Source organism: Drosophila willistoni, unplaced genomic scaffold (genome assembly GCF_018902025.1).
Source record: "Drosophila willistoni isolate 14030-0811.24 unplaced genomic scaffold, UCI_dwil_1.1 Seg616, whole genome shotgun sequence".
Classification (NCBI taxonomy): Eukaryota; Metazoa; Arthropoda; class Insecta; order Diptera; family Drosophilidae; genus Drosophila; species Drosophila willistoni.
This window is the reverse complement of record NW_025814536.1, coordinates 8,061-80,149: the sequence shown is the minus strand read 5'-3', so window position 1 is coordinate 80,149 and position 72,089 is coordinate 8,061. Positions and strand designations below refer to the sequence as shown.

General features: G+C 38.0%; 2 protein-coding genes, 1 long non-coding RNA gene and 4 pseudogenes across 3 annotated transcripts; 2 read left to right on the top strand and 5 right to left on the bottom strand.

Annotated features, from left to right (window-relative positions):
- The first annotated feature begins 32,454 nt into the window (after nt 1–32,454).
- LOC26528961 (MAP/microtubule affinity-regulating kinase 3) lies at nt 32,455–33,685 on the top strand. Its single transcript, XM_015176358.3, has 3 exons — nt 32,455–32,569; nt 32,630–32,748; nt 32,818–33,685. Exons 1-3 carry the CDS (start codon nt 32,475–32,477, stop codon nt 32,874–32,876), a joined length of 273 nt encoding a protein of 90 aa, XP_015031844.2. The 5' UTR covers nt 32,455–32,474; the 3' UTR covers nt 32,877–33,685.
- Nucleotides 33,686–45,690: 12,005 nt separating this feature from the next.
- On the bottom strand, nt 45,691–46,618 carry LOC124461742 (annotated as a pseudogene).
- A 761-nt stretch (nt 46,619–47,379) lies between these two features.
- LOC124461741 lies at nt 47,380–50,142 on the bottom strand (annotated as a pseudogene).
- A 1,380-nt stretch (nt 50,143–51,522) lies between these two features.
- On the bottom strand, nt 51,523–52,437 carry LOC124461743. Its single transcript, XR_006955241.1, has 3 exons — nt 52,315–52,437; nt 52,047–52,145; nt 51,523–51,665 (listed from the first exon to the last, which is right to left on the bottom strand). It is a non-coding gene; the product is annotated as an uncharacterized LOC124461743 (long non-coding RNA).
- Nucleotides 52,438–52,547: 110 nt separating this feature from the next.
- On the top strand, nt 52,548–54,482 carry LOC124461739 (annotated as a pseudogene).
- Nucleotides 54,483–55,236: 754 nt separating this feature from the next.
- Nucleotides 55,237–57,234, bottom strand: LOC6644916 (annotated as a pseudogene).
- Nucleotides 57,235–62,703: 5,469 nt separating this feature from the next.
- On the bottom strand, nt 62,704–63,146 carry LOC124461738. Its single transcript, XM_047013212.1, has 3 exons — nt 63,062–63,146; nt 62,865–62,999; nt 62,704–62,795 (listed from the first exon to the last, which is right to left on the bottom strand). The coding sequence occupies exons 2-3, from the start codon at nt 62,989–62,991 to the stop codon at nt 62,704–62,706; spliced, it is 219 nt and encodes a 72-aa protein (XP_046869168.1). The 5' UTR covers nt 62,992–62,999; nt 63,062–63,146.
- Nucleotides 63,147–72,089: the final 8,943 nt, after the last annotated feature.

Below are 72,089 nucleotides of genomic sequence, written 5' to 3'. Positions count from 1 at the left end.
ATAGCAGATACCGAAAACGAAGAATTGGAAAAGGCCTTAATAGATAATGCTGCTTGTTTCGCGCAGAAAACCAACGAATTAGGTAATTGCTCAATATCGAAAAACCATACCGAACACCGTTTGCGCTCAGACCTATTGTTACGAATATCATATCTGAGCTACTGGAAAACGATATAATTCGTCCTTCGGATTCGCCGTACGCTTCAGGAATCGTCATCGTAGATAAAAAGAATGGAGAACATCGTCTTTGCGTCGACTATCGTCGACTTAACAGTATTACGGTCAAAATTCCATTTCCTATGCCAAACATGGAAGAGCAATTGCTCAATTAGCTGGAAACGTCTATTTTACGCAACTTGATCTACGTATGGGATACCATCAAATCGAGATAAGTGAATCGTCCAAACAGTCACGGCGTTTGTTACAGCTGACGGGCATTACGAATACAACAGAATGCCTTTTGGACTCATTAACGCTCCGGCAGTCTTTCAGTCGGTAATGAACCAAATCATAAAACGTATGGAACCAGACAGTGGCTTAACCCTACGATACGACAAATGCAAGTTTCTGAATAAAACCTGGCGAATGTAAAGTAAGCGCAATTAAAAATTTGAAAGTACCTACAAACGCAAGAGAAGTAAGAAGATTCCTTGGTCTCACAGGTTTCTTCAGAAAATTTATTGAAAATTATTCATTAATATCACGTCCTTTAACAGAACTGCTACGCAAAACGGAGGCGAATACATTTAGTTGGGGAGAAGCCCAGCAACATGCATTTATCGAACTAATCGAAAAACTATGTAGCGAACCTGTTCTCACTCTATACGATTTTTCGGCTAAACACGAAGTACACACCGATGCTTGTGCTTTAGGCCTAGCAGGAGTTTTACTGCAGTTACATAATGACAAAGATTGGCGTCCCGTTTGTTATTTTAGTCGACACTGTACCAACGCTGAGAGTAAATACCACAGTTACGCATTGGAAACGCTTGCAGTAGTAGAAACACTCCAAAGGTTCAGAGTCTACCTTTTGGGAAAATCATTCCGTCTGGTGACCGATGGCTCAGCTATTGCCAAGGTTAAAACGAATAAAGAACTCATTCCACAGGTGGCGCGCTGGTGGATCAAAATAATGGATTACGACTGTGAATTTATTCATCGAGATGGTAGCAAAATGGCGCATGTAGATGCGTTGAGCCGTGCTCCAAATTTACCCCCGGAAGGATCACTAGATGAATTTGTTAGAACCAAAATTTCAGAAATCGACGACTGGTTGTTAACAATCTAACTACAGGACAAAATACTTGCCGAAATAATCGCAGTACTGAAGGTGAATAGGGATTCCCGGAGACAAGGAATTCAAAATATGAACTGATTTTATTTACAAAAGTACGGAGTTTAACGGAGGTAACAATTGTTCTTAAGGAGATCTTATTCTAGTACGACTCACACCCACGCATTCGGGGGTTGAAAAATTATTATTATTTTAGGCACGGCGTCGGCCACTTGACATCCTGCCGTTGTGATCGTTTGGGTTAGTTTACAATTACAAGTGTTTTTCCCACAACGCGTGTGGCTGATTGTAATTCTAGTCATAATGCTAGGTTAGTTGTTTGTGCCAAAGTACAGTTGTATTATATTTTCTTTAGTGCATCTGATTTGGTGAAGCCGCTTCAGATGGACACGGTGTTTATTCTTAAACATTCTGCGCGGGGCCACCAAATGGGGCGAGTGGGATTTATTTGTATAGTATGTAATTAGTTTTTTATTTAAGCGACCTTTAAATTGTTAGAAAACCATGCTTTGCCTCCGCTCGCCTCTCCTTAAACTCGTTCGAACTCCGCTCGCCTCTCCGATCTGCTCCTGCGGCCACCTGGCACCATACTTTTCGTCTCTGAAATTATGTTGTTGCTCTTCTGCTAACGTGTTGCCTCTTTGCAAATATTTCATTGCTCTTCTGCTGTCCTTTGTTGGCTAATTGCAACTGTTTCATTGCTCTGCTGCTGATCTTTGTTGCCTACTTGCAACTACATACAGCGTTTGCAACGACATTAGTGTACATACACACTGCCGAAATTACTACAATTGCTCCACTAGCTAAACTGCCTTTAAATTCAGACGCACGCATTTTTTATTTATTAAGCAATAATATTTTCCTTTAATTTTATACTCTGTCTCTTACCACTGGTGGGGGAAAACAAGAGTTATTTATTTTGCTACCTTTAGCTGATCTTATTATAAGAATTCAGACTTTAAGGAGCTGATTGAATCATTTGCACATTCCTTTTTTGTACTGGCTCTGGGATATATAATTTTTCTTCCCTAGTTTTTAGTTTACCTCCAATGTGAGGTCCTGCCGGGGGCCATAAATGTATTTCTTGAGTTTTGTTCTTGAGTTTGTTTGGCATTGTATTTTTTTTATTTTGACATTTACCTTTCTTGTTCTCCCAACGTTGTTTAAAACCTGTGACATCTATTGTTGTTGCCACTACAGATTTATACTTTTTCGATTTGGTGCATCCCGAGACGATCCAACCAAATTGAATATTTTGGCCTAGTAGCCCATCAATTTTTGTAATTCCCCCTTTTAAGATTTGGGTATAAACGTTTACACCCATTATTATATCAACCTTACCAGGTTTATTAAACGAAGGATCAGCTAGCACGTAAGTTTGCCATTTTGACATATCCACGTTTGCTATCTTTAATGGAAGAGATTCCATTAACTTTGGCAACGCAATTGCCTCTACCTTAAGATGTCTTTTCCAGAAATTTCGCGTCTTTACATCTATTTTTACTTTATATTTTGATTTTTGGGCTTTTATTGAGGACACGCCACTTATTTCTGTATATTGTTTAATTTTAGGTAATTTTAATATTTGAGCGGCCTCTTCAGACAAAATGGTGCTCTGTGAACCACAATCAATAAGGGCTCTTAGAGTCTTATATCCCCCATTTACATTTTTTACTTGTATTACAGCTGTGGCCAACAGTGTTGGTTGTGCCGTTACACAAGTATTAATACTCTCCTGTTTTTCTTGAGAATGGAGTAAGGTATGGTGTCCTTTACTGCACAATGAACAGACCATTTCATTAGTGCACACTTTATTGCTTGAATGATTTAAACATTTTGTGCAAAGCTGTACTTTTTTGGCTGTTTCATACCTTTCCGTAGTGTCAATCCTTTAAACTTATAGCACCTATACGCTTTATGCCCGGCAACTTTGCAAATCGGACATTTAGCTTCGAATTCCGCATAATTTAAAAGAGTTTGTAGCGGTTTCTTCTCTTCTTTGTTCATGGCACTTAACGAGCAATATCTTTGCTCCAAGTATTCCATGACATCAGATAGCTTTTGAATTTCCCTTGTTTTTCTAATTTGGCTCTCATACAGTTGAGCGAATATTACGTAAACTTCATCGGACAAATTTGCTTTAATTTTAATTAAGTGTATTGACTCATTAATTATGCCAATCACTCCCTTTACACTTTTTGCGGATTCATTGTTGATCATCGGTAAATCAACGATCCGACTTAGTTGTTCGGAAAATACCCTCCGATTATTCTCGTACCGCTTGGTTAACAGTTCCCAAGCGGCACTATAATTGTCAGCTGAACCTGACAATAGATGAGCTACCATGCTCCTTGCTTCGCCCTTTAACGCGGATTTTAAGTAATTGAACTTAAGAGCCAGACTTAAATCCTCTCTTTTTTCAATTAATTCCGCAAATAGTTCCACAAACAGGTCCCATTCTCTAGGTTCTCCAGAAAATGTGGGTACCTGTATTTTTGGCAACACCGGTAGTTCGCCTCTCACGGTAACATTCTCAACTTTCAAATTTTTCTGATCGTTTATTTTCTCTTCTAATGCTACCAAGGTATTCTGAAGGTCGAACTCCAATTCTTCTATCACCTCTTTAAACGTTTCATTATCCCTGTATAGTTCATGTGTATAAGCTTGGCACACCTGTACCTTCCTGAACAAGAATTTTATTTTCTTAATATACATTTCGCCTGTTCTATTGTCTATCGTACGTAAATCTTTGCTCACCATCTCCAAATATTGCTGGAGATGACGAACCTTTTCTTCAAATTTTTCCTGGTTCTCAATACTGGAGGTCGCGTTTCCCCGTGACTCTCCGTTGCTGACCTCAACATTTTCTGACATTGTTGCATCTGCTTCAATGGTTTCAGAAACAACAGTGCTCGGCCTGCTGGACTCTCCTTTGGCTAGTAATTTGGCTGCCATATCTAAACCTTCCTCATACTTCCCATCTGTGAAATAGTACTGTTGAGTTACACCACTCTCTAGCATTTGACTATGGTAACTAATCCATAGCTTCTGTATCTCATTTACTTCGTTAATAATCTTGCTAGTAAACTTACTAGCATCTAACTCTTCTAGCTTTTTTAACCTTTTATGCAACTCGTGTTGCTTCGCTAATAGTTTTTCAGTTTTTGTGGGGAACATTTTTGTCTTATTCATATATTAGGATACCGGTATAAGTATATAAGTATATAAGTATATAATAATAAAATATTTATAACTATTTAAATTTATATCTTATCTGATGATCCTGTTGTAGACACCGTTCGCCACTGTTGTCCGCCAAGTAGAGTTGTCTGCCGCTGCGTAGCGATAGTTTGCTCGCCTTTTTGTTTTATCAGCTGCTGTTGTCCAGGGCCTATAGGCTCAGGCGGTACCGGTGCCGGTCATCGCACCAGACTTTCTTCTATTGGCAATGTATATTCTCCAGCGGCCTCTCCTTTGCAACTATCTTGTTGCTCTGCTGCTGTTGGTAGTTGGCAATTTGCAACTACATATAGTGTATATATACACTAGTACACTTTTTTCGATATTAGGGCTTCGAATACGCCACACACCAACTTTATATTTTTATATTTTTTTACCGCTGCCGGAATTATTGCAGTTGCTCGACTAGCCAAACTGCCTTTATATACTCGGTCTCACGCACTTTTTATTTATTAAGCAATATTTTGCTTTTATATTATACTCTGTCTGTTACCACTGGTGGGGGAAAACAAGAGTTTTTTTTATTTTGCTACCTTTAGCTGATCTTAGCATTTACACTTGCATAAGAATCCAGACTTTAAGGAGCTGATTCATTCTCTGAGTCTCTTACCACTGGTGGGGGAAAACTACAGAGTTCTTTTTTATCGAAGGACCAAACATGATCCATCCAGCTCGAAGGACCAAAATGAATAGGGATTCCCGGAGAGAAGTAAAATAACCCAATCTTCATTCCTTGAATTCAAAATATGAACTCATTTTATTAACTAAAGTACGGAGTTTATATAGGAAATCTTAGGCTCTAGGAGGTAACAATTGTTCTTAAGGAGATCTTATTCTAGTACGACTCACACCCACGCATTCGGGGGTTGAAAAATTATTATTATTTTAGGCACGGCGTCGGCCACTTGACATCCTGCCGTTGTGATCGTTTTGGGTTAGTTTACAATTACAAGTGTTTGTTCCCACAACATGTGTGGGTGATTGTATTTCTAGTCATATGCTAGGTTAGTTGTTTGTGACAAAGTACAGTTGTATTATATTTTCTTTAGTGCATCTGATTTGGTGAAGCCGCTTCAAATGGACACGATGTTTATTCTTAAAGATTCTGCGAGGGGCCACCAATGGGGCGATTGGGATTCTTTTATTTTTATTGAGTTGTCTTACAATTAAAAAAATTACAAATTATTATCATTAGTAAAATAATTATTATTAAAGAAGCAAGACCAGCTACATAATGGAAGTTGAACTCTAGCAGACCAATATTATGTTGCTTTAACGATTATAACTGACTTCCTGTTCTTTTGTATTCTGCCGTATGGTTTACTAAATTGGCTTCTACTGAATTTTATATTATATTTGGCAAATTACTAATATCGCCCAATGCTTAACAATTTCTGTTTCGGGATATCTACCCACTCCTGATGTGTATTACTGTCTTGACTTCTAGCCTTTTTATATGGTGAAAACTTTAAAGACCAACTACACCTGCTTTTCGGTTTAAACCAATGTGGCTTTTGCTCCACTGTTTTCATATTTCGGTAATACCTGAAATTTGAGCGGTTATTCTGTTCAAATGTTGTCCCTTTATTTTGGAATACCTCCCTTTTTCTAATACAGACTTAGACAATTTTTTAACGGAATCTTTTTTGACATTATTTTTTAAATTATCTTTATTTATTATTGCCATTTGCACATTCCTTTTTTGTACTGGCTCTGGGATATATAATTTTTCTTCCCTAGTTTTTAGTTTACCTCCAATGTGAGGTCCTGCCGGGGGCCATAAATGTATTTCTTGAGTTTTGTTCTTGAGTTTGTTTGGCATTGTATTTTTTTTATTTTGACATTTACCTTTCTTGTTCTCCCAACGTTGTTTAAAACCTGTGACATCTATTGTTGTTGCCACTACAGATTTATACTTTTTCGATTTGGTGCATCCCGAGACGATCCAACCAAATTGAATATTTTGGCCTAGTAGCCCATCAATTTTTGTAATTCCCCCTTTTAAAATTTGGGTATAAACGTTTACACCCATTATTATATCAACCTTACCAGGTTTATTAAACGAAGGATCAGCTAGCACGTAAGTTTGCCATTTTGACATATCCACGTTTGCTATCTTTAATGGAAGAGATTCCATTAACTTTGGCAACGCAATTGCCTCTACCTTAAGATGTCTTTTCCAGAAATTTCGCGTCTTTACATCTATTTTTACTTTATATTTTGATTTTTGGGCTTTTATTGAGGACACGCCACTTATTTCTGTATATTGTTTAATTTTAGGTAATTTTAATATTTGAGCGGCCTCTTCAGACAAAATGGTGCTCTGTGAACCACCATCAATAAGGGCTCTTAGAGTCTTATATCCCCCATTTACATTTTTTACTTGTATTACAGCTGTGGCCAACAGTGTTGGTTGTGCCGTTACACAAGTATTAATACTCTCCTGTTTTTCTTGAGAATGGAGTAAGGTATGGTGTCCTTTACTGCACAATGAACAGACCATTTCATTAGTGCACACTTTATTGCTTGAATGATTTAAACATTTTGTGCAAAGCTGTACTTTTTTGGCTGTTTCATACCTTTCCGTAGGTGTCAATCCTTTAAACTTATAGCACCTATACGCTTTATGCCCGGCAACTTTGCAAATCGGACATTTAGCTTCGAATTCCGCATAATTTAAAAGAGTTTGTAGCGGTTTCTTCTCTTCTTTGTTCATGGCACTTAACGAGCAATATCTTTGCTCCAAGTATTCCATGACATCAGATAGCTTTTGAATTTCCCTTGTTTTTCTAATTTGGCTCTCATACAGTTGAGCGAATATTACGTAAACTTCATCGGACAAATTTGCTTTAATTTTAATTAAGTGTATTGACTCATTAATTATGCCAATCACTCCCTTTACACTTTTTGCGGATTCATTGTTGATCATCGGTAAATCAACGATCCGCTTAGTTGTTCGGAAAATACCCTCCGATTATTCTCGTACCGCTTGGTTAACAGTTCCCAAGCGGCACTATAATTGTCAGCTGAACCTGACAATAGATGAGCTACCATGCTCCTTGCTTCGCCCTTTAACGCGGATTTTAAGTAATTGAACTTAAGAGCCAGACTTAAATCCTCTCTTTTTTCAATTAATTCCGCAAATAGTTCCACAAACAGGTCCCATTCTCTAGGTTCTCCAGAAAATGTGGGTACCTGTATTTTTGGCAACACCGGTAGTTCGCCTCTCACGGTAACATTCTCAACTTTCAAATTTTTCTGATCGTTTATTTTCTCTTCTAATGCTACCAAGGTATTCTGAAGGTCGAACTCCAATTCTTCTATCACCTCTTTAAACGTTTCATTATCCCTGTATAGTTCATGTGTATAAGCTTGGCACACCTGTACCTTCCTGAACAAGAATTTTATTTTCTTAATATACATTTCGCCTGTTCTATTGTCTATCGTACGTAAATCTTTGCTCACCATCTCCAAATATTGCTGGAGATGACGAACCTTTTCTTCAAATTTTTCCTGGTTCTCAATACTGGAGGTCGCGTTTCCCCGTGACTCTCCGTTGCTGACCTCAACATTTTCTGACATTGTTGCATCTGCTTCAATGGTTTCAGAAACAACAGTGCTCGTCCTGCTGGACTCTCCTTTGGCTAGTAATTTGGCTGCCATATCTAAACCTTCCTCATACTTCCCATCTGTGAAATAGTAGTGTTGAGTTACACCACTCTCTAGCATTTGACTATGGTAACTAATCCATAGCTTCTGTATCTCATTTACTTCGTTAATAATCTTGCTAGTAAACTTACTAGCATCTAACTCTTCTAGCTTTTTAACCTTTTATGCAACTCGTGTTGCTTCGCTAATAGTTTTTCAGTTTTTGTGGGGAACATTTTTGTCTTATTCATATATTAGGATACCGGTATAAGTATATAAGTATATAAGTATATAATAATAAAATATTTATAACTATTTAAATTTATATCTTATCTGATGATCCTGTTGTAGACACCGTTCGCCACTGTTGTCCGCCAAGTAGAGTTGTCTGCCGCTGCGTAGCGATAGTTTGCTCGCCTTTTTGTTTTATCAGCTGCTGTTGTCCAGGGCCTATAGGCTCAGGCGGTACCGGTGCCGGTCATCGCACCAGACTTTCTTCTATTGGCAATGTATATTCTCCAGCGGCCTCTCCTTTGCAACTATCTTGTTGCTCTGCTGCTGTTGGTAGTTGGCAATTTGCAACTACATATAGTGTATATATACACTAGTACACTTTTTTCGATATTAGGGCTTCGAATACGCCACACACCAACTTTATATTTTTATATTTTTTTACCGCTGCCGGAATTATTGCAGTTGCTCGACTAGCCAAACTGCCTTTATATACTCGGTCTCACGCACTTTTTATTTATTAAGCAATATTTTGCTTTTATATTATACTCTGTCTGTTACCACTGGTGGGGGAAAACAAGAGTTTTTTTTTATTTTGCTACCTTTAGCTGATCTTAGCATTTACACTTGCATAAGAATCCAGACTTTAAGGAGCTGATTCATTCTCTGAGTCTCTTACCACTGGTGGGGGAAAACTACAGAGTTCTTTTTTATCGAAGGACCAAACATGATCCATCCAGCTCGAAGGACCAAAATGAATAGGGATTCCCGGAGAGAAGTAAAATAACCCAATCTTCATTCCTTGAATTCAAAATATGAACTCATTTTATTAACTAAAGTACGGAGTTTATATAGGAAATCTTAGGCTCTAGGAGGTAACAATTGTTCTTAAGGAGATCTTATTCTAGTACGACTCACACCCACGCATTCGGGGGTTGAAAAATTATTATTATTTTAGGCACGGCGTCGGCCACTTGACATCCTGCCGTTGTGATCGTTTTGGGTTAGTTTACAATTACAAGTGTTTGTTCCCACAACATGTGTGGGTGATTGTATTTCTAGTCATATGCTAGGTTAGTTGTTTGTGACAAAGTACAGTTGTATTATATTTTCTTTAGTGCATCTGATTTGGTGAAGCCGCTTCAGATGGACACGATGTTTATTCTTAAACAGAAGGGAAAGCATCACAGTGATCAACTGAAGCAACTACGTATTGATTATGTCATCGAAAGTCATCGCTTTTATCGGAAAATGGAAAACACTATTCTCTTCGTTGTGCTAAAGGCAGTAAGATGGCGCATTATTAAAAGTTGCCATGAGTCTAAAGGTCGCATGCATTACAACGATGTTGAACCGGTTCCTTTTCGCCGACTTCACGCGGATCATTTGGGTCCTTTTATTCGAAGCAAACGAGGAAATACTCATATACGGGCTATATCTGATTCATTCAGTAAATTCCTAATCGTAAAAGCAGTTAAAAGTACAAAATCATTACCTGTTCTATCGACGCTAAACGAAGTTTCTAGTTACTTTGGCTTGCCAAACTTTATTATAACAGACCGTGGAACAGCGTTTACGTTAAAATTATTTGAAGATTACTGTAAGCAAAACCATATCCAACACGTTAAGAATGCTGTACGAACACCCCGTGCAAATGGTCAAGTGGAGCGCGCTAATCAAATAATTCTCAATTATATACGAACGATGAACGAAAATCCAAAGGATTGGGATCTGGCTCTTCATAACCTTCAATGGACCGTCAACTCGCAGAAAAACAGTACCACTGGATTCAGTCCAATTGATCTATTATTTAATTTCAACGCTATTGATGTCGTGCAGAACAATCTTACTGCAGCGATACACGCAGATCTGGATAAGCCATATTCCACCGAAACCGTCACCGAAATTCGAAGTCAAGCCGCAGCCAATATCGCATCAGAACGAGCTAAATGGAAGAAACGTTTTGACGCCAAACATGCTAACCCCTTTGTTTATTCCACAGGTGATCTTGTAGTAGTAGAAAACGAACCAGCCGCGACAGGTGAATCGCGTAAACTGGAACCACGATACCGAGGTCCTTATCAAGTGGCCAAAAGCCTTGGAAACGATCGTTATTTAATCAAAGATGTCCCCAGCATACAGGTTACAGGACGAAGATACTCGAATCGAGGGCGATCCGAATGCAGGATTGGCCGAGCTGTCACCAGACAGTTCATTAACATACTGATTCAGCCCTGGGCAAGCGACGTTATGCTCTACCCCTGGTGTTATCGATAAGTATAAAAAGAGTTGGTAACAAAACGTTGACGAGAAAGGGTGCGAACGAAGAAGCTCCTACGATCGGTGGTAACGAACGGCCACCACGAACGAATCCAACGGCATCGCTTTGCAAACGTCATTTTATTGTTAAGTCTCAATTAGTTAATAAACTTATATCAATTATCTACCTAAACGTACGAGTCTGGCATTTCTATTCTATTGTTCCTATAAGCCGCACTCCCCGCCGAAGCCTTCCTGACAGCTTCTCCATCTACAATCTTCTACTGGGTAATGTGATTTGCAACCGACATTCTCAGAAGTGGGTTTTAGGTGTGACACTTGGTATTGTTGTTAAAGGTTGTAAATTATTCTCAATCATCCAAATTGAGGCAGAAATTTTAGGTTGAAGCCCGAAATATGGTATTCATAGGGTATACATATATATGGTAAATGTGATGTGTGGAATTGTATTTTTTCGCATTTTCGCATTAATCGAATAAAAAATGAAATAAAATATTATAAAATTGTTCATATAACTATAAAATAAGATTAAGATTAAATATTTGTGTTCGTATTTTTATCATAGAAGTAATTAAATGAAACGTTGAATTGTTGAAATAGTTATGCATCGTTTTCAGAACTGAAGTTTTAAATACATAAAACATTCTGCAATGTTTTAGCTTAAACGAATCCAAACTGGTTTTTAGCCGGCTTTAAGTCAAGTAAAATTGTTAAAGATATGGTCTTGGAAAAGTCTGCCGACCACATTTATTTTTTTTCCTTTTAGTCTAAAAAAATCAACAAAAAATTTGTGGTCGATCGGATAATGTTTAATGGGCGCGGAACTCACCTAAAGTTTTCAGTGTGATGCGCCCATATAAGCATACATAGCACCATACAAATATCGCAAGAGTGAGCGAGACGGCATGCTATGCAATAAAATGTTAGTACCTTGCTAACACTATTGATGTTATTTTACAAAAAAAAAGAAAAATAGAATCAAATGTTTCTTAATTAATGGTTTTATCTTATCCACAAAAAGTAGAATCTTCAACCGGCAAAAATATTGCTGAGACAGTTTTTGACAGGCTAGTTAAATGGAATATAGTTGATCAAGTCAATGGCTTGTCCTATGAAACCACGGATGCAAATACAAGCAATTAGTCAGGAGCAGCAGTCCAATAATCTCACCGTACCGCCATATGTAAAAATATTGTCAAAATATACATTAAAGCATGGTTGAAGTGTAAAAAACGCTACTGAGGCTCCTTACCTTGATACCTTGCCGAAGACTCAATAGCTCTGGCGTTTTTTGATTCGAATGTCTCCTCCGAAGAAAAAATTCGTATGGTTAGCAGTCTTAACTCAAAGGAACCAAATGTTCAAATCAAAAATAGTAGACATAACTCTAATTTCGTAGACTTCCAAAAATACTTTATTTCTGACTTTGTGTCATCAAAAACAAAGGATTGTTTGAGAAAGCTAAGCTACCACAAACTGGTACTTGAACTGGATCCATCGAACTGAAAGCAAACATTTGAATTTGTGGACGGTTTGACATACTGCCGTGATCTTCTTGTGGTAAATGATATGGCCGAAGAGGAGTCAAATTTATGCAGGAATACATCAGAGTTCTCACAAACAACGAGGAAGAAAAACAATTATTGCTTCAAGTTGGTGAAGCTTTTTAAAAAAAATACCCCACTGTAAAAAAGTGATCTAGTCAGTCATAATAACACAAATTTAAGTTAAAACCAAATAATTAATTGTTTCTGTTGGAGGAGACGTCATTGTTAACTTAGATTTGTATATTAAAATTTCTTATATTATTTGTTTAAGATTATCGGAATTTCTACCACTGTATTTACATTAACATGTTCTAAAAGCTTTTGTTACATGGCTCATGAAGAGCTTCTAACTCATGAAAACGAAATATAAAGAAGACTTCTTTCTGGAATTCGAAGAGGAGAAGACTTAATTTTCCTCACTCCACTCCACATGCTATTGAGCATTGGAGTTTTGTACCATCTGCAACTGGCAGATCAAACATTGGCGACCGTGACAGGACCTTGCACTTCGCAAGTCCCAACATAAAAACTTAAAAACTATATAAATTCGTTCATTATGTTGCATTCATCGTTACATCATCTTGGACAGTCATCATTGGACTTTTCAGCGTACATCATCATCACATTCATCAGTGGACTTCTTCATCGTTAATAATCATCTTGGATAGTCGTCATCGGACTTCTTCATCATTGGCATTTGCAAGACATCATCGTGGACATTTACGTGGAGCCCTATCATAACCTAAGTCAACTTGAGTGTGTAAATTTACAGTATCTATTTCCACCCAAATTTTCACTCAATTACCACTCATTAGCGATCGTAAAGCTTTCACATGCTTTACACTCACATGTAAAACACTCGTAAGCTTTAACACGTGCTAAGTATTAAGCACAGCGGAGTAAGTACTCAAACTGTCATATAGAGAAAGGATCTACATATTAAAGCTCACTTATTAAGCTCTTGAGTGAAACTTAATGCATTTGAGTGTTTTTATTAAAACTAGAACTCGTTTAGCTCACGTTTAATTCATTTCTAACTTGCTACATTTCTTTCGTTAAGGGCCCAAAATGTCTCCACCAAATGAAACGCAGCTTCTACCTCTCAGACAACAACGGAATCAACTGCAATCTAGTATTCAAAGTTTAAGAGCTAGAATCGATCTTGAAAATGACCCTATTATATTAGATTGTCAGTCTCAAATTATTGAGTCGTACTTTAAACAAGCATTACAAGTTCTAACCAATATTGAAAAGCTAGATCCAGCAGACGCGAATCGGGCAGAGATAGAAAATCTTTTTATCGAAACAAAGGCAATCATATTACGGCGCATTGGCGCAAGTAAAAAGGAAAAACCAGAAGAACTTAGTTTCTTTAATTCATCGACTTATCATGGGGGACATCATAATCGGCTTCCATCCCTCAAATTACCTAAATTCGACGGCAAATATGGGGAATTCAAAAATTTATTACTTCATTTACAAATATGGTACATGAAGACAACTCATTGTCCAATGTTGACAAATTTAACTATCTAATAAGTTGTCTATCTGGCCAAGCTCTAAGCGTAGTCTCGCCATTTCAAGTATCAGACGAAAATTATCCCAAGGCCCTAGAGCGCCTCAACGAGCGATATGACAAGAAAGTTCTTATTTTCGTAGAACATATTTCAAGTTTATTTAACATTGCTAGCATGAAAAAGGCAGACGCTGTTACCCTACGTACAATTTTGGATACGGTTTCAGCTCTACGCGGATCATTGTTGTCTCTTGGGTCTGAAGCTGATGTATTAAACGCAGTATTTATTCACATTGTTATGTCAAAAATTGATCTTGAATCCAAACAAGCATACGATATGATAAATTGCCAGACTGGGCCGACTGTTATCAAATTCTCAGTCGACACTGTCAATATTTGGAAGGGTATCTGCGAAACCGACAAGAGGAAAGACCCGTCAGAGACAAAATTCATAGTACTTCAAAAGTATTTGTTGCAGCCCAAAGTAGATCCATTCAATGTCAGTCAACTGAGCATAGGTTAGCATTCTGTCCAGTTTTTAATTGCTACCTTTTATTGAGCGATTTAAGATTGTTAAAACAGCGTCACTTTGTTTAAATTGCCTCAATAAGGGTCATCCAGCCTCAAAGTGTCCTTCATTGAATAGATGTCGTCATTGTGGAGGTTTACATCACACAAACATGCATAAGGATTCAAACGTCCAGGGAAATTATCAACTAGATGGACCTTCTATCCATCATCAATCGCAACAAATCATTCATAATACACATGACGAAAGTAAAACATTTGCAACATCAATGTTGACTCGCCACGCTCGGCGGGGATTACTTCCAACAGCAATAGTTCTTATTCAAGACAACTTGGTGAGTTTCAGCTCGCAAGAGCATTACTTGATTCGTGCTCTGAGCTTACCTTTATAACTGAAGAATTAGCCAAAAGGCTTCAGCTTCCGTTTCGTTACGATCATTATGAGATTGCTGGAATCGGTGAATTACGTACACATATGAAACATTCCGTATCTACCAAAATTCGTTCAAGAATATCTACAGATGAATGGAATATGGAGTTTATCGTGACTAAATCTATATCTCTACCTCACCCTGAAAAGAGACTAGATGTGTCAAATTGGGCCATTCCCAAAGAAATTGAGTTAGCCGACCCATTCTTTTATAAGCCCGGAAAAGTAGATCTATTGCTTAGCGTAAAGGAGTTTTTTGATCTACTTAAAACTGGTAAAATTAGTTTAGGAATTGGTCTTCCTCATCTAGTGGAAACTGCATTAGGATGGATCGTCGGGGGTAAGATTGCTGAACCTCAATCAACTCAACAATACACTTGTAATTTAACGCAACAGCAGGACCTTAACATATTATTAGAAAGGTTTTGGAAAATGGATGAATACATGGAATTCAAAATAAAGATATTTCGTTAACCTCAGAAGAACAAGCATGTGAAACTCACTTTCAGGTGCACACACAATTCCTGGATTGAGAGCGCATACAGGTTCGGTTGCCTTTCAAGGAATCTCCTGAACAACTTGGAGACTCGTTGTCCTGTGCAAAAAGACGTTTTCTTCAACTCGAAAGACGGCTTGCATCTCAACACCAATTAAAGGAAATGTACATCGATTTTTAGATGAATATCTTAAGTTGAATCACATGGAGGTAGCTTCGTTAGATAATTTGCAATCGGGAAATCATTACATTGTTCCTCACCATTGTGTCCTTAGACCGCAGAGCTCATCAACTAAACTTCGCATAGTATTTGACGCTTCGTCTAAATCATCATCAAATATATCATTAAATGATATTCTCATGGTTGGTCCTACTATTCAACAAGATCTAATCCTAACATTACTCTCCTTTCGTTTGTATCGCCATGCTATTACAGCTGACATAACAAAAATGTACAGACAATTTCTCGTCGCACCTGAGGATAGAAGTTTCCAACAAATCTTGTGGAGAATGTCACCGCAAGAACCTATTCAATTATTTCAATTGAATACTGTTACCTATGGATGTCGTGCGCTCCATTTCTCGCAATCAGGTCCTTAAAGTTTTTATCAGAGACGTATAAGGAGTTGTTTCCGATTGGAGCTGCTGTATTAGCTGAGGATATGTACGTCGACGATCTACTTTATGGAGCTGACTCAATCGAAGAACTCAATGCTAAGACGAATGAAGTTACCAAATTGCTCTCAAAGGCAGGCTTAGAATTGACAAAGTGGAATTTTAGTGGGGCACCAACAGATTATGAATATAATCTCAATATTGACAATAGTGATGTCACCAAGGCTCTTGGCATGTCGTGGCTGCCAACTGAAGATCTTATATTATTTCGATTTGATCTTCCATTAACTGCAATACCAACAAAACGAAAAATAGTATCGATCATGGCCAGGCTCTATGATCTGCTAGGATTATTAGCGCCAGTCGTAGTACGCTACAAAATCTTGATCCAAGACTTGTGGATCGAGCGCTTGGACTGGGACGACCCGTTGCCAGAGATCTTACGGACTAGATGGCAACAACTTGAAGCTGATTTATCTAATCTTGACATGGTTCGAGTAAATCGATTTGTTAACACATCACCAAAAAATAAGTGTGAAATCCATGGATTTTCGGATGCCTCAAATCGAGCGTATGGATCTTGCATATACGCAAGGGTTTTGGACAACGGAAAATATGTAACTTCATTGATCATTTCGAGATCGAGAGTTGCGCCCACTCAATCGCAAAGCATACCTCGTTTAGAGCTTTGTGCTTCCGTTTTACTCTGCCAAACATGGACTAAAATCAAACACAAATTAAACTGTCTTGTCAGCAAACATATTTTTTGGACAGATTCAACTGTCGTTCTCCATTGGATTAAAATGCACCCATCAACTCTAAAATGCTTTATTGCCAATCGCGTATCAACCATACAAACTCAATCACAGGATATCATTTGGAGTCACGTGCCTGGAAAGGATAATCCAGCCGACATTGTTTCACGTGGCTGTGCAGCGCGCGATTTGATGCAGACAATTTGGATTCATGGACCAAGGTTCTTAACACTTGATGCATTACATTGGCCGAAATCTGAAAGGAAGACAGATTTCCAGGTCAAAGAATTAGAATTGCGAAACACCCTTGTATTGAAATGTAGCACTAGTTATAAAGAAAAGAGCATAGTTGAGCAGATCATTAGTAGACTATCATCGTTTCGTATGATTGTGAGAGTCTTAGCATACGTTTTACGAGTTTTCAACCGAGTTCCTATTAACCGCAATAATACGATAAATGCTACAAGAAGCATTTCAGTAGAAGAATTAAATTGGCTTTTAATCATATAATCTCTTCCATTCAGAGTGATGTGTTTGCGAAAGAACTAGTTAAGGACGAAGTCTGAAGCCGGAGCTTCAAAGTTAAATCCATTCATCTCAAATGAACAGATAGGTTCTCAAAATATTTGACTTATCCGTGTTGGAGGCCGTCTTGCAATGGCTGACATACCATTGGACGCTAAAATGCCGTTATTGCTTCCAAAGACTCATAATTTCACTTATAAATATATTGAAGATCTTACTTGCGAAACCTTCACGCGGGAGCTAAGGTTTTGATAGCGATTCTGCGCCTAACAGTATGGATTGTAAATGCTCGCGAACTGGTCCGAAAGGTTGTTAGAATTGCACACATTGCTATCATTACAAATGTATTAATGCGACAAATTATGGGTAACCTCCCAGCTGACCGTCTCCTGGCCGAACGCCCGTTTCTGATATGCGGAGTAGATCTATGTGGACCATTTCTTACGTCGTACCGCATTCGAAGCAAAGTTCCTTACAAAACATATTTGGCCATATTTGTTTGCTTTTCTTCAAAAGCTATTCATACAGAACTAATCTCTGACCTATCTGCTAATAATTTTATTCCCTGTTTGAAGCGATTCATCGGACGACGTGGCATACCCAAAAGGATTTATTGTGACAATGCCACCAACTTTGTCGGAGCATGTTCGCAACTTAAAGGCTTCAAACGGCAATTCTGTTCAGAACTCAATGCAAAAAATCTGGAGGAATTTAGCCGAAATGCCGGCTTTGAATTCAATTTCATTCTACGCGTGCTCCCCATTTTGGAGGCTTATGGGAATCCGCAGTAAAGTCAATGAAGACTCTGCTCATCAAAAATTTGACCTCTTCTCATTTGACGTATGAAGAGCTTCAATCGATTGCAATTGAAGTGGAGGCGATATTGAGTTCCCGTCCAATATCCATTCACAGCGATGATCCAATGACGGGGAGGCTCTGACGCCAGCACACTTATTGATCGGATGTTCATGCAAGCGATCCCTGAACCGGTAATAAATGACTCAAAACTATCTTATCTATCTCGTTGGCAAAGGGTGACCTATCTCAAGCAACGCTTCTGGGAACCTGGAAGCGCGACTATGTACATCAATTACAACAACGCTCTAAGTGGTTGCATCCCGAAAACAACATCGCAAAGGATCAATTAGTTTCTCATCCATGAAGACAATCTCCCACCGCAATGCTGGATTACTGGGTCGTGTGGTCGAAGCCATACTTGGTGCAGATGGAAGGGTCAGAGTAGCCGTGTTCGCACCAAGAAAGGAATTATTCGTCGCCCATCTGCAAACTTGCTCCATTGCCTTTAAGAGATGACGTTGATGTAAATTGAAGGAGTCATACTTCATCCTTCAATGGGGGAGTATGTTGGAGGAGACGTCATTGTTAACTTAGATTTGTATATATTAAAATTTCTTATATTATTTGTTTAAGATTATCGGAATTTTTACCACTGTATTTACATTAACATGTTCTAAAGCTTCTGTTACATGGCTCATGAAGAGCTTCTAACTCATGAAACGAAATATAAAAATGACTTCTTTCTGGAATTCGAAGAGGAGAAGACTTAATTTCCTCACTCCACTCCACATGCTATTGAGCATTGGAGTTTTGTACCATCTGCAACTGGGCAGATCAAACAGGCACTATACAACAACAACAGCGCCCACTGGATCTTAATAGTACTCTGTTAAACAAACAGCCCAGCCCGAATGAACAACAACAACGGCTACCTGCTAACGAAGTGACTACCCATTACAACAACAACAAGCTCCTGGCGATGAGGAACAACAATTTTATATTGTACGAAGGACCAAACCTAAACCCCCGGCCATTTTTATTACCAATATGCATCTATCTTGCCAATTCTGGACAGGCTTAACTGCCCTGATATTGATGCCAAATTTACTACCAAAACTGTTAAAAGTGGAGACATCAAGATTATTGCAGAGGATCTGGACTCGTATGAGAAGATACTGGATGCCCTAAGGGACTCTCGAGACCAGATGTACACTGACCAAAACCGGGAGGACAGAGGATTCCGAGCCATTATAAAAAACTTGCATTATTCAACTCCTTATGAGAATGTTAAATCCGAAATCATAAAGCTGGGCTTTAAAGTCCGATATGTTAATAATGTCAAACATGCTCGAACCAACCAACCAACCAACATGTTTGAAATCGAACTTGAGCCACGAGTTGACGGAAAGAACAATGAAATTTTTTCAGTCAATCTTATTGGAAAACAGCAAGTGGTTATTCAAAAGCAAAACAGCAGGCTTGAACCGGTCCAATGCCATCGTTGTCAGCGCTATGGCCACTCCAAAAACTACTGTCGCAGGGACTTTATCTGCCTAAAATGTGCTGGAGCACACTCTACAACTGATTGCCAAAAACGCATGGATAACCCGAAGTGTGCAAACTGTGATGGAAATCATATTGCAAGTTATAGAGGATGCCCTGCCTACAAGTTGGCTCGATCCAATATGCTAAGGAATAAGCTAACTAAAAACAAGGCACAACAACACATTCCGCAACAACAACAGCAGCAGATAGTTCATAATAAAAAGCAACGTGAGCAGAAACAACAACAAAAACAACAGCGACTCACCACCTACTACAAGTCACAACAAGCAGCTATCAACTAATCATACGAATAGGTCTCCCTTGCCTCGCCAGAAGGCCTGGCTACAGCCTCTACAACCCATTCTTGATACTCTCAATATATTGTCTCGTTCAATTACAGCTAGCAATGGTAACAATGTTAATAATTATAAATCCTCAATTAAAAAACCAACTAATAATGTTTCTCAACAGCAGAGTATAAATAAGCACATTTCAACGTTAGAAACAATGCAGCGTCCAAGCAGCCAAATCAAAAGCAGCAACAACAACAAATGCGCAAACCTATCAAGCAGTCATCACAACAATTAACTATAATTCAACAGAAGCCTAAGGCTCAACAAAATCAACAACCGCATCAACTACACCTGAAGCAAGCTGTCAACCTGCATATGCAGCAACTGAAACAACAACAAAATCAGCAGCAACATAGTTCTGTGGATCAGCAGCAAATCAGCCAACATAGCATCCTAATAAATGGACGCCCTCGTCTACAGCATTTGCAGCAGCACCAACAGCCGCTTCAACAACAACAACAACAACAACAGCAATTAAAACCAAAACAGCAAATCTCGCAACGAGGGACTGCCACTGCTAATTCTTTGCATATGCCCAGCGGATACCCAACAGCTAGCGAACTGCAATACATAATTTCAATGGTCAATAGTCTGGCCAAACAATTACAACCCATCATCTCTTTCTTGTCTATGTATGCAAATTGCATCAATAACGATAATGATAATAAATATGTCTAGTTCATCTACCAATGTAAACACTCAGTCGTTGCCCTCTGCCATGGGCACGAATGTATATAATCTTCCTTTTGGCAGTCAATATGCTATGCCTGCCAACACACTCAAACTATCCTATTGGAACGCTTATGGAATAGGAAACAGCAAACTAGAACTTTCCCAATTCGTCAATGATAAGAACATAGATATTATGATGGTAATTGAAACCAGATTTGACTCTGTTAACTTTACAGGTGGCAACAATCAGCACCCTTTGCAATTTCAAGGCTTCGTTACATATTATGCTCATCATCCAACTACTCATAGAAAGGGAGGGGTAGCCATTCTCATAAAAGAAGGCATTAAACACTGTTCATTACAAATCATTTCTGAAGATCATGTCCAATGTGCTCCAGTCTCAATTGATCTAGGTGCTAATAGCAAATTGTAATTGCTCCTGTCTATTGTCCACCAGTTGTTAAATGGGACACAGAGCAATTTACAGAATTATTGAATACTATAAGCGACTTAAATTCAAATCCTAAATACATCATTTGTGGCGATTGGAATGCTAAACATAACTGGTGGGGCAACGCACGCTCATGCATTCGTGGTAGATCGCTTCTTGAAGCGATACACATAAATAAAAAAGCCAGCGTTTTGGCCACTGGCTCTGCTACACATTATCCATTTGATAGGAGAAAAAACCCATCTGCAATTGATTTTGCAATTTATTCGTGAATTGACACTAATCGTCTTATTACTAGCTCCAATGCTGACATGCACTCAGATCACCTTGCAATGATTATTGAAATTGGCATCGGTGGTTATCCGTTCTATAAAAAACCGAAAAGGGCTCTCTTTTCCAAACGTTCAAATATCAATCGTTTTCAAAAGGAACTGGAAAAAATAAAGCAGTTAAATGTAGAAATGAAATCGGGCCAAGACATCGAAGATATTATTGACCTACTTACTCACAATATATACATTGCTGCTGCGAAGGCAACTCCGCCAGCACGCAACAATAATCAATTACCCAGCAGCAAATATCCAATCTCTAGCAGTACTCGATGGCTGTTGAGAGAAAAACGCAATTTAAGGAAATCCACCACATCAGATTAAGGACTCCGTTAGCCATAAACGAATACAATATGGTCTACAAAAGATTAAAAAAAGCATTAGAAGCTGATCGAATAAAATATTACAATGGTCTCTTCAATCAAATTAACACGAATGACAGATATCGGTACGCAAAACTCTGGAAACTTGCTAATCACTTCAAGAGGCAGGTTGAGCCTAATCTCACTCACAAACACTGGTGAATTTCGGGATGAAGTTAATGCAGCAACTAATTCTCTCATTCGGCAGAAGACTTTGCAGATGACGTCATCGCTCATGTGGAGAGAAGATGCGCGCTTTATGTTCAGCCCAAATGAACTTCCCCCTCCAATCTTTAAGCACATCACTTTTAGTGAAGTGCTGGCTGAAATTAAAAACCTCGATCTTACTAAAGCTGCAGCTAAAGATAGAATTTGCAATCAAGTAATTAAGTACTTACCATCTAAAGCTGTCTTACTTCTCACAAATATCTATAATTGTATGCTAAGAACTGGCCACTTCCCAAAACAATGGAAACTCGCTACTATTAAAATGATACTCAAACCGAGTAAACCCTCTAGCGAGGTCTCTTCGTATCGACCAATTAGCCTTCTGGCAGGCTTCTCAAAAATCTTTGAATCGCTACTAATGAAACGACTGTTCGATTGTGAATCGTTTGCCAATGCTATACCGGACGAACAATTCGGATTTCGCAAGGAGCATAGTGCTGAGCAACAAATGTCCAGAGTTGTTCAATACATTATGGAAGCACAAGATAATAATCGTTACTGTTCTGCTGTCTTCATTGATATCAGTGAAGCGTTTGATCGCGTCTGGCACGATGGACTTCGCCATAAACTCATTAAGCTATTACCAATTCCTCTCTTCAATATTCTGGACTCATATCTTAAGGACAGGACTTTTGAGGTTTGTTGCACCGATGGAACCATCTCTAGATTAGGAAGCATTAACGCCGGGGTGCCCCAAGGTAGGGTCTGTGATTTATTCTATCTACTCATCAGATATACCAAATCCATCTATGGTGGACTGCCAGCCCTTTAAGAATGAACCAAACATTCAACAAGGCGCGCGTGATTTACTGCTATCCAGTTATGCTGATGATACTGTCATTTTATCAGAACATAAAATCGCCATGTATGCTGTTAATTCTAATACAACTTATCTTGGAAAATTTATGAATTGGGCTAACAACTGGTGTGTCTCAATAAATGTTAAGAAAACTGTTCATGTTCTCTATACTAGGAAAGCAATTACAAAATCTATTGAATCTCTAGCGCCCAAAATTAATTCGCAGAAAATTCCCAATGAATCATCTTACAGATATCTAGGCCTTCATTTGGACCGCAAATTGGGTATGACTGCACATGTTAAATACCTCAAAACACGAACTAGAGGCGTGGAGTGTAAGTTAAACTGGCTCAAAGGTAAATCCAGCAAGCTACCTACGGAATGTAAAATCCTTTTGTTTAAACAATTGGTTGCCTCAATCTGGCAATATGCGCTGCCTATTTGGGGAGCCTTAGCCTCGGACACCCTTTTTGGAACTATTTGTGCTGCTCAAAACACAGCTATTCGACGTATTACTGGTGCATCCAGATATACTACCAATCAAATACTTATGGACAACTTTAACCTCAAATCTGTAGAGGAGGTTTATTCCATTGCTAGTGAACGATTATTCTCTTCTCTCTGTTGTCATGAAAATCCGGTTGGCCTCTATACTTTTCTGAAGCCGTTTAGACCTACTCGTATTCTAAGACCTAGATACAGCAAACAATTGGAACTTTTTCTGGATCCGCAATTAACAACACACAAAAATCTTCAGCTTCCTATATTGGGGGATGTTGTTAAACTTGCTGAAGATAAAATACCCAATATTCCAACTTTAATTAAAATTCAAAATAATGCGTGAAGAAGAATAAAGGAAAAACCAGAAGGCCGGGGCTAACTTTGACCGCGTCAAAGTTTGTATACCCTTGCAACTTTTTTGGTAACTCTTTCCTTACCTATAGCCATTAAAGTAGAAAAACGTTTTATCTAAAAAGGCTAATATTGCGAAAGAACGGCCTACAATCTTAGCGTAGGAAAGAACGAAGATATTGATCAAAGTCACTGTTTTCCTCCGATCGTTCCTATGGGAGCTATATGATATAGTTAGCCGATCTTTATCAAATTTGGCACAGTCATTAATAGATATATTAAACTGACAAATGTTAAATTTGAAAGCAATCGCGTCAAAAGTGTCGAAGTTATTGACAAAAGTCACTGTTTTCGAAAGATCGTTCCTATGGGAGCTATATGATATAGTAACCCGATCTTGATCAAACTTGGCATAGTCGTTTATATCTATAATTAACTCACCAATATTAAATTTCACGACAATAGCTAAGAAAATAACGAAGTTATTGAGAAAAGTCACTGTTCGTGACTTTGCCATTTGTATGGGAGCTATATGATATAGTGATCCGATCCGACTGAATCCGAGATATACAACGCCTGCAGTATATACAAGCCTACATGCAAAATTTCAACTCTGTAGCTCTTACGGTCTAGGAGAAGTTTGCGTTGATCCAGACGGACGGACGGACGGACGGACGTACGGACGGACATGGCTATTTGAACTCGTCTCGTCGTGCTGATCAAGAATATATATACTTTATACGGTCGGAGATGCTTCTTTCTATGCGTTGCACACTTTGACCAAAATTAATATACCCTTTTTGCAAGGGTATAATGAACTGGCGAGGCAAGCGAGACTTAAAAATGTGCCATCTCCAATAATCCCCAGATGTTATATGAAAATGCTAAAAATCGGCCTAAAAGAAGGCACTGAGACCAGAGAAACAGTTAAAAGATCCCTTGCTGATCAACCATTGCATATTCAACAGAAAATTCTACCGCCCCCTACTGAGGAGGAAAAGAAATTGGAATCCGTACTAACTGATGACCAATTATTGGCTGCAGGCATCAAAAATATAGAAACTCTTCTAACTGAGCAAATGGGGCTAAACATCATTGATCTCTCTTTTGATTTTGATGACAATGACGTGCCCTCCATCAGGTTACAAAATCCTACACCTATGCTGCTTAATAATGACAACCTTAATCTTGCCAAAATATGGGCAGAAAGTTCTAATGACCCAAATTGCAAATGCAAAGAAGCTAGCAAAAGCAAAGATGGGCAGCTGCAAAACGATAAAATCAACAAGACAAAAAACAGGTACAAATCGTAGCCGCAAAAACTAGAAAACTTTCTCTTTCACAGGCAAGACTGTTACATAATCCTTTGCTTGGCTCTGAATGTAAATTTGATGCAAATTACAAAGGGTCTGAGGAAGATTCTATTACTCTTCGACGATCTTACAGATACTATGCGCGCAGCCGCCTGAAGATGTCGCATTCTTATGAGTCCCACACGGCTGACTCCAGGCGAAAGCGCTCACACCTGCCCATCTTGCTGGCCACTGGTCTTATTACGCTATTAACCTCTTGGCCCCCTGATCTGATCTCCAATGAGGGAACAGATGACGACTGGTCTAATCTTGCTGGCCCATTTAATTTTGGCCAATTTTGAATATTTTTGTGTTGTTATAACCTAAAATGAACTGAGTGCTCAAACATAAAATCATATAAAAGATCGCATCAAAACCCCATAAAACCAAACAAGTGAACAATTTTAATAAAAATTTTTTTTTAAATATGTGTTTTATTATATGTATGTAAATGTCATATATGTTAATGTTTTAATCGTAAAATTTTATCCATGTCTACATTTATGTAAGAGGCTGGCAAGCGAAAAAATTGTTTCACTTGGGTATGTATTAGTGTATATACATACACCTAAGTTCTCTCTCAGCCCTTTTATACATAACACATATACACACACACACAATGGAAGGCGGTACAACTTCCAATGCCTTGACAAGTGCTCCCCCAGCACATATGTAGCTGCGAACCGCCTATAAAGACTAGTGCCACACACGCACGCAAAGAAAATGCTTGCTCCCCTTTACCAATTGGAACGATTAAATCTGTGGAAATCTCTCCCAATTTTGGACAATGCTCTGCGAATAAAATGGAATGCAAGCCGTTACTTCCAAACTTTTTTAAACCGATTTGCTCTAGCTCCCTCATTACGCAATATACTGATGAAGAGTCTAGTTCGTGTTCGTCTAATTTTAAAATGCCAAATGCTGATCTTTCTCCTGCTGCCTATGGCCCAACACATGATTTGACTGTAATGGAAAGCAACCATAAAACTAATCTGCCACCTATGGAGATTGGTGAGGAAAATGATGAGCTGCTGCCTATCAATCGAAACGAGAACCGGAATATTACACCAAAAAGGCCAATGGGTCCAAATTCCACAACAGGCACTATACAATACATACACTATACAACAGCGCCCACTCGATCTTAATAGTACTCTGTTAAACAAACAGCCCAATAAGCTTTTTTTTATTTTATAATAAAAATAGAATAAAAAGAAAACTAAACAAAAAATAAAGAAACAAAAAAATGAACAAAAAAAAAACAAAATTATAATAAAAAAAAACTTATTGGTCGGTTTAGAGTTGGGAATCGAACCAGGGATATTCCCTAAGACACATCACGAAGCGAGCACTCTATCGGTACAGCCACCGAGGTACATACAAAGCTGATGCCAATATTTCTTGATATTCTTTCCACAGGGGCATATCCTATTCGCATTGACGCTGTTTTGTCAAAAATTAAACATTTTGGTCGAGCGAGCTGTTGAAATGCAATGTTGTACAACTTCACGTCACACACACACTACGAAGCCTGAGCATGTACAGACAAGTGTACACATACATAGACAGAACGAAATCACAAGCGACATAGGCCCTGCCTTCGTCGTTCTGTAGTCTGTGCCATGGCAAAATAAGTGTAAGGTAGTCTACTCGGCTGCCAAACTAGCATTTGTATAATTGTATGAGTGCGTTTGCTTTGACAAGCAAACGTGCACTGGCAAAAGAGCTAGTAAACCCGAAGTCAAAGGCAGCCGAGTAGACTACCTTACGAAAGCACTCGTTTTGCCATGGTCTGTGCTAGACTGAAATTTTTTCGTAGCTGCTTGGCCCTCTCCCCACTTTACGCTCTCATTGAGAGTACGAGCGTTCGGGTTTTCCCGAAGTTCTCTGGGGTTTCATGACTAGGCTAGCGTTTGCAATCAAAAAATCATGAGTTGGTCCCATCTATGTGTTCTATGGTTAGTGCTCTTAGTTATCAAGATTTAAAAAATATATATGAAATTAGTCGCTTCCTCTCTGCGCTCTCCAAAAAAAAAAATAAAAAATTCTCCGTCACATTTTATTTTGTCTTTCTACATATAATTATATATATTTTTTGTTTGTATACTATTTTTTTTTATTTTATAAAATAAAGCCACATTTGCTTTATATACGATTTAACTATATAATTATAATTATTATTATATGTAATATTTCCATTTTGTCACCCCCCCGCCACCATCACACTCTGCTAGGAAGGCTTTGTTGTTTTTCGTCCTGTTTTTTCCCTAAATTTTTTTTTATTTCAAATACATTATGCAAAAATAAAATAAAACAAAGAAAAAAAATTACAAAATGAAAATTATTAAGCAAAATTAGTTAATTACAAAAAAAAATTAAAAAATATTGCGTTTACTTTTCTTTCTTAATAAGGAAACGTTTAATTTTCCGTTCTATTTTCTTATGTTTTCTTTTGGTTTCATTTCTCGTATTTGTTTGTTTCTTTTTTTTTTACCCATTATTAATATTTTTTCCAGCCGTGAATAATATGTTTAAAATTTTTTATTTAATGTTAAGCCAAACCAGTAATTAACAAAAACAAGCATTAACTACTTCTTGTTAATAGTTCTAAAAACTGAAACTGAAACAAACGATTCCCCCATAGTGTAAACGCGCGTGACGGAGAGAGAGAGAGATACAGAGCAGAGAGAGTGTGAGAGAATGATATGATACAGAGCTAAGAGAGAGAGTGAGACAGATTACAAATTACTACTGATCACAGATCACAGATCATATCGTAACGTATCGTATCGTATCGTAACGCGTTGTATCTAATCGTTGTATCGTAACGGATCGGAATGCTTTACGGATCGAAACGGAGTTGTCGGATTGTCGTTTTGCGATATTGAATTTTCGTGTAATCGAAATTCAAAATCCGGCGCGATTAACCCTCCAAAAACACAGAAAACAAAAAAAAATACAAAAATGAAAGCGACAACGTTGAGTTCCGTTGCGTATATCCAAAACAATTCACACATGCGCCTATGTTTTTTTAAAATTATTAACTAATTATACACTTACATTTATATAAATAATAAACAACAAAAAAATACATGTATTTAAAAAGTAAATGAACAACAAACAGGAATCGCCAAAATTCTGTGTTTTCATTGTTTGTGTAAAAGAGAATGAGAAACGAAGAAAGGAAGAAAGAAAGTTAAAACTAACTAAAGCTAAAGCCTAATGCTAAACTTGTGTGAAGTAAACGATACCCAAACTTGAACCCAATCCTCCAATCAGAGCACTTTTTGCTATCACTGTCACTATTATGGATTAAACATACATAAATACATTATTAGTAAATATATTTGACACCCACGGGTACTATCTACAAACAATAAATACATAGAATTTTATGTTAATATTGTGTATGGCAATTTTAGTTTATAAACAACAAAAACAAAACAAAAAAACACAAATGTTATGGAAATTAAAAACTATTTAACGAAATTGCTCTAAGAGAAAACGAGATGGAAGATGGAATTAATCTAAACACACTCTAAAAAATGGCCTGGATTTGCAGCTATTGTAACAAGAAATGATCTTATATACATATTTGATTTAGCAATTTCGCTTCACTTTATATATTGTATGTATTTGTATGTATGTATAAATATATGTTTTGAGATAAAATGTAGAGAGAGTGAGTGAGAGAGAGAGCTAGATAGCTCGATAGATATCGATTCATACAATCAAAAATGAAACTTACTTTTTGCAGTTGATCAATCAAATGACATACTCTACAACTAAACTAAAACTAAACTAAAAACTAAACTAAAAATAAAACAAAACTGAAGCTGAAGTCTAAGCGCATAAAAACAAAGAGCGTCAACAAGTAGCATTTTTAGGAAAACAAAAAAATTACCATCAATATACCAAGTAGTCACTGAAACAGAAATTAAACTTAATCTAAACTAAAATCAAGGATGAAATAATGTATTAGAACAAAAAAAACAAAAACAAAACAAAAACTTGTGCATGTGACCATTTTATTTGTACAGATGATTATCTATAAATCGTGTTATCCATCGAGCACCACCTTCAGTGGATCGATTAGTAGTTATTATATATACACATATAAATATATATATATATATACATATTAAGTTTCAAAGAAATAATTAATACATTATTAAATAAATTAGGAATTTAATAAAGGCATAAATAAATTATGTAAAAATCATAAATTTTGTGGTCAAGAAAGCAGCAGCAGCAGCAGCAACTAATCTTGAATGCATACCAAAAATTTTGCAAGTCATTTTGAATTGAATTTTATTACTTACAGCTGTGTTTTAAAAAATAGGAATGAAAATTTAAAATTCATACAACGTAAAGCCATTTTTCCCATTATCGGACCTTGAAATTTGACATAATTCCAAATGTTTTGTAGAACTTATTAAAAGCAAACAAAATAGCACGGAAAAACTCGGTGGTTGATCATCTCTTCAACTTTTTTCAATAATTTTTGACAAACTGAGAGTACTGAGAAATTCCCTAGTGCGTTTGTCTGATCTTATCGCCTCAATGGCATACTAATGGCTCATTATTTTAAGCATCAAAGGATCTACTTCAAATGAAAAGTATTATGAAACAGATTTAAATTGAATTCGGAATAGCTTTGACTACGTTTTTGAAGATTTTTTATGGTTTAAGTAGACATTTTGATTCTATTTACGGCACTTAAAAGAAACATACTAATAATTAAAAAAAAAAAATTCAAATATTATAACAGATACAGTCGACTCCCTCAATAATTCCAATTGTTACTCGGCACTCGGTAATAGGAACATGTTTAAGAATAAACATCGTGTTCATCTGAAGCGGCTTCACCAAATCAGATGCACTAAAGAAAATATAATACAACTGTACTTTGGCACAAACAACTAACCTAGCATATGACTAGAATTACAATCAGCCACACGCGTTGTGGGAAAAACACTTGTAATTGTAAACTAACCCAAACGATCAAAACGGCAGGATGTCAAGTGGCCGACACCGTGCCCAAAATAATAATAATTTTTCAACCCCCGAATACGTGGGTGTGAGTCGTACTAAATAAGATCTCCTTAAGAACAATTGTTATTTGCTAGAGCCTAAGATTTCCTATATTTCCTCCGTACTTTTATAAATAAAATCAGTTCATATTTTGAATTCAACGAATGAAGATTGGGTTATTTTCCTTCTCTCCGGGAATCCCTATTCATTTTGGTCCTTCGAGCCGGATGGATCATGTTTGGTCCTTCGATAAAAAAGAACTCTGTAGTTTTCCCCCACCAGTGGTAAGAGACTCAGAGGTTCAATCAGCTCCTTAAAGTCTGAATTCTTATGATAAGATCAGCTAAAGGTAGCAAAATAAATAACTCTTGTTTTCCCCCACAAGTGGTAAGAGACAGAGTATAAAATTAAAGCAAAATATTATTGCTTAATAAATTAAAAATGCGTGCGTCTGAATTTAAAGGCAGTTTAGCTAGTGGAGCAACTGTAGTATCTTCAGCGGCGGGAGAGTTTTTAACCGATCTTAAAGGCAGTTTGGCTAGTGGAGCAACTGTAGTAATTTCGGCAGTGTGTATGTACACTAATATCGTTGCAAACGCTGTATGTAGTTGCAAGTAGGCAACAAAGATCAGCAGCAGAGCAATGAAACAGTTGCAATTAGCCAACAAAGGACAGCAGAAGAGCAATGAAATATATGCAAAGAGGCAACACGTTAGCAGAAGAGCAACAACATAGTTTCAGAGACGAAAAGGATGGTGCCAGGTGGCCGCAGGAGCAGATCGGAGAGGCGAGCGGAGTTCGAACGAGTTTAAGGAGAGGCGAGCGGAGGCAAAGCATGGTTTTCTAACAATTTAAAGGTCGCTTAAATAAAAAACTAATTACATACTACACAAATAAATTCCAAAACGCCCCATTTGGCTGCCCTTCGCAGAATGTTTAAGAATGAACATCGTGTTCATCTGAAGCGGCTTCACCAAATCAGATGCACTAAAGAAAATATAATACAACTGTACTTTGGCACAAACAACTAACCTAGCATATGACTAGAATTACAATCAGCCACACGCGTTGTGGGAAAAACACTTGTAATTGTAAACTAACCCAAACGATCACAACGGCAGGATGTCAAGTGGCCGACACCGTGCCCAAAATAATAATAATTTTTCAACCCCCGAATACGTGGGTGTGAGTCGTACTAAAATAAGATCTCCTTAAGAACAATTGTTATTTGCTAGAGCCTAAGATTTCCTATATAAACTCCGTACTTTTGTAAATAAAATCAGTTCATATTTTGAATTCAACGAATGAAGATTGGGTTATTTTCCTTCTCTCTGGGAATCCGGATTGCTACGAAGCGGTAATTCGAACTCATATAGTCAAACAGTCGACAATTTAAATTTTATCAGGATAATTTGCAAATAATTATGGATTATGAAGAACCATCAATGGTACTAGTAGTTGACATCAACGGAGTGAGTTTTTCTGACCATGTTCAAGTGGATGAAGATGTTGCTGTCTCAGGATCATTAACCAATGGTGAAATTTTGCAACGATCAAGATGAAGATAAAGATGATACATCAAAACATTTGAAAGAGATGTCGGTTAAGATAGCAAGAGCCTTATTCAATAACTTATAAAAACTTTTGTCAACAAAACGTAACTGAGAAAACACCATATCAGGCACTTTTTCTATAAAAATTTTTATAATTCTGAGCAACTGCTCAGAAAAAACTTCTTCAAAGCAAATCCGTTCATAATTAATGAATATGTTAAACATTAGCATTTAATTTTCTCCTAAAAATTTTAAACCACTTATTACACTAAACGTTAAGTCGTAATATTCTAAGAGTCCCTAGAATTTCCAATTAAAGAGAGTCGAATGTACTTATAGACAGATTTTTATTTTCATACCTTTGCTAATGCCATGTTATATAAGTTTTTCATCAAATTTAATTATTGTCCAAGTCTGGATAGATTTTAAATATAGTTAACAACAAAAAATACTATAATATAGAAATATTTGTCTTTTTCATTAAGTTTTTAGTCCCAAGTCAACTACAATCCTATTTTTTTGAACACAGCTGTAAATATTGGTAACTCTATTCCGATAAATACTTTTCATAGTTAAAATTTTTTGTCTTTAGCAGTCTAGAATTTTTAAAACTTTTTTCTTCTTAAAAATCTGTAAATTCATCATTAGTTGAGTTTTTAACTGAATCTTAGAGCTTTAGAATTTTATTCATTTGCTATTTAATACTTTAGTTGAAAACAATTTTTTAAAAAGGAATACGAAAGTAATTTTGATATGTACATTAAAGGGAATAATGTTTTTCCATACTTAAAATTCTGAATAAGAATTGTTTGTTGGCAATTTTAAGTTTTTGTGTACTAACAAATCATTCATTATTCATGGCAACAATTATCGACCGGACAAGGGTTTTTTTTTTTTAGGCGTGAAGATTATTTTGTTAGTTTTTTTTTTTTTAGTAAAAAGGAATAAATAGTTAATGCTTTGGTTTCATTTAGTTGACTTTTTGCAGTGCGTTCTCTCTTATGTTTTTCAAAACCACGTGTATTGCGTTTCACATGGTCCATGAAGACAACATCACCATTGATGCCGGATCAAATAATGCAAAAGATACGTGAAGTCCTTGATCAGAACAATTGTGACTATGAGCAGCGTGAAAGGTAAGTATATGAGGGACAAAAGTAAATGAAAGAATATACGAAATATCCTCTTTTATGTAGATTTGTACTTTGGTGCGTTCATGGTGACCCGAATACAGACTCACTTGTGCAATGGGAAATAGAAGTCTGTAAATTGCCACGACTTTCTTTGAATGGAGTGCGCTTTAAGCGAATCTCCGGTAAGTGAGAGGCAGAGGGATTTTAAAAGAGAAAGAGAACATTTAATGATGAATCCATTTTGTTTTTAGGCACCAGCATTGGCTTCAAAAACATTGCGTCCCGCATTGCTTTTGACCTACGGCTGTGACTTAACCAAACAAACAACGAGGGAAGCACCGATGCCGCCACTGACACTGTCGCTGATACCACTCAAGCTGATACCATATCTACTGCCGACTTACAAATGGCCAGAAGCAGCTCAAAGCTGTCTGAGCTATCACTATTATGCCGCTCATTAACCAGTCAGCAGGGATCTCAAAGGCGTAAGAAGAGCAGATTGTCAACCGGTGTCAATGATGATTAAAAGAAATCACGATCGTTATTATCAGCTTTTCATATGTACTCGCTATTCAGCTCCAAGGAGAATGTGAAGTCACGCGAGGTGCTGCCATGCGATCCGGCTTCCCCACAAACTGTTGATATGCAGCAACAATTGCCGGCCAGTAAACCATCAGCAAGAGAGCTACCACCACCACCACCACCTCTCTATGTTGATCTAAATCCGAAAAATGCCATTTTGCAGGAGGAAGGCGACGGCGCTGGTCCACCCATCCAACATAAGGCAATGAGCACGGCAAAAAAGGATAAAAGTGGCAGCGACAGTGATGGAGGCGGTGGCAACCGATTAAAAAGAAACATCAAACATACCGGTAGCCTAATTGTGCGTAAATTTTGAGCCTCACGACATGGAGGAGGAGATGCAGGCAAAAAGGATGCTAGATCTACCAGTACAAACGAGTCGGCCGGCCCCAGTGGCAATGCCATGGATAACGATAACGAGAAACCAAACACCACACAGAATACAACAACACCAATGCTACGCACCACAACTCTCTAATTATAATGGAACATGGACATAGCATTGCAAAAAAACAGAAAGCAAAAATTTAATAATTATATATATGTATATAATAATTATAGGGATCGTAGAATGGGGGGAGATTGGGGTTGGGTTGGTTTGGTGCGTACCGGGAACCGATTAGTTGGTGGGGAGGGGTGGTTGCTCATATGTATGTATATGTATGTACATGGATAACGCGCCTGGATGCCCAAAAGCACAGACAACTGACAGACAGAATCTCAAGTAAAAGAAAATTTTGCTTAATTGCTAGCATCTCTAAAAACGTTGAAAATACACACACATCTACACCCACATACATACATACGAACATATACATATATATATATATAAATAGATTGATCGCTCGGATCGATCAATCAGATGAACTTCTCTATCTACCAATATGTTCACGCATGCACAAACAACAACAAAAATGGCACCCACAACACTCTTCAACCAAAACGCACAGACAGACAAACAAACAAACATACATACAGACAAACATACATTATACATATTTTGATAGGAACATAGACATAATCCCTACTATATATACTGCCCTAAAAGATCGAACCCCAGGTTTGTTCATTCAGTCAGTATATTGACAGAGATGATTTTGGAATGCAAGAAAAAAATAAACCCTTTAAACACACAAAATTCAAATTCATTTAATAATAACGATAATAAGAAATAATAATTATAATAATAATAATAAATATTGTAGCGTGCGCTAGTTTAAACTTTCAAATTTTTAAACTTAACGTCTTTACGCGCCACTTTGCCAATAGCGATCAATCAATAAATAAAAATATTGGTATCGCTCGATCGATAAACGCATAATAGGGGGATAGCGATAAATGATCTATCGTTTTTCTTGAGGTGGCAACGCTCTTCATTTTTTGCTAGGCTTCATTTTCATTTTTAATTTTGAGGAGAAAAGTGTGTAAAAAGAAAAAAACTGTAGTCCAAATCTTTGGTTATAAATCATAGCAGGTATGTAGGTTAACTAAAATTTTTGCCTCGCCGCCATCTGCATCTTACTCTATATCCTAGATTGGAAACCTTACTTTTTCTGGCCAATATTCGTGATAGCTTTCGTTTGGGAAGATTATTTTCTGGAAAACCGGCGAGTTTTCAAATACCCATTTCTGGTGCCGGAGCACGTGCATCCGAAGTTTCGGTTGTCGTTGCCTTCTGGAATTGGCATTCGGACTTTGAAAAGACACCGCCAACTAAACACCGGCAGTGCCACAACGTTTGTAAGTTAAGGCTTACGGTGCGGCCAAAGTGTCTCTTTTCCCGAAAGGTGTCCTAACCTTCGGTTAACCGGATTTTTGTATGGCAAGGTTTTAAAGGCAGTGGCCTACCTAACCTTCTGACGTTGCTGACCCAGACAAAGTTTGTCTTTAGCCAACCTCGAAAGCTCCTACAAATTTTTTTTGAAATTAACCTCGTTTTGAACGGAATTTTTAGGTCCCGATATCTTCATTTCTGATCTTATTTTTAAATTTTAATTCCTAATCAAGTTAAACAAAAAAAAAAAAAAAAGAAAGAGAATGTAAATAAGTCCAATATTGAATAAATTAAAAGTCTCGTTAAGGTTATATTAAATAATTCAAGTCGCGAGTAACGTAAAACAGAGTAAATGTAAAAGCCAAGTGAGTGAACGGAGTTTAATGGTGGTCATAAAGCGCGAAGGAGAAATCATCATATAAACACCCTCCCACAGTGCATCGATGGAAGGCCTTTCAGCGAATAAACTATGGGGTAAGTGCCTAGTGTATTAAGTAGTATCCATTCGGCGACCTTCAACCAAGTTTTTGCGAACTATGGAGGATGGTAGTCAATTGATACTCTGACTTGATGATGTAATTTCTGTTTCAGCGTTTTGCGATCAACCAGATAGTTAAAATAAAAAAAAATAAAATTGATTTCCGTAAATAATGTTTGACTTGAAGAGCAATCAAAAGCAATGAGTGAATTTGTGCGACTTGAAAATTTAAAATAACTTTAAAGAATTTAAAAACAAAAAAAAAAAAGATAAAAGAAAACTTGAAAAAAGATGAATAATTACAAAAAAAAAAAATGTTAACTGAATTCCTTTAATATTCCTTCTATTTTTTTTTTTATTCTATAATCTTCTACAATAATTAATAATGTATAACTAGTAAGCTCTCTTTTATACTGCTAGTTTTAGTCCCTCTTATTCAATAGTTTAATTAACTTTGAGTTCCATTGTTTTGCAAGTCTGCAAGTTCAGAATCTCAAAATGTTGAGTCATACTAGATCAGTTGTTTAAATTAGTCTGTAAATATTTCTTTAAAATTTATTGTGTACAACAAGAAATGCTTCGATCTGAAATTATAATGAATTTGAATATGATTGCTTAAGCTTTATAATTAATTTTCCTAGTGACATGGGTACATGAGTTGATATCTATCAGTTTTTTTTGGGAATCTTTACAAATGCCAATAAAGATTCATGGTTGGGAGGGTATAGAGCTGATAAGGTCCATCTACATCTTGACCTCAGTAACCGCTAGCTTGTGAACAAAAGAATACACCTTCATTTCTTTCGCCTTTTTTATTAACATGAATTCACTGCTGTTTTCGTAAGTATTTTCTGACAGTCCTTCTATTTTCATTTAAAGTTAGTTTCAGTAGAGATCCTAATAAAAATTAAATTTTATAATTAAAGGTAGAGATTCAGCAAACAACCCCCCCACCCCGCAAGAGCTACGGAACCAGAGGATCTCGATCTGCTGCAATTCACCTACCGCCTTCTTTTTGGTTATCGATAGCTTTATCATCGCTGTGATAGGAGAACCGATTTTATAAAATTCATGGCGCGCAACGAGAAACCGAATAGGAAGGTTACATAAAATTTTTGGCGCCCAACACGTGGGGCAGGATAAAAGCATACTCAACTCCTTGACAATATTAGATATAGACAAGAAGTTATTTAAGTTACAGCATGTGGTTATTTTGACAGCAGACCACCTTAGAAGTATGTAGTTCTACCCTAAGTGATATAAAGTGTTGAGTTCAAGTATATCAGGAAAGTCTTAAGATCAAAACATGAGGTTTCAAATTTTTCGTCGATTTTGTTAGACTATATTATGGTTTAACTTACGCGGATAAATGAACCTGCACGGTTTAAGTCTGCTTGGCGAAGCCGATGGTTCTGTTAGGAATATTCAGCCGCAAAGTTAAAAGCAAGAATGAATGTAAACAAGAATTTCAATTCTCTGTATCACAAATTGCTCGTTTAGTTAAGGTCCTCGATAATTTAGCACTCGTTTAGTAAAGTCGTTCAAACTTTTCTTAGCAATTTAGATTATTGTATATTGGATGTTTCGATATTAGTACTGATTGGATTTAAGATCATGTTACGACAGCTGAACGTCTAAAGAAATCGAAGAGAACACGAACATATTGTTTTATAGTAAGACTTGGATGATTTAATAATCTGGTGTCTGGATCTTGGTAATACAGATAGTATAGCCTTGCCGATCAGAATATTCAAAAGGCCAGAGCCTGACTAAAAGAAACAATTTTGTAGATGCAATAGCCCAAAAACAAAAATAATAAAGTTACCAATATTCTTTAGGTTCATTTAGCTAGTTACGATTTCAAATCATGTACCCAGTCATGTCACGCTTAGGAAGATAATTTAAAAGAAAAGAATGACTCTAGTTCAACATAGTCCCCCAAATACGGACACTCCAGCAGGAGACATATGCAAAATTTGTTCCTTGGTTTTGGACAACACGCAAACATGTTTCTGTACTCCCTGTAAACACATTTTTCATAAATCCTGTTTGGAAGCTCTCCTAGAAAAGGAAAAGCATTGCCCAATTTGTGAGAGTGAGATAAATGTGTCTAGTATAAAGCTCGTAGTAGGCAACTGTTCACCAAAAGCGAAGGGAAAACATTTGTCATTGGCACCCAGCACTTCTCGAGCATGGACTCGTAATTTTACAAAACAGCTAAGTCAAGTCCCAAGAGACAGAGCAGAACAGCTCAACGAACCAGCTATATCAGTTAGCGAAGCACCAGCATCATGCTTAGATGCCAGTCACAGTAGTAATCAACCAGAACCGCAACTACCTAGAACCATGCCTAATCAGCGAAGAGCAAGACCAAATCGTGGTAATAATACTCGTCCTAATCGAGAGATCGATTATACGGTCATACAAAATATTATAGAACAAACAGTTTCTCGTGTAGTATCGTCGTTACCTATGAATTTAGGCCAGCGAGAAGTCCCATTAGACACGGTCCAAACCCGATCTCTGATAAGTTCGCCCTGCCCTACAACGGTTCAAAATGCAAAAATTGCAAATGTAATGCAGAAATGGAATTTACGTTTTGACGGATCTACGGAAGGTCTAGGAGTAGAAGAATTTATTTATAGAGTAAAAGCCCTAACGGAGGAAACTCTTGATAGTGATTTTATTGGGGTGTGTAAACATATTCAAATATTATTTGGAGGAAAAGCCCGCGAGTGGTATTGGAGATATCATAAGCAAGTCCCTCGAATAGTATGGAGCGAGTTTTGTTCAGCTATTCGTCAGCAATATAAAGACTATCGATCAGATTTTATGAGCAAAGAAATGATTCGTGCTAGAAAGCAAAAAGCTGGAGAATCTTTTGTTTGTTTTTACGATGAGGTAGCTTCTTTGATTGACAAGTTCGGTATAAAGTTTGAGGAAGAGGAGCTCATGGAAATTTTACAAAATAACCTGTTGCCAGAGATACGACAAAAGTTACTATATCAATCCATCACATCAATAGGTCACCTTCGTAGATTAGTACAGATGCAAGAAAATCTAACACAAGAGCTCAGCCCTCAAGTAAAAGTAATTTCTAACACCAAAGCGAATGGACGCAGACAAATTTTTGAAATTCAAGAAGGGGAAACCGAAGATAATAAAATAGCTTCAGACCCAGACGAGGAATATGAAGTTGCCGCTGTGCAGGGGAAGTTCGTTTGTTGGAATTGTCGCGAAGCCGGTCACACCTGGCAAAACTGTCTAGAGGAACGCACAATTTTTTGTTACGGTTGCGGCACGGCCAATGTTTACAAGCCTCAAACGTTCAACAAAGTATCAACATTGTGAATCACAAAGTAAACGTACGAAAGTCTCAAAAACTCCCACTAAGATTTTTGTCATATCCTGAGCGTTTACAACATTACCTTACTGTTAAAGACAGAATTTTCAGATCTGACCAACCCTTGTCTAAACGCACGTTAAGACTAAGGAAATATTATGATCACGCAAGACAAACCAAGAAACTTTTTGTTGCAACAATTTTTAGAAACGACAACGATAATAGGAGCTATGCAGAAGTCTCATTTCTTACGTTCACAGAATTAGGTTTATTGGATACCGGTGCCAGCATTAGTTGTATAGGCTCGGATTTAGCACAAACAGATTTTTCACATTTTCCCCAATTTGTAAAAACTAAAGGTCAAGTGCGCACAGCGGACGGAAACGGCCAAAATGTGATTGGTATGTTAGAAGTAATAGTACGGTACGGTAGATTGGAAAGAATGTTGAAATTATTTCTAATTCCTACGTTGAAGAAAAGATTAATATTAGGTCATGATTTTTGGAGAATTTTCGAACTTGCCCCGTCTATAATTAGTTCGATCGAGATTGGTTCTGAAAAAAAGTTAGAGACTGACCCTAGTTCTTATTCTCTTACGTATTCCCAAATTAGACAGCTTGAAGCCGTCAAGCAAATGTTTCCCAATGCAAGTCATCATCTCGGACGTACGTCTTTAATAAAACATCATATCGAGATTGGCGAAGCCAAACCGGTAAAACAACGTTTTTACGCTATTAGTCCCGCGGTTGAAAAATTAGTATACACAGAAATTGATCGTATGATTCAACTAGGAGTTATCGAACCAGCTGTTAGCGCCTGGAGCTCTCCTATTCGACCAGTCATAAAGCCCAATAAAGTGCGACTGTGCTTAGACGCTCCCAAGTTAAATGCAGTCACAATTAAGGATGCTTATCCTTTGCCCAGCATTGACAGTATTTTTTCAAGGCAAATATTATTTCCAAAATCGATTTAAAGGATGCCTATTGGCAAATAGAATTAACGGAAGCATCCAAACCTCTTACTGCATTTACAGTACCAGGAAGACCGTTATATCAATTCACAGTTATGCCTTTCGGCCTTTGTAATGCCACATCTACTATGAGTCGTCTAATGGATGAAGTAGTCCCTGCTGACCTTCGCCATTGTGTATTTTGCTATTTAGATGATCTGTGTATAATTTCAGAGGATTTCTCATCTCATCTTTCGGTGTTAGCAAGAATTGCGGAGCAATTTCGGAAAGCTAATCTGTCCATTAACATAGAGAAAAGTCAGTTTTGTGTCGCAAGCATTAGTTATTTAGGATATGTAATAGACAGTAAAGGTATCTGCACCGATCCGTCAAAGATTGAATGTATTAAAAATTGGCCACCACCTAGGAATTTGAAACAAACTAGAGGATTTCTTGGAGTTTGCGGTTGGTATCGCCGTTTTATACCGAATTTTGCCGATCTCACTTATCCCATAACGGAACTGTTGTCAACAAAAAGAAATTTTGTTTGGACTTCGGAAGCTCAAGCTTCTATGAATAAGTTGAAGGATCTATTAACTTCTGCCCCTATTCTACAAAACCCGGACTTTAATAAGAAATTTTTCTTACATTGTGATGCCAGCGATTATGGTATTGGCGCTGTACTTGTCCAATTATCAGACGCAGAGGAAGAGAAGCCTATTGCTTTCATGTCTAAAAAGTTAAGTCGTGCTCAACGCAATTATAGTGTTACAGAACGCGAATGTTTAGCCGTTATACTGGCTATAGAAAAATTTAGGTGTTATTTGGAATTGCAAGAATTTGAAGTAGTTACTGATCACTCTAGTTTATTGTGGCTAATGCGTCAACAAAATGTTTCTGGGAGATTAGCTCGATGGATTTTTCGCTTACAACAATTTAAGTTTAATATGTCGCATAGAAAAGGAAAAGAACACTTGATTCCTGACGCGTTATCAAGATTGCCCAACCTTTCGATAGAGGCGATAGAAATGGGTCCGATTATAGATCTGGACTCTGAAGCATTTTTGGACGATAGTTATATGTATCTGAAGAAGAAAATCACTGAAAATCCAGACAAATTCCCAGATATCAAAATTGTAAATAAACATTTGTATATTCGAACCGAACATGCCAATGGAGATTCTTATCAAGAGAAGCTTTCTTGGAAACTATGGGTGCCGGATAAACTCAGAGTTGATGTTCTAAAACAAGCTCACGATAGCCACACCTCTTCACATTCAGGTATGCAGAAAACTGTTGACAAGATACGTAGAACTCTTTTTTGGCCTGGTATGGTAAAGGATGTGCGGGACCATATTCGTCAATGTGACAGGAGTCCAAAGCACCAAATTATACGCTCAGACCACCTATGTGACAGCATATTCCAACTTGTAGACCTTTTCAACGTCTGTATATCGATTTACTTGGTCCTTACCCTCGTAGCAAAAATGGATTTGTCGGTTTATTAATTGTTCTTGACCATTTCAGTAAATATCATTGGTTACAACCTCTGAAAAAGTTTCGCACGGAGGATATACAAGAATTTTTGTTAAAACAGATATTTCATTGTTTTGGAGTACCGGAAATCATCGTTAGTGATAATGGTGTTCAATTTAAGGCAAATTCGTTCAATTCTTTTCTTACTGAACTAGGCATAAAACATCAGTATACCGCTTTATATTCTCCGCAAAGCAACGCAGCTGAGCGTGTTAATCGTTCTCTGTTAGCTGCGATCCGTTCGTATTTAAAAAATCAGGATCAAACGCTTTGGGATCAACATTTAACGAGTATATCTTGCGCATTGCGATCCTCGTTGCATCAATCTTTAGGTTGCTCACCCTTTAAAGCTTTGTTCGGACTGGACATGGTTACTCATGGATCAGATTATAAACTTTTAAACGAATTAAAGTTGTTACAAGAGCCCATAACACCGCTCAATCAGACTGACCAGTTAAACCTTTTGCGACAGGATATAATAGAAAACATTAAGAAAGCATATGATCGAAATGTAGCACAGTATAATCTTCGCAGTAAGTCTGTCTCTTTTAAAGAAGGCCAAGAAGTTTTTCGCAGAAATTTCGCGTTAAGCAAATTCTCTCAAAACTTCAATGCTAAATTAGCCCCTAAATTCATAAAATGTCGAATCAAAAAGAAGCTCGGAAACTGCTTTTATTTGTTAGAAAATATGCGAGGTAGAGAAGTAGGAACATTTCACGCCAAGGATATACGGAACTAATTCCCACTAATATGCTGCCTAACGTTGCATATTATCGGGTTGTGTAGCGTGCGCTAGTTTAAACTTTCAAATTTTTAAACTTAACGTCTTTACGCGCCACTTTGCCAATAGCGATCAATCAATAAATAAAAATATTGGTATCGCTCGATCGATAAACGCATAATAGGGGGATAGCGATAAATGATCTATCGTTTTTCTTGAGGTGGCAACGCGCTTCATTTTTTTGCTAGGCTTCATTTTCATTTTTAATTTTGAGGAGAAAAGTGTGTAAAAAGAAAAAAACTGTAGTCCAAATCTTTGGTTATAAATCATAGCAAGTATGTAGGTTAACTAAAATTTTTGCCTCGCCGCCATCTGCATCTTACTCTATATCCTAGATTGGAAACCTTACTTTTTCTGGCCAATATTCGTGATAGCTTTCGTTTGGGAAGATTATTTTCTGGAAAACCGGCGAGTTTTCAAATACCCATTTCTGGTGCCGGAGCACGTGCATCCGAAGTTTCGGTTGTCGTTGCCTTCTGGAATTGGCATTCGGACTTTGAAAAGACACCGCCAACTAAACACCGGCAGTGCCACAACGTTTCTAAGTTAAGGCTTACGGTGCGGCCAAAGTGTCTCTTTTCCCGAAAGGTGTCCTAACCTTCGGTGAACCGGATTTTTGTATGGCAAGGTTTTAAAGGCAGTGGCCTACCTAACCTTCTGACGTTGCTGACCCAGACAAAGTTTGTCTTTAGCCAAATTCTGGATACTGCTTGCTGTTGCCCTATTTAGCGCATTCCGTGTGACCACCTCGAAAGCTCCTACAAATTTTTTTTGAAATTAACCTCGTTTTGAACGGAATCTTTAGGTCCCGATATCTTCATTTCTGATCTTATTTTTAAATTTTAATTCTTAATCAAGTTAAACAAAAAAAAAAAAAAAAAGAAAGAGAATGTAAATAAGTCCAATATTGAATCAATTAAAAGTCTCGTTAAGGTTATATTAAATAATTCAAGTCGCGAGTAACGTAAAACAGAGTAAATGTAAAAGCCAAGTGAGTGAACGGAGTTTAATGGTGGCCATAAAGCGCGAAGGAGAAATCATCATATAAACACCCTCCCACAGTGCATCGATGGAAGGCCTTTCAGCGAATAAACTATGGGGTAAGTGCCTAGTGTATTAAGTAGTATCCATTCGGCGACCTTCAACCAAGTTTTTGCGAACTATGGAGGATGGTAGTCAATTGATACTCTGACTTGATGATGTAATTTCTGTTTCAGCGTTTTGCGATCAACCAGATAGTTAAATTAAAAAAAAAAAAAATTGATTTCCGTAAATAATGTTTGACTTGAAGAGCAATCAAAAGCAATGAGTGAATTTGTGCGACTTGAAAATTTAAAATAACTTTAAAGAATTTAAAAACAAAAAAAAAAAAAGATAAAAGAAAACTTGAAAAAAGATGAATAATTACAAAAAAAAAAAAAATGTTAACTGAATTCCTTTAATATTCCTTCTATATTTTTTTTATTCTATAATCTTCTACAATAATTAATAATGTATAACTAGTAAGCTCTCTTTTATACTGCTAGTTTTAGTCCCTCTTATTCAATAGTTTAATTAACTTTGAGTTCCATTGTTTTGCAAGTCTGCAAGTTCAGAATCTCAAAATGTTGAGTCATACTAGATCAGTTGCTTAAAATTAGTCTGTAAATATTTCTTTAAAATTTATTGTGTACAACAAGAAATGCTTCGATCTGAAATTATAATGAATTTGAATATGATTGCTTAAGCTTTATAATTAATTTTCCTAGTGACATGGGTACATGAGTTGATATCTATCAGTTTTTTTTGGGAATCTTTACAAATGCCAATAAAGATTCATGGTTGGGAGGGTATAGAGCTGATAAGGTCCATCTACATCTTGACCTCAGTAACCGCTAGCTTGTGAACAAAAGAATACACCTTCATTTCTTTCGCCTTTTTTATTAACATGAATTCACTGCTGTTTTCGTAAGTATTTTCTGACAGTCCTTCTATTTTCATTTAAAGTTAGTTTCAGTAGAGATCCTAATAAAAATTAAATTTTATAATTAAAGGTAGAGAGTCAGCAAACAACCCCCCCACCCCGCAAGAGCTACGGAACCAGAGGATCTCGATCTGCTGCAATTCACCTACCGCCTTCTTTTTGGTTATCGATAGCTTTATCGTCGCTGTGATAGGAGAACCGATTTTATAAAATTCATGGCGCGCAACGAGAAACCGAATAGGAAGGTTACAATATATAACGGAAACAAATCAATGCTCTATAAACTGCATTTATCCAGTGAAATTGTTTTTTTTTTTCTGTTGTTTCCTTTTGTTTTTTGAGCTTGTTTTGTAAATGAAACAAGATAATCAAAAAAAAAAACCCCAAGCTTATCATTGATTCAATTTTTGAAGGATGATGATAAATATAATAATATGTAACAAGAAAACATGCGCATTTAGAAGCATACACGGATTGGATGGAGAAGAGGCAGATACAATGTGAGCTTCAGTATAGGAGCTTCAATATATTTGGAATCAACTCTCAATTGTCAGACAAATCAGAGAGAAAGAAACCCAAAAACAAACACCAAACAATTCTAGTAATATGCCAAACCAAAATGTATCGTTTTGTAATTTGTACACAAAACTCTGTGTTTTGTATCAGTTGTTCCCAGACCTACATATATACATATAGATGGAGTCGTCGCTATGCATGAATAGTTATTATATATCAATAGAAAAGCAAAAACCCAACAAAATCTTGGATCAGTTGTTGCATGAAAAATCCATTTCGATTCTCTCCCACAAAAACACAAACAAATTACACACTGATCTCAATTTAAGAACTAAAAGACGATCATTCATCCTAGCTGATTCAACAGGTTTGTGGTTGTTAAAAAAAAAACAAGAAAAAAAACAAAATCAGTCTTTAAATACCTATATTGTATATCTACATATAATGATAATAAACACTTAAAGTTATACATATCATGCAGATTTGAGAATATGTGTGCTATAATTTTTATTGCTATTGCTAATATCGAGAGTTTTCACCATTTTATATTCAATGTTAAACGAACAACTAATGAAACTTTATAAAACAAAACAAACAAATATAAACAAGTTAGTTCTAGCTATGATGGGTACACAGACATGGTACAATTCTATATATATACATATATATATACAGGTACATCGCTCATTACAACAACAACAACACCACACAATAAGAAGTACTATATATATATATATCAATAAACCGATACCCAAATAAACCCAATGACAGTAAAAAAAAAAAACCTATTGTAAGTAGTGTGCGCGATTTTTTTTTTAAATATATTTCTTATTTGCTATCAAAATATATATATTCTTTCGCATGCAAAGTTTAATTTATTTTAGCATAAATGAGTATAATAATAAACTTATTTGTGACATAAAAAATGGATTTTCCACGTTAGATTGTAAACTGATAAATGAGTTTTCAACAGATTGAAGAGAGAGACTAAACGCCAAAGGTTAATTTAAAAAAAATAAACGGAGCATTATTTAAAACACCATTATTATTCATTATAAATTATCTATAAATCAGAAATACGATAAACACACACAAAAAAGTATGGAAAGTTGAAACAAAAAAACATGTTGTAAGAATATCTGATATACATACATAGATGTTTTAATTAATAAATAAAAATGGCATAACTACATAATAAAATTTTGTAATTCGCATTTAGGGAAAACGAGTTTTTCTTTTGTGCTGTGCCAAATAAATGCAATGTGGGAATTAACTCAAAAAAGATCTAAAACTCATCATCAAGATTAACATCTTCTGAAGGAAAATCACCCACTTCGACTGACAATGGTGAGACAAATCCTCCATAGTTGGGACCACATTTGAAATATACTTTGCCGTTAACACTAGAAGAAGAAAGCGATGTTAATATACAAAATGGTTAACTGAATTCGTGTCCATTACCTTCCATTATTCTTGCCCAATGGTTCATCGTACTCAACACCAATAAAGATTCCAGTTTTGCCATCCAGGCTGCCATTGTATCTGATTGTGCCACGACGTCGTGGATTTCCCGGTACTTAGACCTCGCAGCGTGCATTAACCACGCAAAGCTCGGCTCGTCGTTGCAATTCATCCGCATGCTCGCGGCGTTTCTCCTCCATTTGGCGCATCTCCTCCTCATTGAATTTGCCCAGACGATTCTGTTTAAGGTAATAACGCACAGAATGTATGCGCAGAGCTCATACTAATCATTAGTAAGTTCGAATTTCTCCACTGTGTTATTATCAAAGCTTAAGGTAAGGAAACTATCGATCACATGCAGGCGCAATCCATCGCAATTGATGTAGAATCCAAGCTGCGCATCGTCATTATCCAATGTTGCCAGCCGATTCTTTCCTTCATATAATTCCACTCTCCAATTTGTTCTGTGAGTCACAAACAAAAATAAAAACTATGAGAACATCTGTCGTGAAATTTGCAGCGGCAGCGGGAATTGCAAAAGGATATGCATACCTTGAGTTGGGACACTTTCAGGTCCTTGGCAAACTTTATCTCAAAGGCCACCGCATCGTTGTTCGAATTGGACACAATGGCCCTTATAAAATCTGATTTACTAATCAATTCCGACATTTGAGCTTTGTTTAAGTGTGAATGATATTTGTTGATTCACAAACAGATTCACAAACAAGGAGAACTAGATTAAAAAAAATTGTCAGCTGGGTACTTCTTTCTTATTGCAAAAGTAACGGTTTCTTTTAACTTGAAAACTAAAATTGATTTTTAATTTGGTAGTAAAAATAAGAAAAAAGATGCTTGTTTGTTTGTTGTTTAATGTAAAAACATTTCTCAATATTTGTCTAGATTTCGACCTTATTGAAGTTAATCAAAAACTGGGTATTAGCGGGGCTTCAGGTCAATAAATCTTACTAATTTATTTGTAAGATTTTAAATCATAGGCAGCACAAAAGGTGAGCAGGTCGTCTGTATAGCTATTTCAAGAACCACCAAGTTCTACCATCAGCAGACTACGCTAAAGAATCCACAGTTGTAATGGCCATACCATATCTTCAACGCTAAAAGTAGTTGGGAATGCAAACTACATGAAGCGAAAAAAGAACGGCAAAGCTTTCATACCCTTGGGCGCCAGCTTGTGCTGCCTATGATTTAAAATAGTACAAATAAATTAGTAAGATTTATTGACCTGAAGCCCTAAAACCCTGTTTTTGATTTCTCAATATTTTTTACCTAAAAGTCTTTTATTTTTTGATGAAGCATTTGGGTGCATAATTGTAAGGTAAATTATGACGATTTCCATAGAAAAATGTTATATTCTTTTAATAAGCAGAATATTTTTTTCTAATTAGTGCATGTTAGTGCGTTCTACCTTAAAATTACTTTTTTTTTTTTTTTGGTGTTGAAATTGCATTACTACTTTTTACTATCGAGAGCACCGTGTTTGCCTTATTCCACATCTTTAAGGCAATATAATGGCCACATGCCTCATCAAAGTAACCGCCACGTTCGTACAGTCCGGCTGCTTCAGTAATGTGGCCAACAGTTGCCAGGAGCTCAGCACAATCGTAAAGTATCCTGCAGCTCCACGGCATATTGTATCTGTGTGTATTAGAGGGAATATTTTTAATAGTATTCAGAGATATAAATTTAACGACAATAAAACTTACGCCTCGACGAAAGTCTCCTGTTCGTATAGATGTCCTTGCAATACCCATTTTGCAGAAACGCACATGCTCCTCGTACTCTGGGCTCTTTTGCAATAATGTTGGCTTTAACCCTTCATCATTGTTGATTAAGTCTTCTTTGTAGCCCGTTTCGTAGTTATACAAAGCGTCTGCATAGTTTCCCCTAGAGGGTACATCAGGTTCAGTTATAATTATGAATAAAAACCAAGTCAGATTGTCTTACGTGAACTCCAATTGCTGGCCATATTCTCTTGCTATGAAAGGAACTTCTTGTGGTTCATGTTTATAAGCCAATAGCAAAGCTTGACCCTTTTGCAAAAGATCACGACATAACTCTAAAGCGGCTTTTGTGTAGACTCCCTTTAGGAGGTAATCCTTGGCCTGCTCAAATTGGGATAAAAGCATGCAGCAACAGCCACTAAGCATGGCTAGATCCTCCATATAGCGAAGCTCATCCAAAGCATTAACCATGGCGGCATCCCACAGTTGTCTATAGGCACGAATGGCTACAAAAAAAATCAATAAGAATTAAATTTAAGATGTTTTTTATGATCCTACCAATTTCTGGCTCCAAATCGGTGATGGTCTGTTCGTTAAACTCTCTCCAAGCGCTGGACTGATTCATCTGTTCACAAAGTTTATAGGCCTCGTCATATTTCTTTAGTCTTAGGTACAGTTGAAGATTCTCTGACTGACTGTTGCTCGGATTAATTATATGTGTGGTGAGCGATTGTGTGGCATATTGCCCGCCATCAATGTGAAGAGCCATTTCGCCGGCACACAGCAATATGGGTAACTGAGCCGGATTAAGTTTGGACTCGCCAACCTTTCGTGTACCGAGTGACGGGCAAAGACATGAGTTGTCACAATTTTCGCATCAAATCTAATAAATACATTCGGCTGTGTGAGATCCCAGAGACAGCCCAAGCACTGCTTCGACATATCTGGAATGAGCAACGCCTCCTCCATGGCTGGAAGAAATATGTATCCTTGAGCATGATCGTCTATGAAAATGGTTTTGGTTCCTTCAATGTCGGTGAAGAGCTGCCGAATGCCCATGCTATGCCTAAAGATAGTGCAACTATCCCACTTTTCCAATGAAAAAAAGATGAGATGGCCAATCTATAAAGAAAAATGATACATGAATATTTTAAATGATAGAAGAAAAAAATTTTGGACTACCTACATCAGTGGCAAAGATAAGCAGCTCTTGGGTAAGGGCAAAGCAAGTTATCACCGCATCGTTTTAAATGGTGGCTAAGGCACTTGGAAAAGTGGCGAGTAGCTTATCCTTGCAATTCGGATTATCTGTTGCAATTGCCTGAAGGATCAATTGGGGTGCACATAAAGCTGCACAATAATCGGCATTCAAGTGCATGCTGCTTATATTTGAGGGCATGTCTCGTTCACTCAAGGGACGTGGCTCCTCGCCAAGACTTTTACCCAGATCGTAGAACCAAACATGTTTATCGATACCAGCTGCAAGATTATATGGGCCGACAGCTAGAAAGGTGGGTTCTCCTTCCAGGGGCAGGCGAAATGGTATAGATCTCGCCTTATCCGGCGAATATATGTATATGGAGACTTCGGCCAGACTGCTGAGCATCACAATTCGAGGTGCGAAAACAGCAAACATATGTGGTAACTTGGTTACATAAGTATAGACCGTTCCTCCGCTTGTGGTCACTGCGAGGAGTTGTCCATCTGGTGACCAGTCAATCATTTGGACATTTGCATGATCTGGTACCGTAATTATACGTTCTGTTTCTTGAAGATTTGTAATCGAATGAACTTTTATGCTGAGATTTTGGAAATTAATTATTTTAAAAACGTTCTATAATCTTATCATTTACACTACATACTTATCGTCTCCACAGGATGCCACTATATCCAATGATGGGCAATAGGCTAAGCCGGTCAACGTGTCTTTGTGATTCTTCACCTGTCACAGTTCTTGGCCCACATCCTTGGGATGCGTGGAAATTGCCACCACATGTCCATTGGAAAAGCCTAGCAATATGTAACCATCGCCGAACCACTTATGTTTGCTGCAGCAGTGTACCATAACGACTCTGAAAACCAAGCTCAGTGGGATTCTCCGGTTTCGGCAAATAGTACAAGAACAATGTACGTTTTCCTATTATCATGCTAATGGCATTATCATTAGAAATCCGTTCATCACTGGCCATCTCGGCGAAGTATATATCGGTTGGAACATCTCGCAATTGGACAACCCGCACAGTATCTCCATCTTCGTTGTTTAGTGGATTAGTTGGGAATTAGCATACCCGGCATTAGGCGCTGGACCATTTGACCCTGACGATTATACAATACGACGGATCCATCGGTTCCAGTGGTAGCCAGTAAGGCTCCTGCTCCTTTTTGCCAAATAAAGTAAACATCGCCAATTCCATGGGGATCATCATATTTGTAGAGTATCTTCTCGAACGACATTTTTTCCAACTATGGAGTCAGAGAGTTATCCTTGCAATACGTTATTTTTCTCATTCTACATTTTCACTATCTTCCGGGTTTTGTTTACAATTTTTTGCGTTGCTATAGCAGCAACAAGTTGGGGGAGCCAAAATTGAGAGTCCAAATTGAGAGCTTTATTTTATCGATAACATGAATATTATCGTCATGAATTATCGAGTTCAAAATCAGCAACATTGTTACAAAGATTGTAATTTTAATTTAATGTTTTATTCGACGAATACAAACCATTATAATAAATGAAATTCTTTGTTTTATGGCATTTGAGTTTGTGTGCATGCTGTTATGGCCAGCCCTGAGGCTATCGGTAGAGACCTATCGATAGTGACAATAGGGGCAGAAAATAGTGGGCAAGTCGGGGAATAGTGGGGGACCTAGTGTTGGGTAGGTTAGAATTATAAAGGGATTTTTTTTGAATTTGAAAATCGGCCAGCGGTCAAAAGGCTGTTGACCCAGGCTCGGGTCTAAGAAAGGAACCGTAAGATCAGGCGATGAGTCGTCTGATTCTAGAAGGTTAAAAAGGTTAAAAATCAGTTTAACGTGGACAGTGAGGTGCGGTGGTTGATAGAAAAAAAAAAGAACAAGGAGAAAGAAGTGAAGTTTAAATAATTTTACAACAAAGTATAATCGATTGTAAATGTATCTTTGAAAAAAAATTAAAAAAAAGCTTCTTCCATCGAGCCGAGGAGCTCAAGTTTGGCCAAAGGAGCCAAACAGAAAATTTTTGTATTTTTTTTGTGTGAAAAATTTTATGTAATCCTGAGGCGCAGCGAGGCGAGACCGGCCGTAAAAATTGGGTAAGTGTTTGTGTTCCCATGGTAGTTAGGGACTTTTTTTTAAATTTCCGATAATTGACCCAAAATAGGCCGGTTAAATTGAGCTGCGCAGGAGCACCCGCAGCCCCTGTCCACGTTGTAAAAAAATTTTATTTGTACCCGTCCCCCAGACTAAATTCTTGGTCCCGTCGGCCCATTGGGCCCAAAGATAAAATCAAAAGAGGGACGCCGAAATAATTAGATTCCAGGCCAGGTGTTTTTTGTTGATACACCCATCGCCCATCAGAAGAGCAGCAAAGTTTTGTTTGATTGGGGGAAAGAAAAATTTTGGCTCTAATCCCCGTTAATTTTTGGTGCGGACCGCTCCAAAAACCCCCAATTTGTTGGCGAACTCCACCTGGCTGGAAAAAAAATTAAAACCAGATATTAGTCTTTTATTCCGTTTTTTTTTTTTATGTCACTTTTGTTAAATTATTTATTTATTTAATTCACTAGCTTAATTACTTATTTATTTATTCCCTTATATATATATTTATTTATTTCCTTATTTATTTATCTCATAATTAATTCCTTATTTATTATTTTTGTTATTTTAAATATTTATTTTGTCCTTTTTGGTTGCCCACGTGCGCATTCTTTTTTGTGTATTTCATTATTCCTAAGTCCAATATTGTTCACAACCCTTGGTGTGGTTTTGACAGTAGATAGCTGAAAGAAGAAAGAAAAGAAAAAAGTTGAAAAAGGATACCAATAAACGGGATAATTTTTCTTCGATCTTGCCCCCCTAAAAGAGCTCTGATAGGTAGGTGGGAATCGGGAAGGAAATTCATCGTGATTTTGCAAAAAAAAAAGAAAAAGTAAATGTAATGTAATCTGTGGCAGATACCTGCTCAAATATACACCAGGGCAAGCATTGTTAATAAATTCGTGTGTTAATAATAATTAAGAGTAATGAACAACAAAACAATGAATTGCTGAGTGTTTTCTTAAAGGGAGGGAAATGGGGAGAAAGAAGCATGACGACTCCAGGAGGAGTAGTGATGATGATATGGTATAGGTGACGACTGCTATATATATGGGGTGGCATACCTCATCGACATGCCACGAAGGAATGGGAGGGCCCGTTCGACCTCTATAATCCGGAAGAGGAGGTCCGGTTCACATGGAGTGGCGGCGAAGACATCATTCCTGTAAGGGGGTAAGAATAAATAATTAGTGAGTTTGTTAGATAGTTGTGATTCGTGTAGTTTATGTGTCGTAAGTGTTGTCCAGTGGAGTGGCGTCTGAAGTGATCCTCGTACTGTGTTGGGATTCCTTCAGAGGAAGGGGTATTGATGTTCAGCTGTTCGTCAATTACCTGAATGTTTATTGTTGCGTGTATTGGGGATGGGTTGTAGGAACTCACGACCTTCTTTTCCGATAGCTAGCCGGAGTGAGCCCCTATCGATATACGCGGGACCAGGGTGAGAATACTGTTTTTCATCTGGCAGGTCCATAACAATGCCACAGGTTGCCACTAAATTTATCGATATATTTCATTACTTACAGCTGTTATTTCGATATATTTGATAGACCTACTGCACATCGCTAAACAAGTAGTGTCACTGTATCACAAATGAATTTACGAATTTCGTTTGGAAAGAATTAACAACAATTGGAATAATTTAGAAACATGACGGATGAATTGCCGGAAGCATTCGACTTGGTGGTGATGGGCACAGGTGAGATCATCTGACTAATCCATACACCATGGGCGTTACGACAAATAGTAGCTCGATGAATCTTAGTACCTAAATATTGATTGATTTCTAATTCTTTTGAAAGGCTTCACTGAATCCTGTTAGCCGCTGCTGCAAGTCGCATTGGAAAGACTGTGCTGCATCTGGATAAAAATGAATACTATGGTGGTGACTCTTGGGGATACTTTAGTTTGGATGCCCTGTGTTCGCTGTTGGAGAAGAAAGTAAGCGAAAGTTCTGCTTTGCGAAATGGTAGTTATACTTGGCATAATGTAGCTGCAGTTGATGGGGATACCGATGCGCCCGCAGTCTGGACGCGCGAAGCCATACTGTCCAAGTCACGACGTTTTAATCTCGATCTCCGCCCCCGTGTTCTATATGCCGCAGGAGAACTCGTTCAATTGCTCATCCGATCAAATATTTGTCGTTATGCAGAGTTTCGTGCCGTAGATCATGTCTGCATGAATAACAATGGAGAAATTTTATCTGTGCCTTGTTCACGAAGTGATGTCTTCAATACTAAAATCCTTACAATGGTGGAGAAACGATTGCTAATGAAATTCGTAATGGCTTGCAATGACTATGGCGAGGACAAGTGCAATGAAGACTCTTTGGCGTTTTGAGGACGCTCGTTTGTCGAGTATCTGCAAGCGCAACGTGTAACCGAGAAGATTGCCTCATGTGTAATGCAGTCGATTGCCATGTGTGGTCCAAATTCCACATTCGAGAAGGGCATGCAACGTACACAACGATTCCTAAGTAGCCTGGGTCGGTATGGCAATACACCTTTTCTGTTTCCCATGTACGGTTGTGGTGAATTGCCGCAATGCTTCTGTCGTCTTTGTGCGGTTTTCGGTGGAATCTATGGAATCATGGACAGTCAATCCCAAGAACTTTTGGTTAGCTGTGAGGGAAAGACTCTGCGTGCCAAACATTTGGTCTCGGCACCTGGCCAAGTACCCATTAATCCAGTGACGCCAATGCGTCCAAACATCTCTCGAGGATTGTTTATATCGTGTAGCCCACTGGGAAATGAAGGAATAAATAAAGGAGGAGGTGGTGTTAATCTGTTGCGTCTGCTGGCCGATGGAGGAGCTCGCGAAGCCATTGTTATTCAACTCTCACACTATTCTGGTGCATGTCCAGAGGGATTATGTAAGAAACTGAGCATTTTGCTTTATATTTTGCATATTTATTTAAACGAATCATTTTCAGATATCTTAAACATAACCACACCCGCTCAAAGCGAAGATCCCATTGCTGACTTGGCACCATTTACATCTCAAATCTTTCAAAGTATTTCCCAAATTGTTTTTAGTTCCCATTTTACGCTTTATTCGCCTCAATCTTTGGAGGCCAACGCACTGCCACTTTCTATACATTGCACTAGTGGACCAATTTATGAAATAGATTATGATGCTGCTATTTCTGAGGCTCATCGCATTTTTAAAGAACTTTATCCAACTGAAGAGTTTCTACCACGTGCACCCGATCCAGAGGAGATTGTGATTGATGGCGAGGATCCCAGTGCATTGAATGAGCATAGTTTACCAGAAGATCTACGAGCACAACTACATGATATGGAACTCAACTCAACTGAAAATCAGTAGGGAAATTAGCACAACATTTTTTTGTAGTCCTATATCAATTCCAAATAATATGTGCAACTGACTTTTTTGATACGTTTTTCTAATTATAAGGTTACATACAAATTTTTGTATATATATATTTATTATGTAAATTATGTATAATTTCTAAAATTACTAGGCATATATTTATATGTGTGTGTGTGTTATCTATGATAAATAAACTTCCAAAAATATGGATTTGCAATGCATCAAATATATAATTTATCTTTTTTCTATGTATATAAATATATATATTTGTGTATATATTGCTTGACTTTGTTTTTTCTATTTCTCAGAGTAGTTTTGTGCTTTATTAAAAAAAGATTGTGGAAGAACATAAAAAAAGGTTAATTCTAAAAAAAAACTTTGATTAAGATGGCTCAAACGAATTCTACATGTTATTATTTAAAAAGTTTCACTTCAATTGTTATTACCAATTTTTTGTTTTTCTCAGTCATTTTTTGTTTCTATATATATATGTATATTGCCATCAATAATATTCGATATTCAAATATCAACAAGGAAACCACGAGTTATCCGGGAACTGGCCAAAATCTAGGCAGTGGATTAGATAATACAAAACGGCGGCCAAGTAATATAATATAAAATTTATCGAGCAGATACTGTATTAACATACTGTAAACGCTTTACTATATATAATAACGTCAAGAATATATATATATATATAGATGGATTATTATCATTGGGATTATAGGGAAGAACCGATGGTCGTGCATTTTAGAATATTATTTCTTTTTTTTTGTTTTGTATATATATGTATAAGACGGCTAAATCTTCTGTTTTTTGTTTTGTGTAAAAAACAACTTTTACATTTCCTGCTTCGTTTTTCATCATTCAATGCATTTTACATTAAAGCTTTTCGTTTTTATCGTTTCTTGGGGGGATTAAGGGCGTTGAGATAGATCTAATTTGATTTGTTACTTTTTTTATAGTTAGTTTTATATCTTAATTAGATTATTATTGATATTTTGTTTTGTGACAATGGGCTGTCGCTTGGCATTATATTTCTTATTGAGCTGTTCGATTTCCAATTCCATTTCATGATCTATGTGACTGAGACGTTGATTTAGATCGTCAAAGGTGAGAAATTTGAGGAACTCGAATTCACCCTCAACATAGGCATGGGATTGGGTGTGTAAATGCTGATTCTGATATGCGGGTGGTGGTGGAGCTGGATTTATCTGTTCGTTTATTAACGGATATGCCATAACCATGTGCTGTTGCTGTTGTTGCTGCTGATGTTGCTGCAATCAATATTGATTTATGGCAGAGATTTGTTGGAATTGTAATTCCATATTATGTTCCCAATTATTGGCATCGTTTGCTCCACTTGCCAAATGCTGGTTCATTTCTTCTTGCTGTTGCTGCTGCTGTTGTTGTTGCTGCTGTTGTTGTTATTCTTGTTGCTGTTGCTGCTGTTCGGCAGCGGCTGGAGAATACTCTGTTGATTTATCAGCGACATTTTTGCGTTCAAAATGATCCAAGAACTGTGGACGATAACGATATCGTGGCTTTTGGTCGTCACTTCGTTTCGCCGTTGTAGAATCATCGGAATCCGAATTGATAACCATTGTGCCAGTAAGCCAAAGAAAATGCATATAATTTTGGTTTTACTTCGGATTTTTTTTCCTTTTTTTGCTTACCCAAATTGGATTCCAATTCAACTAGCTGCCACTTCACCTGAAGCAGGAGATGGAGCCGATGGTACGACCGCAAGAGCACCAGCCTTACGCCCTAGACCCCCCGGTCCTAGTGTGCCCTCATCAGTATCCTGTTCGGTATGTGCTATCATAGTTGCATCCGATGCAGATGACTGCTTATAGTTGCCAAATTTCTCGAGCACCAATGTCCCCGGGTCGTCAACGAAGGTTTTAACTGTGCCACCGAATTCCGTTTCCTCCTCTTGCTCGGGCAGCATCATGCTGGAATCTTGGCAGGCCAGACTTTTGGCCTGACTCATGACCATAGCCATGTCAGCGGCTCGATTAGCTCTTTGTTGCTGCCGTATGGAACAAGTGTCTTCTAGCATAGGTTTCATTATACTATATATAATGAATTCATGCTGCAGGAGGTCTGTGGCCGTTGCCCTCTCGTCCGGATCCTTTACCAGACATTTACTAACAAAATCAATCAACTCTGTACTCCATCTATCTGGCTCCCGGAACGATGCTGGTGGCTTCTGTGGTATCATAAATATAGCACGCATTGGATGTATATCTCCATAGGGGGGCTTGCCCTCGGCCATTTCTAGAGTCGTAATGCCCAGTGACCAAATATCTGCCACACAATCGTAACCAATTGATGACCTCCAGGGCCATCCAGTAGGGTGTCCTAATCACAGTGTTTCTTTTGGCCATTGTATCCGTTAGCTGGCCGGCGACACCCAAGTCGGCCAATTTGGCATATCCCTCCGTGTTGAGGAGTATGTTCGCTGCCTTAATATCACGATGAATCTTTCGAGGCAGATGAAGATATACCAAACCCTTGAGGGTATCAGACATAATGGTGGTTATTTCGTCCTCCGTTAGAGTCTTTTTGCGCAGACGCATTATATCCGATACACTGCCGGCACCACAATATTCCATACATATCCATAAATCATATTCCTTGAAGTAGGATCCATAGTATCGGACCACATAGGGAGAATCACATTGTTGCATAATTGAGATCTCCTTAATGATCTCGTGCAAGTCAGACTCCACCGGCACCAGCTTAATTGCCACAATGGAACTGCTTTCCTTATGCACAGCTTTATAGACGGAACCATAGCTGCCCTCGCCCAATTTGTACATAATGTCAAATACCTTTTGGGCGGCTGCAGCAGCGACTCCTCCGACAATTTCTTTAACTCGCCATTCATTTTGAATTATTCTTATTTTGGGATCGATTTCCCACGACAAACGCGTGATACAAGCAAAACAATAACAAATGGCAATGACTTTGTGCTGTTTGGCTTTCAATTTAACCACGAATATACATAAATAAATTTTCATACAACAAATTGTTCTTTCTTTGTATTAGAGATGATGGTTAGTTAAGTAGCTGTGACTTGCACTCAAAAATTCAAAAGTCACTGGTAACAGTTGCGGCTAAAAATTTTAGAACTCTGCTTCGTTTTTTTTTTTACATTCCCTTGCCATTATATAAAGATGTTTGAAAAAAGCATATAGAATTAAAAAAAAAACATAAAACCTTGCAGTTAGTTTTCTATTTACACATAAATGTTCTTTGTAACTGAGAAACAGAAAATCACAGTTTCGCTTTGATCGATTATTTTCATTTAATCGATAACTAGTAAATTTAAAAAAGCGAGGTACCGCGGAAACAATGCAATTTAAAAACAACAAAGAAATATAGCCATGACCAGGCCGTTCAATATTTAATGACTATCTATTATCTACGATAAAATTCATAAAAACAAAGTAAAAAAATGCATGTAAAGTAGATACACTAACCATAGAACACATAGATGGGACAAACTCATGATTTTTTGATTGCAAACGCTAGCCTAGTCATGGAACCCCAGAGAACTTCGGGAAAGTTTCTTTAGCAATGTACACAGTGGGTGTTACTTTTGGGAATAAGGCAACCTTTAAATTAGTTTGTCAACGAATGGCTTATCAGTCACTGCGCCTTTGGCTGCCTAGCAACGAGGTGCACAGTGTTGAAAGTATCAAAATTATATTTCAATTATTATTTTAGGAAATAAAATACCAAAGTCCTTTCTTGGGTTTTTGTTTTTTGTTTTCTTTTTAATGATTTGATCAAATGTCTATTTTTGAAATCATTCAATTTCGTTTTACTGGTCACGAAAAGGTATCGCTTCTGCTTGACAAGAAATTGGGATTGAACTCCAACCCACTGTACGCCTCCATAGAAACCAAAACACCGACGCGACACCCAACAGCAGCAAATACTAAAGTCCAGGAGGCTAGAAAATTCCTGAGCTCGGCAGTTTGTTGTTTACTCTACGTGACTTTAGTTCGAAAGACGGAAAGAAACGACGGAAACTAAAATGTCTCATTCGGCAAAATGTGCACCGACCGCCTACGCCAATTCCGACCCTCACATGATTACCATTCAAATTCCGTTTCCCTAAAACAACGCTCCAAATCCGCAAATCCACCGCATTTACGTCCATTTAGTGGGCGTTTGTGTCCCCGTTATGTGCCGCCCTTTTCCATACAATCGCTGCAAAAGAATACCGTTGTCATTAACGGACCAATACACGAAACCTCAACAAAAGTGCGTAGACCCTTTGAAAGTTAGTTCAGCTAGTTAGTTCAGTTAGTTAGATAGATTTGCTTTTATGTATTTGTTTCTTGTAATGGATAATGACTACTAATTGTTGTTTTTTTTTTACTTTTGTTTGGTATATTACGCTTAAAGAAACAACAAAAGTCCATTTCCACATTCAATTTGGGTGCTGGTCTTGATGGTGCCATTACACTCGGTGGCAATGATTTGGGGCGTGGCACATTGTTTCGCATGTATTTCGATCGCGGAGACTTACCCATCAAAATGGAATACCTTTGCGGTGGCGATAAAATTGGTTGGACTGTAAGTATGCAAATTTAAGAAGTTTATCTAATTTGAATTCGAATTTAATTAATGAAGTTCGTTTAAGCAATTAGTTGTCTAACTAAAAATTAGCCAACAAGTTTCTTACATGATAAAACTGTGGCAAGAGAAAGTAGGAACAATTCGGTTCGCACTAATTACTACCAGAAACTAGTAATTACTTTTTACTGGGGGAATGGTTGATGGATTTTCATTGGCAATGGCGAATAACCATCAATTTGTAGGACAAAGATAGAATATTGGGAAACCGAATGTAAATGGCACTATTGATGTTTTCAAATTCATAAAAAAAACATTGATTTTAACTCCTTTCCTTTGGACTTTTTGTGAGTTTTAAATTTCCAAATCCATACAAAGTTTTTGAATTTATAGTTTATATAAAAGGCATACTCTTAAAATTGCTTAGAGTTAACTTTCCCCGTTCTAATATGGTTAAAAATGAATGTATTATTATTAGGGTAGGGAATTTTGTCATTTAGTGGATTTAAATGTTCAAGAATAAGGGATCTAGAAAAAAGGAATTCATCCTGCACGTAGTCTGAATTTTCAAATTTCGGGGAAGGTCCCCACTCGCTGGAAAACCATCCTAGATTTTCCCTAAAAAAGTTAGTATAATCGCTTCCGCCACTGTAAACGATATACATATATTACTAATATTTCTGATCATCATGACAAGCTGTATTCATATAGATATTATGGCGAACAATAAGGATTATATTTCCACCTTAAATGACTTTATTTTAATCAAATTACTGAATTGTCATGTCGTGAAATGCGAAATGAAGGAGTTTAGGATCTATGATGAAATATTGTTGTAAAATAAGTGATCATAATCTTCTTTATTTTTCTATTATGCCTTTAATATTTATTGATTTATTCTATATCTGTGCAGTAATTATAAGTTAAAAGCAATATTAAGACTATCTATGTATGTATGTATGAATGGCTTAAAAGTCTTATGCTACTATTAGTTAGAAAAAAATCTTAAAATCGTAAATTCTATAACTGTCTAGGAGGGCAAAATTTCTGAAGCGTATTTTTCACAAGCTCCAAAATGGAATAGATTTTTTCATGGTTCTTTAAGGAACAAGTTTTGAAATTTCAAAAATCTTGCACACGCTTAGTTTTTTAGGTATAAAAGTAAATCAAAATTTATTTATGACCAGGTGACGAAAATTTTCCATGAAGGATGACCCCCCTCCTTTATGACAATTTTATAACCCTTCTCCTTTCTTAGCTATACGCTTAATTTTTTGACGGTTGTTTTGAAGGTAATGAAATAGGTATACCCAGAATAGATAAGAGGTATAAAGATATATTAAAATTTTATTTCAAAATCAATCATTTCTCTAAGACTTTTACTTCTTAATGATTTAAATCTAACAATTTCAATATCCAATGTTCCACATTTGCTCTCCCCAGAATGCTCTTACTTCACTTGGTGAAGTCCAAAAGTTCTTGAAAAAAATTGGCAGTAACCTTCAATTAGTCACATACACATATATATGTACATATGTATATACAGAATATGTACTTAGTTGCAATTATTTGAATCCTGTATACTGTTCAACTGCGTGTTCAATTATTTCAAGTGTTGGCTACGATGGCACCTAAAAACAACAAGAACCAAATAATGTGTCATTGTCTATTTCCGGCGTTAGTTTTAGGATTGTGTGGGTGGATTAGGTTGGAGCCTTCATTGCGATTTTTGTTGTGATTTTGCTTTATTTGCTCCTGACATTGAAAACGTCGCCCATGTCAGATGTCAGTCAGTCAGTTAGACTGAAAACGCGCATTGCGAAAAGTATATTTCTCCTTGTAGGAATGTGTGAACCCATTTTGCAATAACCTTGCAGGAAGGATACTTAGATATTCATTAGAAGTTTGCAAGAAGTGACATTATATACAATATATACTCTTGATCAATAGTATTTCACACAGTTAAACGTAACAAGTTTTGGTTCTCTTTGTTTTTTGGGATTTTCAATCTGATTCTAGAATATCCTCTAAGTGAGGGTATAGAAACATCGGCATATTCCCAGTCTTTATTTCTTTCTGTATCATTTGCGTGATTCGGTCTAGTCTATTGTATATTGTTTATTGTCTATTATATAGTTTCAAAGACCTATTGCCCTTCCACTTATGGGTAGAAAAGTAACTTATGCAACTACTATATCGAGTATATTAAGGTCAGAATGCTAAGGAATGGAATACAATGTCAGATTAATCCACACTCTTTGAAGCACTTGCAAAACAAACAAATGAATTATAAATTTTTGTTTATAATGTACAATTCACAATCAGTTCAGACAGTCATCTATGTAGGTAAAAAATATCACACACAGGACAACACGTAAATCAATTTGTACCGGGAAATATATGTAAAAGTTGTTGTTTTCCTATATAAAAGAATGACATACTTATTCTGTATAAATATGTATAGCTAGTCAACTTTAGCCAATTAATCGTTTAAACAAATAATTATTGAAAAATAATAAATTTGGACTTATTGATAATTCTAAATGTAATTACAATAATTGGCAATATAATTTCATACTAAGTACATATAAGTGTTTGGCACAATCAGGTAGGAAAGATTTAATTACCAGACAAAATAAAACGTTAAATTGACGTATTTAGGGATGTGAATCATCAATCTCGAGTTTAAAAAAGGAAACGAGTAAACATTGTTTAAAACTAGAATCTAAGGACTTGAAATGTATGAAATTTGTCCTTTAAAGTTTTAACTAATGGTCCTTGTAACAAACTTTGTTTTGAAATTATTTTTGGATTAAGATTTTCATATGTTGTATAAAAACATGAACTTACATAGACTATGAAATATGAGTAACTATGTATATATGAACATCTATTTACAAGCCTAAAAGTAGGAAATTTATGTAAAATGTAAAATTTATGTAAAATTTAACACCATTTTATATTAGGTTAAGTCAAATATTTTTGGGCAAATTTTCTCTGTCTGAAGATCTACAGTCGAAACCATTTTTTGGCCTCGAATAATTATAATAACCCTTAACAAGGGTGTCTCAGATCAAAAAAAATGTTGTGTACATACATTTTAATAAATTTAAATCAAATTTTGCATTTAAACCAGATCAGAGTCTTCTGAAGAAAATTATTTCAAAGGCAGCCAAAAAATGGTAAACATTTTGCCCATTTTGTTGTTTTTAAAACTAAAAATTTGTAGATCATTAATTTAAGATAAAAAATCTCGAAATCTTATGTTAGAAATCTGCCTTATTTAGTTGACTGAAATCTCAAGCTTTTGGATTAAATTCTTCAATTAACGATTTTCGAATCAATTCCGTGATAAATTTCAATCGTTTTCGGCTTTGAAACATTTTTGAAAAAACTTACATAAATAATACAGTTTTAATTCAATAAAGTATGGTTCTAGTCTAAATTTAATAGAAATTGTAGATCATTTTAAGTATATTTTACATTCAAATTATTTGAAAACGAGAATTCCAATTCCATTTCAATCGGTCTTGTATTTTTCTTGCTCACTTTTCTAATTGCTTGCTAAGAATAATTCTTAGGGATAAATGAAAAGATCGAATTTATTCCCTTTCAGCTCGTTGTTATCAATATATTGAAGAATAATAGAAATATTTGAAACCAAGTTATTTGGTTCAGAATCGTAAGCGAGATCAGGTCTCAAATCAGATTCCGATCAAATACAAATTATACCTATAATATCTACTTTAAGAAGCATTACTCTATATTTATAATTAAACATTTTAATGTCTTTTGAGCTTAAAATATAAACATATATGTATATCTTTTTGTTATACCCCAAATCGAGTTCATTAGCTTGTCATTATATTTCACCGGTGAGTAATCACGTTCTGTAAAGGCAGAAACAAAGGCAAATGGTTAAAATGAGAATTTCTCAATTTTTTTCTATTCCCACTTACGAGTCTGAAGATTAAATCCAGCGTTCTTATCAGTGGCAGACAATTTCATGCGGGAAACAATCATATCACGTTCATTATATTCACGAATTTTGCAAGCGGCAAAGGCTCCTTGAGGTATGGCTGCCATCCTGGATTCTGTAGGATAATAATGGTTAATTTTTTCAACATTAAACATTTAAGTAATTGCCCACACTAACCGTTGATGATGGTATTTAAGTTTTTCAAAAATTGATAATTCTTTGTTTCGCTTAGTTCAAACACTTTGTTATAGCACAGATATTGGCGCTTTCTTGCATAAACATTCAAATGCAAAAACACACAAAGATTTCGAAACTTGGTGAAGGGGAGTTTAGGAATGAGGAAGGAAGGAATTTGATTTTGTTTTAGCCAAATTCCCCAAAGCCTGCTTTTCTTGTAAAACTTCACAAATTTATTTAAAATTTAGTTATCTGTAGCCAATTAGGTTTGCTCTTTTCTATATTTTTTATTTGCTTTTGGCAACATTCAATGGCAATTAATGCCAATATATCACTTGGGTTTCTCGATTTCGAGCGGGCTGCGAATAAAAATTCGATGTGTGTACACAACGTAAGGGGTTCAGAATTGAACTGAAGCTAGCCTATGGATGCAAAAAGTTTTAGAGTAATGTGTGAAGATAAATAAAGTGATTGAAAATCAAGGATAAGTGATAAAAGAAGGGAAGATACATATGTATGTATGTACGTGCAGGGTCGCAGTGAGGGGAAGGCCAGCGGGTCTGCTGCCTCGAGCTCACCCCAAGGGAGAGCCCCTCACAAAACACAAACAACTTCAAGTTCAAATTGGGAAAAAAAGGCAAGAAAAAAACAGGTGCTTTCTTTTAAAAATGCTTTCAAAAGTATTTTTCTCCGATGACCCAATGAGACATTCTCATCTCGGGACACCCATTTTCCTAAATCCGACCTTGAATAAATGGAAACACTTAATTTCTTCATCTCTTGAAATTTTTAAACTTGTAAAAATTTGGACTTATGTGAAGATCGACATTTCCTTCTTTATAAATTTCGATAACCAAGGAAACAAGTTCCCTTGAGTTAAAAAAAAAGTCACATAAAATGTCAGTAATTCGATTAATTTTTCACTTCTTCGGTTTTAACCCCAAACTTTGATGTCTTCGATAAATTCCTGAGACTGACAATGGTCTTTATCGAAAATTACTGAAACTAGATTAATATAATAAATATAAATTAATATAATAATAAATGTAGAAGTAGGTATTAAAAATAGATTCAATACATGTGCGCTGAGACAGTGGGTATTTTTTAGTATTTAAGGTATAAACCATTTTTCAAACCAAAAACTTGAGGCTTCGTAGCGTGGGAGGGGAATTTATTATAAGTCCCCCTTTCTTGGTGAAATATATTAGAATTCTTCGTATCTGGTGGACGACCCGCGCTAGAATATATACACAATTTTTTTATTGTGAAATATGTATACGTCTAATCTATTTCAACATTTTTTGAAACTTATCGCCAGACAGAATCTTATAAAAAATTAAAAAGGTTTTTTCCCCAATACATAGGGCATCTGGCCACATCGGGTGACAGAAAATTTTTTTAAGAGTAAGTTGAGAAATATTGATTTTGTGATAAGATTTCACCTACTAATCACTAACCACCAAACATTTTTGCATACATCTGTAGGTAATGCTAGGTATGTTTAAATGACACACTGAATTTCATTTCAACGGCATTGAAAGGCCTGATAATTGCCCCTAACAGTTGCAGGATAGATTTAAAAACTGCGCAATTGCTCGAACAGTTGTCACCGAATACTCTCGATTCTCATTATCAAGCCTCGAAGTTTACTCAGAGCCGCCTTCAACTATGGACAACAAAATATTAATATAATCTGCTTGATCTTTTCAAGGAATATAAATGTACATACATATATAGTATAATTTCTGCATCATGTTTGTTAATATAAAACCTGACCTAAGTACACGTTTTAGTTGTTAATTTCCATGTGCGTCACTGATGCTGGGGAATTATGTTTGTATTTTTTTGTGGACTGCATATAAACAATTTTATTTATGCATTGAAAATATTTATATTTACTTGTTGTCATGCTGCAATTGTTGTGTGCATTAATCTATATTTGCATAATCAATAAGAGCAATAAAATACAATGCCACAAATACGTATAGATTTATACATACATATATTAGACTGGTATTTTTTCGCCGCTGTTTGGGTATATTACATAATTACCGTTCAACCTTTTTCAAATTTTTTATTTTTCTTTGTCACACACTTTTAAAATTTACGTTCATACATATATTTCTTAAGTGGTCGTTGCTCTCTTCATATATTAATTCTAGTCAAACTATTTAAATTTGGCGCAATGTTAACTCGATAAATACATAAACGTTAATCGATTAATTGTATATCGTTTTTTGGAATATTATTATTGAGTTACAATAAACAAATAATAAAAACTGACTGTATTGTAAGATTCCAATTATTTACAAAGTCTGTTAAATGCTCATGTATATACCGAAACCGGTATTGTAGTATCGATTGTTAGTCATAAGTATCGATTGTTAGTAATAAGTATCGATTGTTAGTACTAATTGTAAGTATCGATTGTTAGCGATAAGTCATCGATAGGTGAGAGACAGCGTCTCTTCTCTTCCGGCGACGCAACGAGCAAGTTGCATCTGCGCAAAAGCCAAAGATTAAATCCGAACAATACAAACTAATCTTTATCATTTTTACTCAATAATTGGGTGTTTACAACTCAGAAGTGGGATGACCACCCGAAAGGATACATATTTCGGGGCACGGCACGCCACACGTTCCACATCTAGGACGGCCGCCTCCACGCCCACCGCTGTTGGTGCACCCACTGCTGTGACTACCGCTGCAGTACCGGCGGCCACAGGAGCCGCCGCTGCTGCGCCTGCCGCTGCAGTACCGACCGCTGCTGGGCCAACTGCTGACATACTCGCCCCTGTCGGGCCCGCCGCTGCTGGGCCAACTGCTGACATACTCGCCCCTGCCGGGCCCGCCGCTGCTGGGCCAACTGCCGCCACACTCGCTCTTGCCGGGCCCGCCACTGCTGGGCTAACTGCTGACATACTAGCCCCTGCCGGGCCCGCCGCTGCTGGGCCAACTGCTGACACACTCGCCCCTGCCGGGCCCGCCGCTGCTGGGCCAACTGCTGACATACTCGCCCCTGCCGGGACCGCCGCTGCTTGGCCAACCGCTGACACACTTGCCCCTGCCGGGCCAACTGCTGATATACTCGCCCCTGCCGGGCCCGCCGCTGCTGGGCCAACTGCCGCCATATGAGCCTCTGCTGGGCTAACTGATGCCACACTCGCCCCTGCCGGGCCCGCCGCTGCTGGGCCAACCGCTGACATACTCGCCCCTGCCGGGCCCGGCGCTGATGGGCCAACTGCCGCCATACGAGCCCCTGCTGGGCTAACTGATGCCACATTCGCCCCTGCCGGGCCCGCCGCCGCTGGGCCAACTGCCGCCATACGAGCCCCTGCTGGGCTAACTGATGCCACATTCGCCCCTGCCGGGCCCGCCGCTGCCGCAATCGCCCCTGCTGGGCCAACTGCTGCCATACTCGCCCATGCTGGGCCAACTGCTGACACGCTTGCCTCTGCTGGGCCAACTGCTGCCATACTCGCCCCTGCTGGGCTAACTGGTGCCATACTCGCCCTGCTGTGCCAACCGCTGCCATACTCGCCCATGCCGGGCCAACTGCTGACATGCTTGCCCCTGCTGGGCCAACTGCCGCCATACTCGCCCCTGCTGTGCCAACTGTCGCCATACTCGCCCCTGCCGGCCCCGCTGCGGCTATATTCGCCCCCGCTGTAACCGCTGCCGCCGCACCTGCCACTGCTGTACCCGCCGCCGCTGCCGCCGCCGCACCTGCCACTGCTGTACCCCCCGCCACTGCCGCCGCCGCACCTGCCACTGCTGTACCCGCTGCCATTGCTGTACCCACCACCGATGCACCCGCTGCCGCCTCTGCACCCGCTGCCACTGCTGTACCCGCTGCCACTGCTGTACCCACCACCGCTGCCGCCGCTGCACCCGCTGCCACTGCTGTAACAGCTGCAACCGCTGCACCCGCTGCCACTGCTGTACCCGCTGCCACCACCGCTGCCGCCGCTGTACCCGCTGCCACTGCTGTACCAGCCGACTTTATGTCTGCCATGCGGGCTGCGGCCTCGCTCGCCGCCCCGCCACTGGTCCCGACGCGGACCCATGGGAAGAGATGCCCGCTTTAGTGCCCTCCGTATCGCCGCCATCACACCGGCCACTTCCGCCTCCCCCAGCCTGGATGAGCAACTGGTGACGCTGCAGAAACAACATGAGTTGCTACAGCTACAGCATCAAATCCTCAAACTGCAGCAGGGGATTGACGAATCCCAAGCACCGAGGCAGCAAGGCAGTGACGTGAGTGTCATTGAGAGCATGGTGGCTCGATTTTCAGCGAATACCGCATACGATGTGAAGAAATGGCTGAACGATCTGGAAGACGCATTTGAAATTCTGCAGTTGAACGACCGCCTACGGTTGGTCGCATGCCGTCGTATGCTGGAAGGTACGGCGGCGGTGCTGCTGCGCACGGTATGGGTGTACAGCTACGAAGAATTGAAGGCAATCCTCTTTCGTGAATTTGGACGCTCGTGTAGCATCGAGGAAGTGTACCACGTGGCTGCGTGGCCGGCGCATCAAGGCAGGCGAGGGATGTTTAAGATTCGCAATCGAGATGCAGGAGATTGCCATGAATGCTCCGATTCCGGAGAACGAGCTGGTCGACCTGATCATTGATGGATTGCGGGACAACTCTACTCGAGTCGGCATGCTGTACTTAGCTCGGACAATGGCTGAACTGAAGCCCCTACTGGAACGCTACGAGCGCCTCCGTATGCAGGCCGCTGCCTCCAGACAAAGCAATAGTGTGAAGGCGCAGCCAACAACAACTGCCGTGGCGCCTGGAAACAAATCGTCAGGCACCGTCACGAGTGAGACCAGATGCTTCAATTGCTCAAGATGGGGGCATTACAAGAGTCAATGCCCGAAACCAATGAGACCTCCGAATTCATGTTTCAAGTGTGGCATAATGGGCCACAGCCACAAAAACTGTCCGTGACCGTCTCGAATTGGAAATGCCACCAATATCACTGCTGCCGCCGCCGCTGATGAAGCGGGAGATCGACTAGACCATTTACAACTGGTGAGTGTTGCTTTTGTTTGTGATGAAGTGCAAGATAGGAGATTTATGGATATGTTTTCTCTCCTTGATTCGGGTAGTCCAAAGAGTTTTATCCGTCAATCTGAAGTCCCTCCAACTGGCGTCTTAGCCCCCGTACATTGAACTGCCGTGGTTTAGGAAATAGCCAACTTCTGTCCTTAGGCCAAGTCCAGTGTAGGGTTTGCCTCCGCAACACACATACAATACATACGTTTGAAGTCCTGACGAACCAAGCAACCGAACTGCCGATGATTATAGGTAGAGATCTTCTGTATAAAATTAATATTAGACTCTGTAAACTGAAAGAACTGAAATATGAAATAAAATCGTTGATACTCATGAATAAACCGACTGAATGTATAAATCCAAAACTTACTGCTGTTCTGAAGTCCTTTGACATATTTATGGAAGAGAGAGTGATACTGCCGTATGATAGGAATGAGATTGTATCTGCCGAATTGTTGTCTGATTCTCCCCTTTCGAAAACTTCTGCTGTACCTTCGGAAACATTGAACGATGCACTTATGGCGATAAATGCCATTGAGCTCCATGCTGTCAGTGAATTAGACTTTGATATAGGGCCCGCGTTACGGGAAGAGCAAACCGCAGCCCTTAAGTCTATTATTTCCACTTCGTATGTACAAGTTGATCCAGATTTTATCAAGCCCATGAACTATGAGATGAAAATAGAATTGACTAGCCAAACTCCGATTTTCTGCCGCCCCCGCCGTCTGTCGCACCACGAACGCATCGAGGTGCGTGAGATTTGTGACGATCTCTTGAAAGCTGGCATTATTCGCCACAGTAGTTACCCTTACGCTGCCGCGATTGTCCCTGTACGCAAAAGGACAACACCCTAAGAAAGTGTGTAGATTACCGCCCGTTGATCAAAATTACAGTTCGAGATCATCGAGTCGAGTCCGATTCCTCTGTTAGATGATTGCATTGAACATCTGGGTGGCAAATCATTCTTCACTATCTTGGACTTGAAGAACGGTTTCCACCATGTGAAAATGCACCCAGACTCAATCAAATATACTGCCTTTGTAACCCTGATGGCCAGTTTGAATATGTACGCATGCCCTTCGGACTTTGTAATGGCCCTTCCGTGTTCGCTAGATTCGTTTATTTTGTCCTTAAGGAATTTATAAACCGAGGTCAACTGGTGATATATATGGACGACATTCTAGTCGCGTCGCATGACTTTGAAACCCACTTTGAGATTCTGAAGGAAATATTGTATGTGTTAAGAGTGAACGGGCAATGCCTGAAGCTGACGAAATGCCGTTTTGCGTATAGGGAACAAGAGTACTTGGGCTACTTAGCCAATTCCGCCGGTATCACGCCTAAACCAGCTCATATTCAGGTGATACGGGATTTGCCCATCCCAAGGGATAGCAAGGAATTAGAGCGTTGCCTAGGCCTATTCTCATACTTCCGCCGATTTGTATCAGGTTTCGCTAAGATTGCGTGTCCGCTGTCCCGATTGTTAAGAAAAGATACCCCTTATGTCTTCTCCGATGTATGCCTTGAAGCTTTCCAAACACTGAAGTTGAAATTGATCGAATCCCCCGTGTTATCTATTTACAACCCGAAGTCTGAAACAGAGTTACACTGCGATGCTAGTTCAATTGGTTTCGGAGCAGTGCTCCTCCAGAAACAAACAGACGGTAAATTACACCCAGTGTCCTACTTCTCTAAGATGGCCTCCGCCGCTGAATCGAAACTACACAGTTATGAGCTAGAGACGTTAGCTATAGTGTATTCCTTAAAACGTTTTGAGACATACCTTAAGTTCATTCCGTTCAAAATCGTGACCGATTGTAATTCCCTTGCGCTGACACTGAGAAATGGTGGACATTCCGCCAAGATTGCTCGCTGGGCCCTGCTGTTGGAAAACTATAACTACACGATTGTACACCGCTCGGGGTTGGTATGCCCCATGCTGATGCTCTAAGTAGAATAGAAACTGCCGCATACGTTGACGATATAAACCTTGACTTCCAACTGCAGTTAACCCAGAACCGGGACCCTGAGATTGTCAAACTCCGAGATGAGTTAGAGAAATATGAGATAGCGGATTTCGAACTGCGAGATGGAGTAGTGTACCGCCTGTCCTCGACGAGTCTACCCCAACTTTATGTCCCTTCCGAAATGATAAATCATGTCATACGAGTAGTGCACGAGAAGCTTGGCCATATGGCCACGGAGAAATGTTGTGCACAGATCAAGAAGCATTACTGGTTCTCGTGTATGAAGTCTTATGTTAACAATTACATTAAAAATTGCCTCAAGTGTATCTACTACTCCGCGTCCGCTTCGGACCACCGTGTCACGCTACATAGTATTCCGAAAGTGCCCCTTCCGTTTGATACCGTCCATATTGACCATTTGGGCCCCCTTCCGTCCATATGTTCTAAGAAAAAGTATCTTCTGGTTGTCATTGACGCTTTCACCAAATTTGTGAAGCTGTACCCTGCCGCCACGACTAATTCACGTGAAGTATGCCAGACATTAGAATCTCAGTATTTCGCAAATTACAGTAGACCCCGCCGAATCATCAGTGATCGAGGTACCTGCTTTACTTCCTCCGAGTTTGAAGAATTTCTGAAGGCCAATAATATAATTCATGTGCTGAATGCCACTGCCTCACCCCGGGCCAACGGCCAAGTCGAGCGGGTTAACCGTGTGTTGGGCCCCATGTTGGGTAAACTGACGGAACCTGTGGACCACGCAGATTGGGTCCAACAACTGCCGAACATAGAGTTTGCATTGAATAACTCTGTCCACTCCATAACCAAATTTGCCGCTTCCATACTTCTATTCGGTGTTGAACAACGAGGTGTGGTAGTAGATGAACTAACCGAACGGTTGGGTGAGAGAACGGAGGAGGTCGATGCCTCAGAGGTAGACGTCCGGAGATTAGCCTTCCGTAACATTGTTAAGTCCCAAGAATATAATTCGGAATATTATTCGAAGCATCACCTCCCTGCCGTTAGTTTTGAGGAGGGGGATTTCGTAGTTATTAAGAATGTGGATACTTCGGCAGGCACGAACAAAAAGCTTATCAGGCGGTATCGTGGTCCGTATATGGTTCATAAAAAACTTCCGAATGACCGATATGTTATCCGGGATGTAGAGGGCTCCCAAATCACCCAACTACCATATGATGGGGTCCTAGAAGCCTCCAAATTAAAGCTATGGGTTGCCCCTGATCAAGATTGCACTTCTGATAGCCAAACAAAGGCGACACCAGCCACTTAAGATTCTTATTTACCCCCTTCGTTGTTAACAATTGGAATCGAGGTCGATTCCTCGTCAGGACGGCCGAGTTGTAAGATTCCAATTATTTAAAGTCTGTTAAATGCTCATGCACATATCGATTGTTAGTAATAAGTATCGATTGTTAGTAATAAGTATCGATTGTTAGTACTAAGTATCGATTGTTAGCGATAAGTCATCGATAGGTGAGAGACAGCGTCTCTTCTCTTCCGGCGACGCAACGAGCAAGTTGCATCTGCGCAAAAGCCAAAGATTAAATCCGAACAATACAAACTAATCTTTATCATTTTTACTCAATAATTAGGTGTTTACAGTATTTATATTAAATTTTTTATTATTTCTCAGTCAAAGTAATTATAAAATTATTCACAACAGTCAAAAACCGTGACTGTGATAACAATCGATATATTGCTTACAAAATCACTGTTTTATGGCTCATCTCTAATTAGAACAAAAAATTAGCGACACCCTGTTAAAAAGAAAACTAAAAAATATCAAAGAAGCTAACTTCGGCTATGCCGAAGTTTATATACCCTTGCAGTATACTTGGCAATAATATTTTTCCTTTTTGAAATTTCTTTCCCTGCAACTCAATTCATCAATACACAAACAAAATATTATTTCTCTTTTTACCACAAGTTTTTCTTCTTCCATCATTTTCTAAGCAAAGCACGGCACGCATACACA

Bases quoted from the DNA above. Each gene is read 5' to 3' on its own strand.
- LOC26528961 (XM_015176358.3), top strand. From the start codon at position 32,475: ATGAAGACAACATCACCATTGATGCCGGATCAAATAATGCAAAAGATA. The intron at 32,570-32,629 runs GTAAGTATATGA...TCTTTTATGTAG, and splicing joins GACTATGAGCAGCGTGAAAG to ATTTGTACTTTGGTGCGTTC. The intron at 32,749-32,817 runs GTAAGTGAGAGG...TTTTGTTTTTAG, and splicing joins GCGCTTTAAGCGAATCTCCG to GCACCAGCATTGGCTTCAAA.
- LOC124461738 (XM_047013212.1), bottom strand. From the start codon at position 62,991: ATGGCAGCCATACCTCAAGGAGCCTTTGCCGCTTGCAAAATTCGTGAA. The intron at 62,796-62,864 runs GTAAGTGGGAAT...CTGCCTTTACAG, and splicing joins TGGATTTAATCTTCAGACTC to AACGTGATTACTCACCGGTG.